The 72,089-nt window shown below is 34.7% G+C and overlaps 1 protein-coding gene across 2 annotated transcripts; it reads right to left on the bottom strand.

The window, feature by feature from the left end:
• Positions 1-12,978: 12,978 nt before the first annotated feature.
• Positions 12,979-46,099, bottom strand: MINPP1 (multiple inositol-polyphosphate phosphatase 1). Of its 2 annotated transcripts, XM_039871801.1 has the most exons (5): positions 45,187-46,079; positions 42,244-42,441; positions 41,358-41,455; positions 33,983-34,116; positions 12,979-16,004 (listed from the first exon to the last, which is right to left on the bottom strand). In XM_039871801.1, exons 1-5 carry the CDS (start codon positions 45,821-45,823, stop codon positions 15,608-15,610), a joined length of 1,464 nt encoding a protein of 487 aa, XP_039727735.1. In that variant the 5' UTR covers positions 45,824-46,079; the 3' UTR covers positions 12,979-15,607. The 2 variants fall into 2 exon arrangements, with proteins under 2 accessions (XP_039727735.1, XP_039727736.1); XM_039871802.1 differs by lacking the exons at positions 33,983-34,116; positions 41,358-41,455 and having other exon boundaries at positions 15,901-16,004; positions 45,187-46,099.
• Positions 46,100-72,089: the final 25,990 nt, after the last annotated feature.

Below are 72,089 nucleotides of genomic sequence, written 5' to 3' on the forward strand. Positions count from 1 at the left end.
AAATATCTTTGATCTTATATTTTATATCTGCAGCTCTCTTAGGCTAAAAATTTGATTCCTTATAACACAATAAATTATATAAATAAATAAATAAATAAATAAATAAATAAATAAATAAATAAATAATAGTATCAAAATTTAAAAACCAACATAACCACTAACAATGGCTACTGAATATAATTTAAGTTTCTTTAAAATTCTCTTTGCCCTTAGAATAGTTCCTAAAATAGTGTGTTTTAAATGAATGTGGAAAAATTCTCAGTGTAAGCATGTCACCACCTTGATACTCAATAGGGATTTTTTGGGGGTTTGTGTTTATTTTTGAATATTAGTGATTGTGTATTTTTCTTTTTGACTTAATTTTATTTTTTAATTGTAACATTTTCCTAGTCACAAATAAAAATTTTAAATAAGATACATTTAGAAAAGTCTAGTTTCCCTTCCTCATAAGTAATTATTATTAATTTTGGTTTATCCTGCCATTATTTTAAAAAACACAAAATGCTTACAGATATTCATATTTCCCTCCTCTTTTCACACAAAAAGTATTATAGTATAAAAACTGTACTGGATTGTAATTTTTTTAACTTAAAAAATGTCCTGGAGCCTTTTGCATACCAGTAGGTAGCCTGAAAATATTGAATAAATTCCCATTAAGTTGCCATAAGAGCTATGAAAGGACAAGGGGCCAAGCTAGAGAGTAACAGGAAGGAGTGCTTTTCCATAGATTGGTCGTCTCCCTGACCAGATAATATTCAAGCTGATTTACAGAAGAAAAACGGGCTTTGGGGCCAAGTAGACCCAAAGGCTTTTGGACACTTTTGAGGGCTGTTAGAAACATCTGAGTGGAATTTACATAAAGTGCTTTGCTCGGCGCCTGTTTCACAGTGAATGATGATGATTAAAATGATTTTCTGCTCAGCCAGACCTTCTTTTAAGGCCCATTTCAGACTAAACTACTCCATTATCTTCCTTAGTGAAATCAGCTCGCACCGTTAAATGTATTCACGAAATGTTTATGGGGCCTCTACTGTTTGTCGGGTACTGTTCTGGGGATACACTGGGCTCTGGGGATACACTGATAAAGCTGACTTGGCCTTCAAAGAACACATGTTACAGGAGATGACTCGATTTAGCAATTATCTATATTTTCTTTTCCAGACTCAATAGGGTGATAAACTCTTGGAGGGCAGGGGACTTATTCTCTTTTGAATCCCTCCCCGCAGTTCCGGGCATAAACTAAGTGTTCTGTAAAGTGCTAGACTTAGTGACCTTTTAGCTGATCCAAATGCCCCTATCCACCCACTAGACAAGGATCTGAAACTTGGCAGTGCTATTAGGAGAGAGAAGAGAATAATATAGAGTCTGACACATTAAGGGCCCAAAAGCTATTTTTATGCTTTGAAAAAAGGCCAACAACTATATCACTCCAGTTTGCTGAAATGTTTGAAGATGTAAATTTCCAAAAAAAACTCAGATCCTATTGGCATAGCCTTTAAACAAATGATTCTTGCAAACTCTTTGATTTTTTTTTTGTTTTCATTAACCAACTTGAAAAAGATTCTTCTTAAGAGAATATGTTCATCAATCCTGGAGAAGTTTTTGGATTACTAACATTAATTAATACCCTTCACCTTTCCCACTATTCCCCCCAATCCCACACCCATATGTACATCCACAACAAAATACTCTGCAGTGTCTATATTTTTGTTTCAAAACTCCTTTTTCCTCCAAGTCAGTGTTTTCCAGTATAAAAAACAGTTATTCTGCCATAAATTATTGAGTTAGAGTTCACTTATTATTAGAGTTCATCATTAGATAAAATAATATAGGATGCCCGGTTATGTTTGAATGTCCAATAAATGACAAATAATTATTTAGTGTGAGTATGTCCCATGCAATCTTTGGGACATACTTACACTAAAAAATTATTTGTTGTTTGATGAAATTCTAATTTAACTGGATGGCCTATACTTGTATTTGCCAAATTTGGCAATCCTACTTGTTATAGGTCTTTATATATGCGATCTCTCATAACCCCTAATAAACATGCGAACTAAGTATTATGCTAATTTTACAAATAAGGAAACAGGCTCAGAGAGAGATAGTAATATCCTCAAGATTACAGCTGGTACATGCTTCAAATAGGATTTGAAGCTAGATCTGTCCAAACACAAAGACCCTGTTTTCACACTCCTCGTGAAAACCAGTAAGTACTACGATTGTTTTGTTCAGAGTTAAATCAAGAATATTAAAGTTTTTAATCAAAAATAGACTCAGAAATATAGAGGACAATTTGGTGACGTCTAGAGGGGAGGGGGATTGGTGGACTAGGGGAACGAGGTGAAGGGTTAAAGAAGTACGAATTAGTAGTTGATAGATGGTCACAGGGATGCAGAGCACAGCATAGGGAATACAGTCAGCAGTGATATAATGGCTAGGTGTAGAGCCAGAGGGAAGAGAGAGTAATCAGGAGGATCATTTCATAAACTATATAAATGTCTAACTAATGTACTGTTTATTTGAAAGTAATAAGAAAAAGAATATTAAAGTTTTATAATTGTGAAATGAACGGACATGCTCTTGCAGTTCCCCAAACACAGCTCTACTCCATGCTGAGACCTGGGACCATCTGCCTCTTCTCACCATGTGAGTGCTACTCGGCCTTCATAGCTCAGCTCAGAGGCTACCTTTGTGAGGAAGCTTCTCTGACCATCCCAGGAAGAGCTGATCATTCTATACCTCTATTATAGCACTTGCACCGTGTATTGCAATGATCTTAAGGATGTCTCCCTCAGCAGACTACGAGTTTCCTGATATAGGATCATGTCATTTTTCCAGTGCCTAACATGGGAGTGGAGCCTCAGTCGACACTTAGTAAATGCTTGAAGGATGAAGCTCAAATTCTGGGAATCAGATTTAGATGAATTCTGCTAAAATATGTATGAGATTATCAACTAGGAGACAATGGATTTCCTGGCTCCCTTTGAAAAATGTCATCAGGTACTAGAAACCAATCTCTATCTAGAGATGGGCAGGAAAACCATAATTCTTTATTATTTAACTTGGGAATAATCCTACAAACTACCTTTGTTTATGATTCTGTTTTGCTGTGACCTTTGACATGATTGTAACTTAAATTATTGCACAATTCTCTTGAATGGAGCATCTGAGAATGAATCAGCTTTAGTTAACATTAATAAATATCTGGAGGGGAAGAAAGAAGAAGTGAAGAAAATTTGAGCTTCACTTTCCTAGCTCAGCAGAATTCAAACCAGTTATTTTAAAAAGCCAATTCTGTATGAAAAATGAAGTCATATTATATGCTAAAGATACATGTGCGTGGCATATAAGGTTGTTATGCCTTAAAGTATTTCCTTGGATATATTCCACAGACTTTTTTTTTTATCATCTAAAAGTAAATTATAATTCTGGTGAATACAGAGTTTCTCTATGTCTTTCCTCCTGCATCGGACAGACCTAGTGATTTCCAAGGGCACTCAATTCGATTATTAAAAAGAAATATGGTACTCTTGTCCCTTGGCTGACTTGCTTGTCGTCTGAACTGAAACTCATGTTTAGTGCCAACAAAGCACTGTTTCACTGAGAACAGAAATATACTTATTCCCTCTGGTTTTGAGTTGTCCTACCACATCCACGTTCTTTAGCTCTTTTGCTGCAATATTCCAGATAAGAATAATTATAGGTCAATGCCCTTTCCAAAATAACATGTAAATACTACAAACGTAGCTATTTATATCTGTCAATAAATGTTTTAAGAATGAAATGGCTGATGCAACCTGACACGTCACTTAGTGCACTGGACAAAGCTTTAAGTCAAAAGGAAGTCTATCTATGGTGGAATCCCAAACAGCAACCATGCAGTGTGGGTGGTGAACTTCCTTCCCCTTCAGAAGCAAATGTTTCTTGTGCATCAGCTAGGCTGGGCAGCGGTAGGCACATTGTTGGCTGTTCCCCATTATGCAGGGGTGGAGGAGGGAGACATTTAACAGGTAAGAACATGAGCTCCAGTCGGATTGCTAGGATTTGTCTCCTAGACCTAACACTTCCTGACCTTGGCCAGGTACTTTTTTTCTGAGCCTCCTCATTCTCCTCATCAGTAAAATGGAAATAATAATAGTATCACCTCATGGGTTACTGTGAGGATTAGTGAGACTGTAGGTGAATGATTTAGTCAAGGGCCTAGCACAGTAAGCCCACAATCTCTTAGTTCCTCCTGCTATTCTTTCTTGCCCATCAGCATGTCTGAATTCAATGAAACAGTAAGTTGGCACATATATGGGCAATGTTTCAGCTTCTGACCACAGCTTCCTCCAGATTTCCATGAATAATGTAAGTCATATTTAAAAGAAGCAGAGATTTACATAGAGAAGGAGGGATGGCTGGGGCTTAGGATTTCAAATGCCTCTCTTCCCCTTCTCTCTTCTTTCCCTTCCTTACTCTTGGCCCCCTTCCCTCCTTAGGTTCTCATGGGAAACAAAAACCAAAAGCATAAAAAGACAAGGCCAGGCAAATGCATGTTATAAGACTTTGCACCCCACCCCCCTTAAGAATGTAGTAAGCTGGGCGGACCCTTGTGAGAGATCCTTGTGGCTAAAGACAGGCCTAGGGCCTAAGAGCAAATGAACTTTTCAAGCCCTTTCCTCCTAACATCTGTACCCAGGTTTCTCTCGACCTGACCACTGTAACAGCACAGAAAGAGAGTGCAGGAAGAACTAGCAGGTTAGCAAAGAAGCAACACATTCAAGAGAACATGTTGTTCCTCGCCTAGTGCTGAACTCCAGGCTTTCTCAGGAGGTGAGTGTGAGCAACAGGACTCCTGGCCTAAAGAAGCCCATCAGAAGGAGAGAACGAGGAGACAGTCAAAAGCAACAACCACCATACCTTGTTCAGCACTTTAACTCATTCAACATTTATTTCACTGAGCCCCTATTGTGTGCTAGACACTTGTTCTGATACTGAAAACCCACCCACACCAGTTGAGAGGTCAATTAGTCACAACCATAAAGAGGATTCAAGCCCTTGACACCGTGCACCTCAAACCTGCCCTCTACTCTCTCAGAGCTTAACTCCTTCCTTCCCTTCCTGTCAAGGGCTTTGCCCTTTACCCTGACCCATCCTGAGGGCAGGGTGTGACCGAGGGGAGGGCAGGGAGCAGTAGGGAGGTTTAAGCTTCCAGAGCTAGCACACAGCAAGAGAGTTGATGTTTTTCGTTGTTTTCCCCGTTTCACTTTCTTCAGCACTGGGGTCAGAAAGAAAAGGTCCTGGTGGCCTAGGTTCCGACTGCTGTCAAAGCCTCTTTAGATTTTAAAAGGCACAAAGCCTCAGTCCCTCTCCCTCAGTTCCCAGTCATTATGAACCTCATATTTCTGTCACTGGGCTGTCATTTGGCCCAAAATAGAAAATTAGCATTTGATCTAGATTAGGGAAAAAGTGGCTTGCACAAGATGGAAGAGATGCAAGAGATAGCCTGTACTTGTTTGTTTGGGGAAATGATTTACCTGCCTTATATTATAAGCAGGAAGATTTTAGCATAGGATTAGCCTAAAACAATGATAATCCACTCAAGTGTCATGAGCTGAGGTAAGGCCAATGCTAGAGACAACAAAAAGATGCTCCACCAGATACTTCCTTTCCAGGCCAATCCAGATCATCCATTATGCCAACAAAGGTCTCAAAATGGAACTGGAGGCACAGTAAAGGGAGAGCTTAGCATAGGCTCCTCTAAATCATAGTAGGGCTTGATTTTTTGAGTTGTTACTTAAAATTCCCATTCACCTAACCCCATGATCTTTAAAATGAAACCAACTTAGATTAACCTGCTTACATTGTTTTATTTTGGGGTTCTTAAATTGAACTAATTCAATCGATCAGGATCCTTTGTGTTTAAAAACAAAGGATAGAATTCGAAGAGGAAAAAAGAACTCCAGACCATATGATATGAGTGTTTTTTTGTTTATTTTATCACTAATGTCTCTCTCTGGAACTCTCTTCATTTTCCAGATGAAAATAAAAAGGTGAGATACAAAGAAGGTAGGTCACCTTCCTCAAGTCACATAGCTAATTGGTTGCAGAGGTCACAGTATACCCCGGGTTTGTTTTGTTCTCGAACACAGTACAGCACTTCCTTTTGTCCATGGATTGATAGTTGTATGCTACTCGAAGATGTTAGATGTCAGAACAGGAGCCTGGATTTAATTGGCTGAAATAAGTGTTATCAGTTTTCTGAAAGTTCCTGGTTTCGTGTGACTTTTAAAACTATCTCTTTAGTTGGTTTAGTGAGTAAATAAAAAGCTAAAAGAATTATTAGTATTATTACTTTTGGCTAGGACCTACTTCCTTGATGATGTGGTAATTATAATTGTTTTTATGACCCAAGAACCATTCCCTAATGTTACTCTTCCTGTTCTGCATCAAGTGTATGCTTACACTGATTATTGCTCCCAGTTTTCAGAATTGTAATAATCATGCTAAAAAGTTTCTTTCTCAATTGCTGTCCTTTGGTCTTTGAATAAGAATCAACTTGTTCATCAGAGAGGTTCTACTTTTAAACCTTATTTAATCTTCTATTTGGAAACCCTGAAAGTGGTATAAGAGCCAGCTCTGCCTGGAGAAAAACTGGAGAAATCCCCCAACATTCTAGTAAGACGGAATTGGGTGGACATGGCATGCCATGGATTTGATTTCTTGATTCCCTGCTATGTTTACAGTGACAGCTGTGGGGTATGGCAGAAACAGCTCTTGAGTCAGAAAGCAAAAAACATGGGTTCCAAGTCTCCTGCACTCAAAACTAGCTGAGTGAACACGGATACAAAAATAGGTTGTAGGTTATATAAGTTTAGGATTGGAATGGACTTTAAGGACCTTAGCTCAACAGCCTCTGCAGATGAATAAACTGAGGTTTAGAGAAGTTCAATAATTTTCCCTAAATTTGAAAGTAGCTACCAATATTAAAAATATATAATTGGATTTCTGGTCAAGATGATTCAGTAAGTTTATACTTTGCCATACCGCTTCTGCTCAAAAAAATAAAAAATAAAAAGAAAAATAAAAAAGAAAACCAGGAAGGGCCTCAAAAAATAGGCTACATATTCCATGAAACAGACACCTTCACTGGTGACTTGTGCCAGACATTCAAAGAAGGTTAAATTTCTATCTTATTCAAACTCTTTCAAAAATACTGCAGAGGAAGGAATATTTCCAAACTCATTTTACAAAGCCAGCCTTACTCTGATACCAAAACTGGACAAGGATACCACAAAAAAAGAAACTAATGGATAAATATCCCTGATGAACATAGATGCAAAAATCCTCAACAAAATATTAGCAAACCAAATTCAACAATACATTAAAAGGATCATACACCATGATCAAGTGGCAGTAATTCCAGGGATATAAGGATGGTTCAATATTCACAATCGTTCAAATACGAACAAAATGAAGGATAAAAATTCTCATCTCAGTAGATGCAGAAAAGCATTTGACAAAATTCAACAACCATTTATGATCAAAACTCTCAACAAAGTGGGTGTAGAGGGAACATATCTCAATATACTAAAAGCAATATATGACAAACCCACAGCTAATATCATACTCAATGGTAAAAAGCTGAAAGTTTTTCCTCTAAAATCAGGAACAAGACAGGAACAAGACAGGAACCTCTCACCACTTCTATTAAACATAGTATAAGAAGTCCTAGTCATAGCAATCAAACAAGAAAAAGAAAAGGCATCCAAATCAAAAAGGAAGAAATAAAACTCTCACTATTTACAAATGACATGATACTATCTGTAGAAAACCCTAAAGACTCTACCAAAGAACTGTTAGAACTAATAAATTCAGTAAAATTACAGTATACAAAATCAATATACAAAAACCTATTGTGCTTCTATATACTAATAACAAACTATCAGAGAGAGATATCAAGAAAACAACAATTCCACTTACAAGTGCATCAATAAGGATATAATACCTAGGAATAAATTTAACCAAGGAGATAAAATACTGAAAACTGTAAGACTTTGATGAAAGAAACTGAGGAAGACAAAAATAAATAAAGACATTCTGTGCTCATGGACTGAAATAATCATTATTGTTAAAATGTCCATATTACACAAAGCAATCTACAGATTCAGTACAATCTCTATCGAAATACCAATGGGATTTTTCACAGAACTAGAATAAATAGATCTAAAATTTGTATAAAGCCACAAAATAGACAAGCTGTCTTGAGAAAGAAGAACAAAGTTTGAGGTATCACATTCTCTGATTTCAAAATATACTACAAAGCTATTTAGTAATCAAAACAATACTGTTTGGGCTACATATTACTTGTAATATATATTATATATATTATATATTAAATTATATTATATATTATTTATAATATATATTATATATAATATATATAATAGATATAGTAAATCTTCATGCATACCGTCAATTAATTTATAACAGAGGAGCCCAGAATATACAATGGAAAAATGACAGTCTCTTCAAAAAATGCTGCTGGGAAAACTGGACAGCCACATGCAAAAGTATGAAGCTAGACTCTATCTTCCACCATACACAAAAAATTAACTCAAAAGTGGATCGAAGATTCAAATGAAGACCTGAAACCATAAAACTCCTAGAAGAAAACATAGTTGGTTAGCTCTTTGACTTGGTCTTGGCATCAAATTTTTACATTTGACTCTAAAAGCAAAAAGCAACAAAAGCAAAAATAATCAAAGGGGACTACACCAAACTGAGAAGCTTTTGCATAGCAAAAGAAATCATAAACCCAATGAAAAGACAACCTACTGAATGGGAGAAAATATCTGCAAATCATATTCGCATATCTGATAAGGAGTTAATATGCCAAATACATAAAGAACTCAAATAACCTAGTAGCAGAAAAACAATCTAATTTAAAAATGAGCAGATCTAAATAGGCATTTTTCCAAAGACACACAGATGGCCAACAGGCACATGAAAAGATGTTCTACATCACTAATTATCAGGGAAATGCAAATAAAAACCACAATATCACCTCATACGTACTGGAATGACTATTATCAAAAGGATGAGAAGTCACAAACGCTAGTGAGGATGTGGACAAAAGATAATCCTCATACACTGCTGGTGCGAATGTAAATTGGTGTGGCCACTATGGAAAACAGTATGAAGGTTCCTCAAAAAATTAAAAATAGAACTACCAATGAACTAGTTATTCTATCTTTGGGTATTCATCTGAAGAAAATGAAAGCATTAATTCAAAAAGATACATTGTCGTATTATTTACAATAGCCAAAATATGGAAATACCCCAAGTGTCCATCAATAGATAAATGACTAGGATGTGGTATATACACAATGGAATGCCACTCAGCCATAAAAAAGAAGGAAATTTTGCCATTTGCAACAACATGGATGAACCTTGAGGGTATTATGCTGAGTGAAGTAAGTCAGATGGAGAAGGACAAATACCTTATAATTTCACTTTTATGTGGAATCTAAAAAAAACAAAACTCATAGATACAGAGAACAGATCAGTGGTTATCAGAGGGGAAGTGGGCTGGGGAGTGAGCAAAATGGGGTGAGAGGGGTCAATTGTATGGTGACGGACTGTAACCAGATATTGTGGTGATCATTTTGTAGTGTATACAAAGATTGAATTATTATATTGTATACCTTAAACTAATATAATGTTACATACCAATTTCCCCTCAAAAACACCCCAAAAAACAAAAAACAAAAAAGCCAAATTATTGGTGGTGTGGTCATGTAGTATTTGCTATAATATTGTTACTTCAATGAAGGTTAAAGTATCACACTCAATTTATATGATGGAGTGGGGCAGAGATCACTGACATGGTGTAACATATGCAACTTGCAGTAAATCTTGCCTTTTTCATTCTGAATTCTCTTAGAATTCTGCATCATGAATATATGGTAGAGCATCTGCCTGCTGCCATTGCTGTGTGCTCAATGAGCCTGGCTTTATGGACTTGACAGGTGAGTTATGGAAGTGAGGCTATGAGGACTGACATTAGTAGCTGTTTCACTGAATGAAGCAATGGAAGGGAAAATAAGTACGTAATATAACTATAGTTTCCATTATTCTGGAATTCAAACAATCTAGAATCTCCAACAAAGTCTCAATTGTGCTTTGCTTTGAAATACTACAAATACAATTCTAAGGGATGCTCTGTAATATCACAATCAATTAACCTGTCCTATCCTCCTGGTTAACTCAGAAAGCCCTCTAAAGCATGACACAGTCAGCTGAGCCTGAGGAGATAGAAGTAATTAATGTATCTTGGAAAACAACATATACGAGGCTCTGATTACTTTTGTCTCCCTTCCATTTCCTGCTGAGCATGTAACTTCTTGGCCTCAGCAATTATAGCCAACAGCAACAGAGAAGGACAAACATCTTCAAAAGCATTTTAATTGCAGTGGTGAGCAGAATCAAGATATTTAAGTAGTTTACAGTCAGTGTACATTACTCAGTCTACACACTGAAATGTCCCAAATGCATTAGGTCCAAATTCCACTTTTACCATTGATATAAAAATTTGAAGAGTGCTTAAAGTGTAAACAACAACAACAAAAATGCATTCTCAACCTCAATTTCCTTATCTGTAAAATGGGTTTAGTATCAACTTCATAGTGTATAATGAAGGATAAGTGGAATAACAGGTAAAGTACCTTCTACAGTGTTTGGCCGGGGTACATATTTCTCTTACTGAATGACAACTATTATTTCACAGGCATTATTTTTTTTTTTTATAGATAACTTAGTTAACATCAGGTACATTGCTAAGTATTGAGAATTATAAAACACCTGTTACATTATGAATGTAACACGAGATGATCTTTCTTTTAAAACTAGACTTCACACATCTGTTGGGGCAAATCCTAACAAATACATTTACCCATATCTACAAAAGTACTCATAAAATACTTAGTAACCAGAGTTTTTAGACCTGTTAAAGAAAGCAGTTCTTTGAAGCTCATCTAGGCCCATGGGTTGGAAGAAAGTCTTCCAGCCATGCTTGTATTTTTTAAGAGCTGGGCTGATAGAAGCTAGGCTTGAAAAACAAGTATAGTAGGCCCCCTTTTGCACGATTTAGCTTTCTGTGGTTTTAGTCACCCACTGTTAACTGAAATCTGAAGTATCATGTGGAAAATTCCAGAAAGAAACAATTAAGTTTTAAATTGCACTGTTCTGAGTAGCCTGATGAAATCTCATGCCGTCCTACTCTTCCCACCCAGATGTGAATCATTCATTGCCCAGTGTATCTATATTGTATACGTCTGGCCTGTCACATAGTACCCACCTTGGTTATCAGATCAACTGTTGCATTATCACAGTGCTTGTGGTTAAAGTAACCCTATTTTACTTAACAATGACCCCAAAGCATAAGAGTAGTTAGTATTCTGGCAACTCAGATATCTCAAAAAGAAGCCATAAAGCGCTTCCTTTAAGTGAAAAGGTATATATGGGAAAAAATTTAGTATATATAGAAAGACCTGGCACTGTACAACCAGACTAAAGTAGAGGTAGAATCCCAGATACTTCTGATTCCCTATCTACATCTGGGAGTTTTCTGTTTTGTTTATCTTCCAGCAAGAAAAAGGCAGGGGATTGTTTCTATCTTATTTCTTCAATCTTTTGCCTCAAGGATCTCCATATCTTTCCTCAGACTCTTCAGTCATCAAGCACTAAAGTAGCAAGAAAAGCTATGAAACTCAATTGTTTTTTCCCACCACTGATAACGCTTGCGCACCTTAAGGTGACTACAAAACTATATCTAAAACAGCCAAATTAGAAAACCAGGCTCTCATCCTAATCTCCATGTTGTAAAAAGTGCCAGAGAATTTTAGGGAGCAACACTGCAGACAGAAGGAAAAAAGCACTGTCTTGTCTCACCAAGATTAGTCTTCTCACTTTCTCAGCAAGGCAAGGGAAAGGAAAAAAAATTGTAAGGGAAAAAACCCCAAATAATCTCTCCAAAAGAAGAGCAACTACGGCAGGAGCAAAATTACTGTTCTTCCTATCTCCAATTAAGAATGCTTCTTATTAAATAGAACTTTCTCATCTGTATGTATCTAAAGATATATTTCACCAGTATATTTTCCTATAATTTACATCAAAACTTGACTTTCTATTCCAGAATGAGAATATTTGTTAAAAAGTTTTCCAAAAGCACTTAAATTGTTAATGTTCAGTCAAAAGACAATCAGAACCAAGCCTGGTAGAATGAACTCTAATGAAAAAAGCAGAGAAAAAAAAAAGCAGAGAAAATCTACAGATTGTCATCCCAACTGAATTTTCCATATTAGATACCTCAGAAATAATATAAAATCTTCTAATGAAACTTTCTCATGATATCAGGAGTACTATTCAATTTGGAAGGCTTTTTCTTTTTCTTTTTTTGAAAGGCTATCATTTTAATGAACAAATATTTGTTTTCCCAGTACGACAAACAAAAGTGAGAACATGAACTACTTGTTCTAAATAATGGTTTAAAATCTGGTAATAGAATATGGAGGATATTGAATTATGAATTAAGTTTTAGAAATAATAAAATTAAGAATCCTTCTATCTTTAAATGTGTTACTTCAGTAATGATAAAATAGTAAAACAGTTTCAAAAGTTAACCTCCTAAGTTGCCAGGTATAAAGCTCAAGCTATAAATCTTTTAATTGGAAAAACATGACACCTTTTTTTCTTGCTGTGAAATTTTCTCAAAAATACACACACTCTCTCTCCCTCTCTCTCTCACACACACACACACACACACACACACACAGACTCCAATTTTAAAAAATAGCTTAATAGATTAAAGTGAAGGTGCTTAAAAGTGGATTGAGCTACTAGGTGAGTGCGAGGAAATGCTTGAGAAAAAGAATGATTAGGAGAAAATTGAGTGATCTGTTAAGTAAGTTCAAAGAGCTAGATAAAGGCAAATTATATGATAATGCAAATATTTATTTTCAGCTTACATTTGGCAGAAGACAGTTCATATTCCAAGTATCATTAATGAATCAAATGAAATACCATCTTAAGGAAATATATTTCAAAACTTATATATTCTGGTTTGGTTGTATGCAACTCCCAAATATTTAAGGACCTGCATCAGTTCTGCAGTCTACAAAAAGAAAATCACTCAATATATCATAAAAGTTGATTATACCTGAAAAAAACGAAGCTTGTTTTTCTTTACAAGTTGAGTTTTGCTTTCAGTGTTAAAACTAAGATCCAGATTATATACAAAAACGGTGTCAAGTAAATGATTACTATTGGAGAGCAGAAACTTCAAAATGATGAAAATAAAAACAGTAAATACAAATGCACTGCACACATTAAGTTGTAGATTACACAGAAAAACAGCAAATCCACAAGCTAGTTATTAATCTACCAAAATGTCAGAACCAACAGTGATTAAATTTTGGCTTAACTGAGTAATTTGGTCATCTATTATTAATGAACTCTTGTTATCCAAAAATTATTTTTCAATGTTCGACTTTTTCTATATCCAATCCTAGATAAGACCTTTAATTTTTATCATGGCATTCTTTGGTTTCAGGCATTTCCTAAATGAGAATAATAGCACCAGAAGACTATCACAAACTCTGTAACTTTAGCAAAAGTGAACCACACTTAACCCCATCCTGAAATATTTTACATACCAATGACTACAAAGACAACACCACGGTTCTATTTAACCACCGAAATTAAACAATTCCTATAAAACTTCATAGTCTATAAAAAGTTTATGAATCAAAAATTAATGTGTCAGACACCAAGTAAATTTATTTAAGGTTTTTTAAGAGAATTCCCTTGACAGAACTAAGGTCATTCAACTTTATATGCTCACAGACTGAGTCTAGTGTTTATACATAAAAAGTACTCAACACGTGTTAATGAATTGATGGTATTAATTTGTGACAAATGATCAGGATCAAAAAACAAATACAACAGCTAAAACAAATAACTCATTCAAGAATGATATGCATAGGATGTCCTTTTATAGAATATTTTAAAATTCCCACAATACTACAAGTTTCCAGAATCAACATACAATGGAATGGTGAATATTGAATTTTATGTTGGTGGTTACCTCTAGTCAGGGAGTGAGGGCAACAGCATCAAAGAGACATACAAAAGTCCTCAATTATTCTTATTTGGATTTAAACCAAATGCTATAATGTTAATTTTGATAAAAAGGGCAGTAGGCATGAATGTTCATCTTATCTGGCTATTTACAAAATTTTTTAAAAAGGAAACACCAGACATTTTTGTAAGAACAATCAGCAATATATTGATGAATCAACAGTATTTATCAGATAATCATCTATGCTTCTTCTTTTATAATTTCAATATATAGTCATGATACTTATTTTTTAGATTTTTAATAAAATGAATTTCCACTTTTCTTTAAGTTAAAATTTGAGGAAATTTCTATTAGAAGAAAATTGCCTTATATTACCTGATTTAGTCAAAGCTGCTTGAAATTTCAACCTTTCGCCATCAATTAATTACTAATTATATATCAACACGAAGAGCAGAAAAAATGTAGTAAAGTCACAAGAATTCTGTTTACTATTATAGCAAACATTTTCATGGCATTTGACAGAGCTCAGAACTATTTTTTTGAAATGGTTTCATATATGTGAAACTAAGCCGGCCTGGATGGTCTTTATTTAAAAAAAAAAAAAGAATGAAAAAGAAATTAAACAACCAAAGATATTTTACATAATAACAAAATATTAAAATAGAAGCAAAGTGAAAGAATGTGAAAAATTGCTAAGCAATAGATTTAAGAAACTTTGATTCTATCCATCTGACTTGTTGCGAATGGTCCTCTTTGTTCTTCCATTGTCATATATGTAAAACAGATATGAAAATAATTAAAGACTGGCCTTGCAGGATTTACTAGGAGGTTAAAAGGAATTATTGAAAAAATGTTCAAATACGTTATAAATACTATTAACAAAAATATTTATTTTACTGTACTTTTTGTCTTCCTTCAGTGAAAGTGTCCTTTTAAATCAGACTTTGTTCTTAATATTGTTTCAAATTCTCAAATAGAGAGATGTTAGCTTTCTTCCAAAGTGATACTTCCAGTGTGTCACAATATTTCAGATTAAGAAATACAATACTAGAACTGTGCTACCTGAGGCAAAAAGAGAGAACTTCAACACAACTGGTAAAGATCTTAGAAATAGTTCAACCAAGTTATAGGTCATCCAACTGACATATTTTGTTACTCCAGCACTTTCAAGTATCACTTTGAAAACATTCTCAATGTGAGATTTCTTATACAAATAGGAAGAATTTAATTTCTGTAAACATTTGCAGTGCCAGCTATTTCTTTGAATAGGTTTTTTTTTCCCTTACAAGAGCTGCTCCAATGAAGAATTGTTTCTTACACATCCATGTCTAGACTCAGATGGAAACTTAATGCTTCTCTGTGAAACGACAGAAACACCCAAGCTGTGTGAAAGCTTTCTGTAACCAGGGATTGCCTACCTAATTCCACGCGTGTAATCACTCCCTATAGATTTCTGATGAATTAAAAATGTTCTCCAGTTACTCATAGCTCATCAGATGTGTTGTTCACCTTTGGTAATTTACATTCTTCACCGGTATTACAACTCTGAAGGATGTCCTTGTAGTGGTTCTTCAGATCTTCATACAAAGAAACGGTTTCTTGTGAGTGAGCCAATGGTAACACTTTTTCATTCAATAATATCTGCACTTGGAATTCTTCTTTAAGAGTCTTAGCATTTTTACAATGGTAAAGCACAAATATTAGGTTTGAGGCATAGGGTACAATGTGACCACTTCGGAACTTCCGATGCATTTGTTCCTTGTAATTGTAAGCTGTTAAGGGCTCCTTGTCTTTGAAGTAGCCCATGAGAGAAAGCAGTGGAAGAAGGGTCTCTGCATGACCAAATTGAAGAATGACTGGAGAGGAAACTGGCTGAGACCTTAAATGAGAAATCGAGAAAAAAAAATGTGTGTGTATATAAATATATATATATATTCACATCATAGACCATAATATCTACACTTAGAAGTATTATGCAACTTTCTCATCTTTTTATACATATATATTTTTTATATAAATAACTCAACAATATGGCTGAAATTCTGTGTGGTAGAGAACAGAACTTTCTACACTAAAAGTTCCAAAATTCAGGATCACTGTAGTATTGCAAATCCATCTAAAACACTATATATACATATTATTCTCTAAGTTTAAAGAGAGAGTAATGTCTTTACTTATAGATTAAGGAACTTGAAGCAGACATGTATTTCAAAACTGTATTGCAATTCTGTGAATGAAATTAAGCAAACAGGCCCTTGGTAAATATTGATTACTCCATGGAGCTCTTCTGAACTTCAAATGTTATTTTATCTATACCTAGGGAATAAAGACAATATTCAGTAAATTTCTCAGTTAAAACAAAGTCTTAACAGTGAATGGCAATTCATGTAATCCTTCAATGTTTTACAAAGATCTAACTTTGGCACCAAATTCAGAAGAGCCACAAAAGGGGAGAGATGCAACCTATTCTGTTATACTGCCTCTGTGGTTGGTAGTGGAGTTTATATACACTGTCAGAAACATAACAGTTTTCAACACCCTGAGCTAAATCACCTTTTTTTTCTCAAGGTTTCTATGATTTTTTTTTTTCCTGGAAAAGCTTTTTTTTTAATAAACAGCAGCAAATGACTGCTTAGCCTTTTCTCAACTTTTATAGAAAAAAAATGTCTATTGTTCTTAAATATAATTTGTAAACCTATTCAAACACAAGTAACCATCTGACTTCTTATCATGATCTCACACATTACAAATTTAGTGCATCTGGATTTTCTGGGAGGAGAGCATTTACAGCAGTTGCTGAACCTTCCTCATTCCCCACATAAAAACAGATGGACTTAGCAGCTGAACTTGGAAAAGATTTAGCCCACTCTAGTATTTGGTGAATGCAAGGGAGAACTACCTCTAGGACTCTTCTGGGGCTGGAGAAATCTAGTGAACCCTCTAAACAGCTCTCCAAGGCTCGATTCTAGGACAGAGGCCACAGTAAGGAGAAACCGCTAGGAGTGTAGTCAAGACTGAGCAGTAGGGAGACAGCAGATACCGGAAGAGTAGGTCCAGATAAAAATACGGGGAGGGGACCAAAAATCTCAGAAAGCAACCCACCATATTTCTGAACAACCACCACCAGCACCACCAGCACCACCACACACACACACACACACACACACACACGAGCTCTGTGAGGTTAGTAATCTGACCTGAGTCTTCTTCTAAATGTTCAGGACAATTAAATTCACAGTAAAATTAGCAAAAGAAAAGAAAGTAAGAGAAAAAGAAACAGAAAAACATCCCTACATAAAATAAAAGTATAGTGGACATATATACTCAAAAAATACATAGAAACTAACATAATATTTCACAGTTATCCACTATTTTGTAGGTTATATATTTCTACAATAACCCCAAAAAAATGAGGTAATGCCAAATACAAAGGATAAATGAGCACGATTTCATTTGTGATTATTTTTTATTTGTCTACTCTTTGTTTCTTAAAGAGTCTTGTACACACAGCAGACGCTGTTGCAACTTCAGAAAAAGTAGCTGGCTGATGCTGCTTCCATTCATACAAAAAGGGTCCTGGATAAAAAGGCTGCACCCAATTTTCTAAAACATAGTAAAGAGACTTTTCAAAGATCCATTTAGTTATTTTGTTTAGATGTGACAGATCTTAGAAGTCCCTGCCAAGTGTCGAGTACCATGCTAGTTTCTCTTCTTTTTGTTTTTTTCTTTCTTTTCTTTTTCTTTTTTCCCCCTCCCTCCCTCCCTTCCTTCCTTTTTTTAGGAAGGTAAAAAAGATGAGAAGGGGAAAGAAAAAAGGTGATAAGGTGAAAGACAAAATACAAATAAAACATATTTCTAGCTTTTGCAGATTAGCCATTTGTCTAAGTGTTAGGGGAACCCAAGAGAGGTGGAGTGAATCCTTCCGTCTGGGGAAGAATTGGATGGGATTTACTGAGGAAGTGTTTGAGCTATGTTCTAAATACATTTCTAGTAAATCTTACAATAGAAATGCTGCCCACTGTATCCTTAGTATAGTAGCTGGTTTACCCGATGATGTAGCTGTCATCCTTTTTTTTACAGATGAAAAAATGAGATTAACTTACTTGCTTTCAAAGTTATCTTTGAAGCACCAATTAAACTCACTAGAAAATACCATCCATTAAATTCATCGGAATAGTTTAATGTAAAAGATTAACCTAAACCCTTTCAAAAAATATTAGTCTCTGTCAGCCTAATTTATAAGTTCAGTTTTTCAAAACTGTTTCATAAAGCAAGGCAACACCTGAAATTATTTAAAAACTAACTTTTTAGCTTGAACTTGAATACAAGCATACCATAAATCAAGTTTCATGAATATAATTTACACACAAAAAATTCACTTGGAAAAATCTTAAGGCCCTCTTGCATGAAAAATATTTGTACATCTGGGCTAGAGAAAATGATTGAGGAATTTAGTCACCTTAGCTTACTTTAAACCATTGCTGATTTAAAATCATTTCAAGTCAAATTTGTTTTTATTTGGGCAGAGAAACATGGCATTTCACCATATTAACTGAAGAAAACTACATTGTTAGTGCTTGGAAACAAAGATCCTGGCATACTAATTTGAATTGCACAATTTCAAAAATACTTTTTTGCAACATGTTAAATCCTACAGAATAAGAAAATGGGTTATCTCTTAAACAAGATATCAATTCTTCTCCAAGAATGTATAAAAGGCAAAGACTACATTTCCCAGATTTTTAATCTGAAATAAATATGGAATAGAGGATGAACAAAGACAGAGAGAAAAGAAATCTTGCTTCAGGAACATAGTCTGTGACTAACTAATCCCGAAAATTAAGAAACCAAGTTTCTATGAGCTTATGGAGACTCTTTTCTCACTCAATAACTCTAAGGCACTCAGTTGCATTATACTCTCCACCTTGAATTCAGTTTGCTGAGTAATAAAAGGTGTATGCATCTACATTTTTATTCTAGCATAAAAGAAGGGAATATGTCCACAAATGACCATTTTTAATTTAATAAAACCAATGTCTAAGCCAAATAGGTTCCAACTCCAATCAGTTTGTAATAACTATCTGGAACACTGCATTAAGGAGGATTCTGAGGTTGTATCGAGACCTACTGTCATCTTCCTCATATTCCCTACATGCATTCTTTTCCATATATAAAGATCCTCTTTGCCAACCAACCTCCCCATCATTATTTCCCATTTCCCAGATGTAACTAAAATCCCTCTGCCCATTTCAAAAACACCTGATTACAAGATACAGCAATAGAAGATGCTTCAAGTTTGTATCGTGATGGTGCATGTTTTTTTGCTTTTTGTCAGTGATATCACTGCTGGTCAAGTGTGTTATAACAACATAAATATAACCACCTGAAGCAAATTATCACTTTAAGAAGTATATAAATCATTCCTAAATGTACATGCACAAATCTTTATTGGACACAGAATAAGAAAACACATGATTGGTTTTCTTTATATCTTTTTAAAACATCTCAAGAAAGCAGACCATTAAAAATCAGGTTTGAGGAAATTTATCTCACAGGAAAAGAGCTTATAAAATAGAAAAGAATGCCTTACAGTATTTTATAAAATATGCTATCAACATGAACATAAAACTGAAACCCTGATGTGGCCTAAAAATTATCTCTAAGTACTTACATGTTTTATACAATTTAAAAATTCTTCCTTCTTGGTTTCTGCATTTCAAAAAAAATCAGAGCTCACTAAATGTCTAGGTTGGGTTTTAAGGGTAAGAAGCAAAATTTAGCACACTCTTAAATATATTCTAAGATCTAAAAGAATGTTAACTATTTTTTGCATTAACTGAAAAGTATTCCCATTAAATAACAGCTCAGACTACAAATCACTGGTCTCAAACATAACTGTTTTTTCTTCAATATTTTATTTTTTCCTAGCCAAAATTCAACTTAGTAATCCTTAATGGTTCAAGTATTAAAACCAGAATAAATATAATAGAGCAATCTTCTTCAGTGTCCCTTAAGAAAGTCAAAGTAAAACATCTAACTCATAATTATGAGGTATAAAATTCAGAAGAACTTAGCCAATAATTTTTCAGCCATTTTAAACTATACTGTTCAAATCAGGGTTCCACTTACAGCTAAGAATGTCAGAATGCTTTTAAACTTAAAAACGATGGTTAATCAATATGTAAAGTGATTTCTACAATATCTATTGTTTGAAACTCAACTGCCAAAATATCAAACTCTGGGTATAAAAAAAAAATAAAATAACTAGAACTTCCAGTTTCTAGTCTGTAAAGAGCTTAGAAGTCACTACTCCACCCTGACAACAGAGCCCCTCTTTATCCCTGATAACTTTCCTTGCTCTGAAGTTGGCTCTGTCTGAAACTTATATAGCCACTCTCACTTTCTTTTGATCAGTGTTAATTAGCAATGTTATATTTTTCTCCTTTACTTTTAATCTTCATGTATTTTTCTTTTTAAAGTGGCTTTCTTGTAGACAATATATGAACAAAATCAAGGCACTAATAAGTGGAGAGACAGTCCATGTTCATGGATAGAACACTCAAAATTGTTGAAACGTGGAGTTCTTCCCAACATGATCTTTGGATTTGACATGATCTCAATCAAAATCCCAGCAAGTTATTTTGTGGATCTTGACAAACTAATGCTGAAGTTTATATGGAAAGGCAAAGACCAGAATAGCTAACATGATATTGAAGAAGAGCAACGATGGAAAATTGATACTACTCAACTACAAGATTTACTATAAAGCTATAGTAATCAAATCAGTGTAGTATTGGTGAAAGAACAGCTATTCTGTTCCAATAGCTCAATGGAACAGAATAGAGAGCCAGAAATAGACACCTATAAATATAATCCACTGATTTTTGACAAAGGAGTAATGGCAATACAATGGAGCAAAGACAGTCTTCTCAACAAGTGGTGCTGGAAAACTAGACATACACATGCAAAAAAATGAACTAGACACAGACTTTACACTTTTCACAAAATTAACTCAAAAAGGATCATAGACCTAAATGTCAAACTCAATACAATAAAACTCCTAGAAGCTAAGAAAGGAGAAAATCTAGATGACTTGGAAATGGTAATGACTTTTTAGATATAACACCAAAGGCATGATCCATGAAAGAAATAATTAATAAGCTGGACTTCATGAAAATTAAAAACTCTGCTCTACTAAAGTAAATGCGAAGGGATTGAGAAGACACAGACTGTGAGAAAATATATGCAAGAGACACATTTGATAAAGAACTATTATCTAAAACATACAAATAACTCCTAAGACTCAGCAATAAGAAAAAAACCACCCAATTAAAAAATGGGCAAAAGACCTGAACTGTCAGCTCACCAAAGATATACAGATGGCAAGTATACATATGAAAAGGTGTTCAACATCATACGTCATTAGGGAACTGCAAATTAAAATGACGAGATACCACTACATACTTATTAGAATGGCCAAAATGCAGAACACTGACAACACCAAATGCTGATGACGGGATTTCATCCAGTCACTCTTGGTGGGAATGCAAAATGATAGAGCCACTGTGGAAGTCAGTTTGGCAGTTTCTTATAAAACTAAACATACTCTTATTATACGATCCAGCAGTTGTGCTCCTTGGTATTTACACAAATTAAAAACTTATGTCCACACAAAAACCTGAACATAGATGTTTATAGCAGCTTTTTTCATAATTGTCAAAACTTAGAAGCAACTAAGATGTCCTTTAGTAGGCAAATGGGTAAACAGATGGTGGTACATCCAGACTATATTATTCAGTGCTAAAAAGAAATGAACTTTCAAGCCATGAAAAGACACGGAGGAAACTTAAACAGCTGGCCATGCTTATACCTGTTTGCCTTTTTATATGACTTACTCACATTTCAATTTTCTTTGACAAAGTAGCATAAGTGTTAAATGGAAAAACATATTGTGTTTCTATTGTAAATTATACCCAAACACCACAAATGGGGACTTAGATAATTAGTGGAGGCTAAAGAGTTGTGAAATTTGTGTGTGTGTACAAATACAGCAGAGTTTTGTTTGTTTTTGTAACTCTAAAGATATAAAAGCAAATATACAAGAGTATTTATTTATGGTCCAATTTTCATCAAAGGCCATTCAAGTTATGTGCCAGGTGTCTGTAAAGTAAATCAGTAATTTCTACGAAGTGAGTTGTTCCCATTTCAGGAACACAGTTCTTTGCTCTCTCCCATAATGGAGATTACTCTAAGAACTGTTATATATCTGCTAGTAACTGACTTTCTCCAGTTAGCATAGGCCCAACTGACATCTGAAAGAACCAAATCCCCAGCTTGTCCTTGAATACTAGACCAAAGTCCCAAGGATGGTATGAGTACTTTTCTGGGTTTCATTCCCAACCTTCTTCAAAGCAAAGCTGTTCTTTGATTAAGTCCAAAATATTGGCAACAGCAAATGGCTAAGAGTGTGTATATGTCTGAATGAGGGAGTAAGGGAGTATGTGTGAGTAGGAAGCGGATAGGGGTGAGAACGAGAGAGAAATTAATGTATGGGAGGACAAAAGGGGAAAGAATGTGAAAAAAAGTCACTTTACTAGATTACTAAGGCACTGTATATACTTTTGTCAGAAGATTGCTGAGAGTATAAAGATTGCTACATTCCATGGTTCCATGTGGCTTTGTCATGACCATTCAATAAATAGAGTTGTGAGGTTCAGGATGCATAACAGAAGAGACCACGTTTTTATCCTTAATAAAAGAATACAGTCTTTGGCAGGAAGATGCACATATTTTTTTAAAGGAGGAACTAACAAGACAATCAGTAATGAGGCATATTCGATACCTACTGTAGTTTTTAACTTTTGGGACATAAAACCATTTGAGATCCTGACTAAAGGAATGGGACTTCATCCCAGAGAAACATACATAACAATAAAAACTTGGACAGTTTTGGGAATTCGGACTCTCTATACCCAAAGAATCCCCCTGTGCTATGTATTATATTACAATTTGACATTCTGAAGAATAGTATACCTACAATTCCGTCCCATTTTGGTTTATATCTCCTGCATCTTGTATATTCCAGAGAAGTCTAATAATTTTATCCTGAGTCCTATATTTATGATGCCTAAACAGATTAATTAAATTTATATTTTATATTTAAATACTTAATATCAAATTAAGAATAGTCAGACATTCTATAATTTGCTTTAAATTTTCCTATTTTTCTTGAATCTTTTTGTTTCTTCTATATTCTGACTCCATATTCTGATCCATCAATAAAAGGACTTCTATTGGTTACATTCCTCAAATTAACTTGCATCTCTCACTTGTAATGATTTTTTTTCTTTTGAACTCTTAGCAGAATAATCTCCCAAAGAACGAGGAATACAGAGGCAAGGAACAGGACATCTTTAACTCTGCTGTCTCCCTGATAAAAATGCATTAAACTTGGTATGTCACATTTTCTGAGAAGTGACAAAAGTACTTTAAAAGAGGTACATTTTAGCTTTTCTTTTTAAAATGTGAAACTGTAGTTTTAATGTAAATATAAGGAAGAAAATGAATAATTTATGTGAATGCATATATAGAAATACCCAGCTGGAATCTTTTACTTATATAAGTTGCTAAGGAGATTTTATTAAATCATCAATTAAAAACTAAATTTAATTTGAAATCTAAAATTATGTTGTTAAATAAGAGTTGACAATTGTGTGTTCAACGTAGGTAAAACACCCCAAAGTACAAGTCACTGAAAAAGCTCAACCAGAAACAACTAATAATTGCGTGTTTTTCCCCCTAAATGTACTCAGTTTAGATCTTTCTAAGTTCTTAATTCACGGTTCACACTCAACTAATGTTATGTAATTTGTGTCTTTAAACATGATCCATATAATCCCTATGCTTATGTAAATGCACAAATAAGCAACATGAGCTGCCAGAGATATGATACTTTGGGAAGAAAATTACCAGAAAAAAATAATTTTTTTTAAGTCTTCTTATATATCTGATTGAAACATCAGCTCCAATGAGGCATTTGGAGAAGCATCTGTTTGACAGCATAACATAAATGTGGAACTAAAATGACTCAAGCATAAAAGTTTTTTCTCAAGCGAAAATACATAGAAATTACTTCTGCTTCCATCCAAGATGGAATGACAGAAACTGGATTTACCTTTCTGTCTTAAACTACTATAAAGCCAGACAAAATATACTAAACAGCGGTTTTCAGACATTCAACAATAGTCAGAGCAAGATCAAGAGAAGGGGAATGAGGTAAACCCCAACTGTCCAAGCTTACTGCCTAGAGTTTCCAGGCTGCAGCACTAGAGCATGGCACTGTTCCTGAGAAAATGAGATAGGATTGAGGATTTAGGGAGGCTACACTGGCTGGAATTCACAGGATAAAGTACCAGAGAAGGGAGATCTATAGGGAGTCCCCACAAGTTTTCAACTAGTACTGATCAGCACGTGCATGTGAGAAAACTATCCGTATCCATGGAAAAAAAACATTAAAAAGGAACAGTGGAAAAATTCTCAAAGCTAAAACAGGACCAAGAATAGTGTGTGTTCCCATAAGCCAAACTAGGAAAAACTCAAAATATATAGGGTACCAAATAGATGCTCAGGAGAAACTGCCTCAATAGTGGGGTAAAATCAGCCCATAAAAGACATTACTACAAAAACAAAAAGAATGTATATGTAAAGCACAAACCTCAGAAAAGACTTGCACCTAGAATATGTATATAAAGAACTCTTACAACAATAAGATGATAGACAACCCAATAAAAAAAATGGTAAAAGATTTGGACGCCGCCAAAGTAAACATATGGATGGTAAATTAGCACATGAAAAGATATTACTAGTTTTTTAGGGAAATGCAAACTAAAATCAGAAAGAGGTACTTCTAAACACCCATTATAATGGCTAAATTTAAAAAGACCTACCATACCAAGTGTTGGCTACGATGAAGAATAACTGGAACTCTCATATAATAGTGGAAAGAATTTGGCAGTTTCTTGAAAAGTTAAACATACACCTACATATGACTCAGCTATTCTATCTCTAGGTATTATCCAAGAGAAATGAAAAATACAAATCCATAAAAAGACCATAAATGTTCACAGTGGCTTTATTTATAATAGCCTCAAACTAGAAACAACCCAAATGTCCATCATAAGGAGAATGGATAAAGAAACTGTGGTGTGTCCACATAAGGAATACTACTCAGCCTTAGAAAGGAATGGACTACTGATACCCACAACATAGATAAATCCCATAACTCTACACTGAGTGAAAGAAGCCAAACCAAAAGGTACAGATTATATGGCTCCAATATATAACATTCTAGAAAATACAAATTAATCTATAGTGATAGAAAGCAGATAAACGGTTGGCCTGGGTTAGAATGGGCAGTGGGAAGTAGATTAGAAAGACAAAGAAATTTTGCATGTGATGTATATTTTATAATCTTAAATTTGGTGATGATTTCATGGGTATACATATGTAAAAACTCATTAAATTGTACACTTTAAATATGTGCTGTTCACTTTACATCAACTATACCTCAGTAAAGCTATTTAAAAAATCAAAACATGTATTAAGAGCTAATATGCTGAAGTTTGTGAAAGAAGTCTTCGGTAACCAATCTCAAAGACTTCTCCCTCTCAGAAAGCTTTTACCAAATCCCACAGTTCAAATTAATTCTCTTTCAGCACGTTTTTTAGTGTTGTTAATCAAATATCCTCCAAACTAGATCATGAGTTCTTTGAGACAATAATTTAAATATATTCATCTCTGTACACCTTCTATTGCCTACACAATAAGCTGTAGTAGAGTTGAATGGGAATAACACTGAAATCAGGAAAGCACTTAGGAGGCAGCTGCTAAAATCTAGGAGAGAAAAGATACTAGTGTGAATTGAGATGGTAGCAGTGGAGGTGAAGAAAAGTGGAAAGAATTGATATAAAACTTGAAGCCAAACAAAAAAACAAATAGAACAGAAAACCGTACAACACAGTGAGCAGATGTAAAAGATGAGAGAGACAGAGTCAAGAATGATGCACAGATTTGTGGCTTAGATGCCTAGGAGGATGATGGTGACATTGACTAAAATAGGGACTAAAGAAGAAAAAGAATTGTGGATATTCCTTCAATACATATTGAGCACCAACTACATACCAGGCTTATTCTTAAGCACTGAGGGGACAGCAGTGAAATAAATAAAGTTCCAGATATGAGACTTACAGTCTAATGAGTCAAAAGTTTCTTTCCAGACAGCTGGACATTTGAATATGAATATGAATTCAGAGCAAAGCCAGGGTAGTTATATTAATTTTTACATTATTTAGCCAGTGTCTTTTAATAACTAGCCCTAAAACAGACTCCCGGCACACTGAGTTAAACTCCATAGAACTCTGACTTAAAAAATTAGCAAAAAAAAAAAACCCAAGCAAAAACAGGTTTTAAAGACCTAGACTCTGAATACATTTCTAAGAAATTTAAAAGACAAAGCTCTTCCATTACATTGGGCTAATTGACCAAAAGAGCTATTTTATGCATTTATTTCAATGCTGCCATCTTATGTTAAAATGTGGAACTACACAACATTTAAAAGACCATTATTCAGTGAAATCTGAAAATATCAGGGATTTGAGTCAATGAAAAGGTAGAAAATGAGATTTAATGACAATAACAAATGCTTATAGCAATTAATTTTCATGTCTGAGAGTGTCTCTGACAAAATGGAAGATCTCATGAGGCAAACAATTACAGTCCAGAATATAACCTTATTTTGAAAAAGCAGGAATGATTTATTGAATTCCCCAATCTAAAAAGATAAAAACATATAACAGAGATAATGGGGAAAGAAAGAGTAGAATAAAATACAGATATATCTCATTTCTTTAGTAAATTCAATCTGCTTTTCTAATCACAGCTGCTTAAATAGCAATAGCTAGTTAAACAGCAAATTTATTGGTTTTAATTTTAATCTCATCACAATTTGTTTAAGAAGGAAAATGAAAGTCAAGATCCTAATAAGAGTCAAGGACCCTGAATTTGGAAGGCTGGTTATATTTAACCAAAATGTTACTTGTCAATTAACATTATTTGCAATTTTCATTTTTCCTGTCAAGTAAATCTGCTATTAAAATTATGTTGAAAAATATCAGAAACATTGAAGAATATCTCCGATTTAAGGTTAATATAAAAAGATAGCCTGTGTATTTGTACAACCTCACTGTGGGGTGGAGGAGGAGAGAGAAGGCTAAAAGTAGCTAGGAAACTCTAGAATTAAATGAAAAACATTTCCTTAGGAAACATTAATGACAAAATATTGTTGACATATACACATATGTAAATGTACTTACTTATAAACTCTAAAGTCAAATACAAAAATATTTTAAGAGTGATGAAGAATATTTTTAAAGTTTTGATAGATCTAAAAAAACACAAAAATAGAAAAGATCTGATAAAATACTCTATTAAAATATTATTCTACCACGCTGGTGTGTGATAGTAATGGTAGGGAAGGCTGTGTATGTGAAGTGGTATACAGAACTCTGTAATTTCTGCCCAATTTTGCTATGAACCTAAAATCACTCTAAAAAGTAAAGTCTACTGATTTTTTAAAAAATCCTATTCTCTCTTTGCTGAGTGTATGCTGGTTTTCTTTAAAAGTATTCTTAATGTTGGCACTGCTCATAAAATTGGTATCAATCTGTTTTTTGGAAAGAAATCTGATAGATCCCTAAATATACTTTCTTCTCTTTACCTATTTAAGATTTAATCTTGATTCAGCTAAATAATATTTTTTAAAAACCCTCAGTCTTTTAGTATAGAGATAACCAGTCCGTGAAAAGCACCTGTTAGTTACTTCACAATCGCTGCTGACTCTCCTCCCTTCTCTGAGGCCAAAATGATTTCTTGTTTGACAAGGTCAAACTCTTTGTCCTTTAACTTTTTATGCTGTTTCACAATCTTACGTAAACATTTACACCATGACCCATGGCTTTTATATGCATTTCTATTTTCTCTACATTGTAAGAGTCACAAATACAATGACTTTGTCTTATCATTGTATCTGGCTCCTAAAATATCGCCTGACATGTATCATAAGTGTTTAAAATACTATTGAATGACTTCTTTTCAATATACAATAAAGGAGTAATCATCCAAAAGGAATAAAGATTTAAAGATTTTCTCCATCTTGATGATGAAAAGGAAATTAAGTTTAATAAATCAGCTCAAGACCATGAAAATTTGAAGAGAATAAGTCCTACGAAGTACTTGTTTCTATTATGTGAATAATAAAAGTGGTGGGGGAAGGTGTGTAAAAGTCTGACATTAAGACCTTACAGACATGTTTCAACCAAAGAACCCTCATATACAACAACAATACCGTATTTGTACATTGCATTATACTAAATGTTTTAATAGACGTATCTCACTTGATTATCAAAGCAATCCACAGGAGAGATATTCCCCTTTTTAGAAGTAAGGAATCTGCAGCATCAATAAAGCAGACCTAGGACTCAAACCAAATCCAAATATCTGCCAACTACATCAGACTGCCTCTGAGTCCACAAATCATGCATGAAAACTGGCCTATCATTAACTTCTAAGTATATAACACAGTTACCACTTAACATAATGGAGTAATCGATTAGTTGTATTTTCTCCTCTGTACTTCACTTGTGGGTAAGATAAGCAAATTCTGAGGAAATAAGTAAAAAATTGAAATTTAATTTTAAGATAAAAACAAAACAAATAAAACCTCCAGTAGGTGATCTAGATTACTATCAACAGGCCCACCTCAACTTAGAATGTTTTATCTTCAGATCACATCTAGGAATCAGTGCATATCTGCAGTTTTAATATTCTTTAGCAATCTCTGATAGTCAAAATTAATGACATCCTCGAAATTCCATTCCTATGCACATTCCGAACCAAAATGAAAATATACCCACACAAAAATCTGTATACAGATATTCACAGTAGCATTACTTACAAGTCAAAAAGTGGACACAACCCAAACATCCATCGACTTACCAATGGATAAACAAAATACAGCATATTCATACAATGGAACACTACCAGCCATAAAAAAGAATGAAATACTGATACATGCTACAATATGTATGAACCTTGAAAATATTATGCTAAGTCAAAGAAGCCAGTCACAAAGAACATCTATTATATGATTCCATTTACTTAAATGTCCAGAAAAGGCAAACTCATAGAGAAAGTAGATTAGTCATTGCCTAGTGCTGAGAGAATAAATGGGCATGGGATTTCTTTTTGAGGCAACGAAAATGTTCCAAAATTAAATAGTGGTGATGGTTGCACAACTGTGTGAATATACTAAAAACTGTTAAACTGTACTCTTGAAATGAGTGAACTATACGGTATATGAACTATTTCTCAATAAAATTGAAGAAAAATAATTCTAGTGCGGGATTTTGATAGTGGGGAAGGCTGTGCATATGTGGGTTGGGGGGACGGAAATACTGGAAATTTCTTTACCTTCCACTCAATTTTGCTGTGAACCTAAAAGTGCTCTAAAAAATAATATTTTTTTAAAAAGTATTTGCTCTATATGACTGTAAGAGCCTTAATTAAAAAAAACTGAATTATTTTCCAATATATTTAATTAAGGCAGGAAGTGAACTAATAATTTAAAAACACATTGTTAACAATTACATGTCATAAACATTTTGGGACCATCTTGTAAAAAAAACTCTCAGATTCCATTTTTTTTTTAATTAGTAAATTCTTTAAAAATTATTTCCACTTATACCAAAAAATTATTTCTTTCTTTTATTTTCCCCTTTTCCTTTCATTAAATACATATACTATTTTAAAATGTTTTACTGGTATATAATTTAAATACCATGAAATTCAACTGTTTTAATTGTTAAGTTAGATCAATTGTAGTAAATATAACAGTTGTGTATTCAATCGTCACAATCCAGTTTGGGAACACTTCTATCACCTTAAAAAATTCCCTTGGACGTGGTTCCATAGTGTAGCGGTTAGCATGTCTGCTTTACATGCAGAAGGTCCTGGGTTCGTGCCCCAGTGGAGCCACAGTCCATGGTCTACGGCCATGCCACCTTGAACAAGCCCGATGTCTGATCTCACAAGCTAAGCAGGGTTGGGCTGGTTAGTACTTGGATGGGAGACCACCTAGGAAGACCAGGTGCTGTAGGCATAAATAATAAAAATAAAATTAAAAAGAAAAAAATTCCTTAAAACCACTTGCAGTCAGTCTCTGCTCCCATGTCCAGATTCAGGCAATCACCGATGCACTTTCATCTGTAAAGTTTTGCCTTTTCTAGAAATTTCAAATATGCAGAATAATTCAATATATAATCTTATGCAATTGGCTTTTTATAATTAGCATGTTTTTGAAGTCATTCATTTTGTTGCATCTATCAGCAGTTCATTCTTTTTTATTGCTGAGTAGTATTCCATCATATGAAAAAAATACCACATTGTGTATAAATATTTATCAGTTGATAGACATTTGAACTGTTCACAGTTTTTGGCTATTATAATAATACTGCTGTAAACATTTAGCAAATCCAGTCCTAAGTACCCAAAAGAAGTGTACAGCAGTGTATACTTCTTTGAAGTGTACTTAGATTTGCTATATCATATAATAGATATATGTTTAACTTTTTAAGAAGTTGCCAAACTTTACCAAGTGGCTGTACAGTTTAAATTCTCACCAGAAATGTATGAGGTTCCCAGTTTCTCCAAATCTCATCAACACTTAGGACAATGCTTTTTAAAAAAATTTAGCCAATGAACAGGAAAAACACTCAGTCTTTTCCTCTGTGTTTTCTCCTTTACTCGCATACCACTACCACACTCACAACACTTCTGACACTTCTGGTCACCAAATGTCTGGGTTTTTCCCACACCAAGCAGTTCTCTGTGACACCAACTACAATGTATCTCAATCCTGACACTATTTACCTGGAAATAGAGTCAAAATCCACAGGTTAAGAGCTCAGTCCCACGAGACTGCCCCCTACTTCAGGTGTCGTTTTTCAAGTATCAGGTACCCAGGTTACCCACAACTTCTAACTTGGCGACAAATCGGCAGTTCCCAAAACCCCTTCCTCAGGTTTAGTCAGGCTCAATTAATTTGCTACAATGACTCATAGAACTGGGGAAAACACATTTTCCATGTATCAAAGAATATGATAAAGGATACAGATGAACATCCAGATGGGACAGATACACAGGGGAAGTATGTGAGAAGGAGCACAGAGCTTCTATACCCTCTCCAGGTACGCCACTCTCTCAGTAACCCCAAAGCTTCCCGAACCCCATAATTTTTGGATTTTTATGGCAACTTCATCATGTAGACATGATTATTAACTCCATTTCCAGTCTTTCTCCCTTTTCAAGAGAAGAGGGGTTAAGGCTGTGAAGATTCCAAGCTTCTAATCATGGCTTGGTCTTTTGAGCAACCAGCTCTCATCCCAGAGCCGTCCAGAAGCCCACCCAGAGTTGTCTCATTAGAACAAAAGACACAATTACAGAGCTTCAGGAGGCCTATGTCAGGAATCTGAAGCAAAGATCAATATATATTTTTTCTATTATTTCATTGCCAGTTTAGGGGATATATTAATGGTATTTCACTGTAGTTTTAATATATAATAATGTTGAGCATCTTTCATGTGTTTGTCATCCATACATCTCTAGTGAAGTGTCTGTTCAAATGTTTTGCGCTTTTTAAAAATTGGGTTGTCCCCTTATTAGTGAGATGTAACTTCCCTATATAGTCTGGATTCAAATCCTTAATCATATATATATGTCTTACAAATATTTTCTCCAAGTCTATTGCTTGTCTTCATTTTCCAAACAGTGCCTTTTGAAACACGAAGGTTTTTAATTTTGATGAAGTCCATTTAATCAATTTTTTATGACCATGCTTTTGGCGCTGTATCTAAGAAATCTTTCCCTAATCCAAGATCATGAAGATTTACTCCTATTCATAGTTTTAGTTGTTATATATAGGTTTTTGATCCTACAATTTCTTCTAGAAGTTTTCCAATTTTATATTTTACATTTAAATTTATGATCTATTTTTGTGTATAGTATGAAGTAAGGATCTATGTATCATTTTCTAACATATAGATATCCAAATTGTTCCAGCATCAGCTATTGAAAAGACCATCCTTTTCACTAATGCATTACTTTGGCATCTTTGTCATAAATTGACCATGTATATCTGAGTTTATTTACTGACTATTCCATTGACCAATTTGTCTATGGCTACAGTTTTATAATAAGTTTTGAAGTTGGATATTTATAAGTCCTTTTGTTCTTCTTTTTCAAAATTGCTTTAGTTCTTCTAGGTCCTTTGCATTTCTGTATAAATTTTAGAATAAGCTTCTCAATTTCTACAAAGAGACCTACTCGGATTGTCATTGCACTCAGTCAACAGATGATTAATCTGAGTCTTTAAATCCATAAAGATAGCAGAGTTCTGCATATATTTGGGTTACCTTTAATTTCTCTCTGTAAAGTTTTGTAGTTTTCAGTGTACATAAATACTTATTTTCAAACACCAATGATAAACTTCTTACTTATCTTTAAGTCTGGAATCAAATTGTAAAAGTAAACCTTCAAAAATTATTTAAGAATCTTTTTGACATGATTTTAAGTTTGACATACCTCACATTCGACAATAAGACGAACAATAAACAAATAATAAAGATCTGTTATCTCATAAAGTAAAAGGGTTTTAAACCATTCACAAAACTAAGCAGAAAAGAAGTTAATGCCTATCTCAAAGATGGAACTTGCCTTAACTGTTTTTCCCCCATGGAAGTGGTAGCAGAAACGAAATAATCTGGTTTTCCTACCTAACTCCCATCACACCCAAGAAAACTGCATAAACTAGAATCAGATCAACACACAAAAAAAACTCCTCTTTTTCTTTCTGAATGTATATAACAACTTAATATTGCAAATACAATCAGCTACAACATCTCGTCTTTCTGTATCAATCTTTACAGCATGACTTTTGTCTCCAATTGTGAATGTATAAGCTTTCATGGAAGCATATTTGTCAAATAAAATGGGGTTTAGATTATATAAAAGGTTCAAATTATAAAAAGTGTTTTAAAAATCTTAAAAAATATGTTAACAATGTTAACAAAGGCTTTACGAAGAGAAACTCTCATTTAAAATAAAAACATTTTGCAATTCATACTGGGAGCCATGTAAACTTACACTATTTTTGTAATAGCAAAATATAGAAATGCAAATGCCCACTGACAAGAGAAGATGTTATAAACTGTGGTATTTATTAAATATTGCACATTATTGAATAGAATACTGTAGTAAAAATAAATAAACTGTAGTATATGCAACAACATGGTGAATATTATAAATGTAATGTTGAGGGGAAAAAGATCCCAGAAGACAATAAACATTTCACTCTAGGCAAAACTAAACATATTGTTTGGGCAATAAAACTATTTTTAAAGAGGCAAAGGAATGATAGACACCAAACCGGAACAGTAGTTATAGGGGGTAGGGAGTTGAGGAGGCAAGGGGAGGTAGGAAATTGGAATCACTGAGGAACATAAAAAGAAAAAATGTAAATTATTAGTAATCTTCTAGTTCTTGGGTTGAATGGAGGGTTTATATACTTTATAACTTATATATATCATCCAATTCTTTTATAGGTATAATTATTATATTAAAATATTTTTTAAATACACAAGCAATTTAAAAATCTAAATTTTAAAATCACTCATTATAAAATATTTTCCAGAAGCTTAAATGGGCATTCTGAATAAACATCAAAAAAAATTTTTTTTAAGTTTTTACCTTTTTTTCTGTTCAACTGCTTTGTCCAAATGCTGAAAGATATCCTGAAATAAGGTGCAGCTGGATCGACTATTGATAGTATACCCATATCCTCTTTTCCAATATTGTTTTAGATCATTTAAATATTCTAATACCTAAAAATAAAATTTTTAAAAATTATTACTATTAATTTTTATTAATGTAACAGATTCCCTAATTTAATAATGATTCCAAAAAGGTTACCCTGTTTAAATACCATTCTGCAGAAAGTATAGTAGAATCTTAGCATTCAGTTTATACTTAATGTTTTAAGCATTTAGTCATTAGCCTCAAAGATCATGACACATAGATTTATGTTGATACACAAATTTAAATTGTGGGAATGTAGAAACTGGCATGCAAAAGTGAGTTAGTAATCACAGTCAAAAATCCAGCATCCATGACAGTTCAGAATAGTGGGTTAAAGACATGTGCTCACCTTTTCTTCTAAAATTATATTAAAATGATAGCAAAGTTACATTCAGAAAAAAAAAACAAAGATATACATAGAAGAATATTCATTATAGCACAGAAAGATGCCAACAGTGGCTAAGGAATTTTTAAGAATTTTAGGAAGGCAGAAACCAACTAGAATATGAGTTACTTTGGTTCACATATTAGTTTGGCAAAAAACTAATAAAAGTAAACCAAGAATATGGAAAATTGGTGCTGCCGAAAGGAATGTATATTAGTATAGATGTTCTAAAGGGCAAACTGGCAAAAATCTCTGAAAATATACATCTCTATGACCCATTTAATTCCATTCCTTATAAAGTAATATTCACAGAGGAATGAAAGAATGTACAAAAATGTCTTAATAGCCGCATTGCTTACTGGAGTCAAAAAATAAATAAATTTCCAGAAATATCTAAATATCATTTATAGATAGATGGTTAAGTAAACTAAATATACACATACTAAGGAATACTATGCAGTTACTAAAAAATTTTATATAGTAGATCTACAAATACTGACATGGAAATACCTGCAAGATACACTACTGAAAGAGAAGAGCAATTTTAGAATAAATACAGTAAAATACCATTTGTTACCAACACACTACATGGCTTACATTTCTAAGAACGATACAAATTATAAATAGTAGCATAGAAAAGGGTCAAAAGGCACACAGCAAACTGACAGCAGTGATTAATATCTGTGGAGTGGTAATTAAGGTAGCCTTTTTCTGAATGTTAAACTTTTTTTTTTTTACTCAAGTATCATTTGATCAGATAAACACTAAAACTATGGAACTAAAACCTGCAACCTAACAGGGGTACGAGAGAAGCCTATGCAGTAGTTATGGGCTATTCTTTCCAAAAGAGCCCCTACAAGAACCTAGGTGAAAGCCATAATAATTTTAAGAGAAAGAACAAGGGTGGGCAGTGCCATATATCAAAAACAAAACTAAACATATATTAGAGAGGCAATTAAATCAAGAAGTTAGCAAAAAGGACAAAGTAAACATTAAAACTAGTAAAAAAAATGAATTAAAAGAATTAATAAAGTTCTGCCAAATCTATTCGAGAAATAAAACAAAAATAGTATTGGAAGTGAAAAAGAAAAGAAGGCATAATTGGAGATTTTTTAAAAAACATATGTGCATATTATTAAAACTTTATATCAAAAAGTTTTACATCTCAGAAGACAATAAGTATGTAAATGAAATAGGTGGTTTTTCTAGAAAAATGTTACCCATACTGACTATATAAAAAATAACTACAGCGTCAAAGGTCTACCTAAAAGATATCAAGCACAGTTGGTTTTAACGATGAGTTCTACCAAATCTTCAAGGAAGTTCCTAATATTTAATAAGAGTTCCTAATATTTAAATTATTCCAGAGTACAGAAAAAGATGGAGAGCTTCTCAGCTTATTTTAGGAGGCAAGTAGAAATCTGTTGTCAAAACTGGATAAAGAAAGCACACACACGCACAAATAAAAAAAAAAAGTCAGGGGAGAAAATTCAGACCACTGCATTGCAAGACAGCATCCTGTGCTCTCACCCACTAAATGCCAACTGTGACTCCTAGTCATTGTTATAGAAATTCCCCTTACTTTTCTAATTCCCCCAAAGGGAGAGGAATAGGGCTAGCCCAGTAGTATCATTCACAAATGAGAGCCACTGCCATAACCAATGTCATTATAAACATTATTTAATAAATTTGAAATAAAATATTACCAAATAAAATTCAGCAGTATATTAAATGGCTGTATCTGCTACGATGGAATAACTGATACTAGTTATGCCCTCCTGACATTAATAACAACCAGAAAATGGGACGTAATAGCCACAAACTGAAAACAACCTAAATGTTCACCAACGAGATAACATTAAAAAACTGATCATTCATATCATGAAATACTACATAGCAATGAAAATAAGTGAACTATAGTCATGCACTGCATAATTTTTCAGTCGACAATAGACTGCATATACATCAGAGGTCCCATAAGATTACAATGGAACTGAAAAATTGCTCTTGCTGAGTTGACATCGTAGCCATTGTAATGTTATAGCACAATGCATTACTCACGTTTGTGGTGATGCTGGTGTAAACAAACCTACCGTGCTGCCAGTCGTATAAAAGCGTAACACATACAATTATGTACAGCACGTAATACTTGATAATGATAATAAATGCCTATCCTACTGGTTCATGTATTTATATACTTTTTGATCATTATTTTAGAGTACACTAAAAAAAGTTTTTTGTAACATAGTATACCGCGTTGTGCCAGCAGCATCCTCACATCTCATGTTCATACATCTCTTGATAGCATTGTTTTTAATCTTGTATTATTTTGTATTGTAGCATGCTGTACAGGCCTGTGGCCTAGGAGCAATAGGATATACCATATAGCCTAGGTGTGCAGTTGGTTATGCCATCAGGCTTGTGTAAGTACACTATGTTTGAACAACACCAAAAATGCCTAACTGCATTTCTTAGAACATATCTCCGTTGTTAAGCAACGCTTAACTGTATAGTTAGATACAGCAGCATCACAGATAAATCTTAAAAACATGATGCTGAAAAAAAACTCGATACAAAAAAAGTATATACTGGGTGTATTATATATTACATATTATATAAAGTTTGAAAATATATAATGTTACACTGTTTCTTAGAAAAACAAATTAGTAAACACTATATTAATGTAATGAAGAAAACTGAAAACACAAATACACAAATAAATAATATTAATGGGGAAATAATCTCAGAAACAGAGGAAAAACTTCAAAAAACCAGAAGATATAAAATTTTTTAAAAAGAAAAAAATTAAAAATCATGAGATAAATTTGCAAACTCTACAAATAATTCTGAAAACCTGGATTACAGGGATGACTTTTAGAAGAAAATATGAAATACCAAAACTGACTCAGAAAAGACAGATCTAGACATACTCATTTCAGAAGATATATACAAAGTTGCAAAAAGTTATCTCACAAAGAAGTATTTAGCTCATGTGTCATTTCTTTTGTAAAGATTTACTTGATAGCCATTAAATCAACTTCCTCCTTTGTGTATCACTTAATCTTATATATACTTTTCGTATAGCCATCCCATTGTCTTGCAATGGTTTATTTGTGTCTTTCACTCCTTATGGCATTCTTTGAGGACAATGCCTTTAGTTTCAACCAAGTGCCTGGCACACAGCAGGCACTCAAACAATATTTGCTGAATGAAGGCAAACATGGTCCAGCATTTCACAAGGTCTTGAATATCTAATAATCTCCATAATTCTCAGAATTTCTTAAGTATCTATTCATTGTTAGTTTTTTAAACATTTTTAAAAAAATTCTTTTATAAGAGTTTATTTGAGCCAAACTGACAATGTATGCCAGAAGGCAAGATCTCAAATGCTCCCTAAACATTTTTAATAAAGAATTTCAAACATATAAAAAATAGAAAGTAGTAGTATAATGAACCCCGTGTACCCATTATCCAACTTCAACATAATCAGCATTTGGCCAATCCTGTTTCAGTTCTGCCCCTACAACCACCACTGCATTATTTTGAAGCAAATTCTAGACATTTTATTTCATCTGTAAATGTTTTAGCATGTAAACCTATTTTACAGTGGAAAATCCTAAGCAGAGATAAATTATTTTCTACCAAATCATTGAAAAAGAAAGAAAATAATCCCAGGAAATATGTAAATTAAAAGAGGACTTCATATTTTTAAATGAAGAATGTAACTTATTTGCATTTATATATAAAAGGAAACTCATATTCAATTAATTTAATTGACATGTATTTCAAATTTTCAAATCATGGTCAATTAAATGAGAAGTTCTATATTTACAAAAGAAAAAAGGTACCTCCGCTGTGGAGAAATCTGGCAGGCATCAACTTCAATCAAATGATCAAACATATCATAATCATCAATGAATTGACAAACTGACATCCTTCTGATGTGATGCAGTGAGAAAGACACATCACTTAAATAGTATTCTTGTCAAAAAAAAAAAACCTAATCTAATCACAAGTAAAAAATCAGACACAAAGACATTCTGCCAAAACATTGCCTAGATGTCTGCAAAATGCCAATGTATAAAAGACGAAAGAAAGGTTGGAGCACTCACCTAGATTAAAGAAAACTAAAAGGGCATGACAAGCATATGCAATGAGTGGTCCTGAATTAAAAAAAAAATATAGCTACAAATATGACTTTAACACAAGCATGAAAACTTGAATATGGACTATATATTAGATAATACTGTACTATATATGTATATATAAAATTATATTTTATTATCGTTATGTAGGAGAATGTTCTTGCTTAGATGCATGCCCATGTATTTTCAGAGTGAAGTGTCTTGATGTCTGCTAAGGAAAAAGATTAAATAAATGTGAGTAGGCAGAATAAATGGCCCTCCAAAGATGTCTACATTCTAATCCCTGGAACCTATGAATGTTATTTTACATAATAAAAGGGAATTTGTGATTAAGTTAAGGATCTTAAAATGGCAAGATTATCCTGGACTATCCAGGTGTGCCCAATGTAATCACAAGAATCCTTATAAGAAGACAGGAAGTACAGTCAGAGGAGATATAACAATGGAAGCAGAGGTCTGAGTGATACAAGGAACACAGGTGGCCTCTGGAGACTGGAAAAGGCAAGGAATGGATTGTCCCCTAAAGCCTCCAGAAAGAACACAGCCTTGCTGATACCTTGAGTTTCGGCCTGTAAGGCTCATTCTGGAATTCTGACTTCCAGAGCTTTAAGATAATAAATTCATTTTCTTTTGAACCACTAAATTTGTGGTTATTCGATATAGCAGCAATAGAAACTAATATATTATTTATAGAAAAAGTAAATGTGGCAAAAAAGGTTAACAACTGGTGAATACAGGTTAAGGACATGAATGTTCATTGTATTATTCTTACAGTGTGTTAGTTTTAAATTTTTCAAAATGAGTTACAGGAAAAATGAAGCATTCATAAGCAATAAAGAGATAAAAGGGTAATCTTAAAAAGAAAAGAGAGGAAAATAAAAAGACAAGTAGTATAGAATCTCACAATTAGAGGGGTATTCCTGAGTCACCTAATAGTTTCGTCTTTTAATAGATAAGGAAATCAAGGCACAGAAAGTTTAAGTGCTTTTAACCCAGGGTTAAGTTACTTTAACCCAGATCTTGATTTCTAGGGTTTTTGCAGTGTATCAAATTACCTCCCAGAAGAGAAAGAGAAAATGCACAAAAAGTGAGAGTACAATGTTTGAAAAGAGGGATTCAAATAGGGAAAGGGGGAAGTACAAGTATGTGATGAGAAGATGAATAAAGAGGCTGGTTATGATCTGAGATGTGTGTCTTTATTTCAGGGAAAGTAGCCTGCATTTAAAGCAGAGTTGTCAGTCTTCAGAAGTAAGGGACCACATGAGTATAGCTACCCAGAATAGGAAACGAGCAGATAACAGGTGGCCAGGCACGTACATGCTAAGTATTCCATCAACTATAGTTACTTGGGCAAATAAATCATTCTCTTAAAAGAATACCACCCATCGGTCATTTACACAATACTGAAAATCACTACAATTCTGTTTATTGGCCTTCTTCCCTAGTACAATCTGGGTATGGAGAAAAGGGAGGTATTTTGACACATGTGAATGGTGACCATAAGCCTCAATTTATATCTACATTAGCATAATTATTAATGGTGCCCATTTCACTTTAAAAGTAAGTCAATTTAGAAGATAAATTTTAAGGTCATCCTAAGCGCAGGGCATTTCAAAGGAAGGTAAGGCCAGGAAGTATCTAAAGTTATAGAAGAGATGAGAAGGGTATTGGGTACTTGGGACAGAGAAAAAGTAGATTAGAAAAAAACAGAGAGGAACTACAATATACTTATTAGTACTGGTGCTCAGCATCCTAGAACAATCATCATTGAAAGCCCTTTCCCCTTCTTCCAACTCAGCCGCTAAGCCCTAGTCCCACATTAGCACAATATCACATAAAATCACTTTTAATCTGGTTGCTGGTCACGTAAGTCTTTGAGTAACAAAATAAAGTACTTGTTTACCTTTAAATGTACATTAACTCTCAGCTTAAAAGCCTGCTTCTATCTAGCAAATAGTACACTACTTTTCAAAGTTTGAAGTTAAATTCTAAAGTTCATAATTGATTTTCATATGGAAAACTGAAGGTTTCATATGTATGCTCGGGATGACTGAAGTTTCAGAAGTCCATATTTCTGAATGATCCATACATACAGACACATCCTACGTTACCCACCAAAATTCTATCCAATGCTGCAGTCCTCAATGCTTAACAATTAATACACTCCTACCACACCTCTCTGGCTCCCAACATTCCAGAATTGATCTCCCTTAAAGCCGCCAGACGCCTGTCTGCCCTTCTCTTTCTAGAGTCTAAGAAGATGAAAAAACATGAAGTAGGCAAACGAATGGCTGATGAATTACTGCCATCACCAGGTGGAACACAGAACTCATTTATCATGAAATCTGTTATAAAAGTAATAAGCATTTGGAAAACCGTTCATCCTCTCTGAGCTTTGCTTTCCTATAAAAAGAAGAATTTGGATTACATTCACTCTACAATCCTTTGCAGCAGTAAAATGTGATGTTGGGTTACATGGATTTTTAATAAGGTGGACCTAGAAATCCAACTACAATGGAAAAATGTTTTCCAGAGTTATGAACCCAAACTAGTTGCAGGTAGGTAGGCCCTACCCGAACAGTCAATTTCTCTATGTATAAGGAAAATTATGAATTAGTCAAAGACTCAGAGTAAGCAATGTTCCTTACTCTGCTTATTTTTTGAGAAGCCGCTTGAAGTAATAAATTTTTGCAAAATCATGCAAGAAAAGTAAAGAAACTGCCAGAGTAATACTTACCTTTGCATCATCTGTGTCAAAGACATCACACCAAGGAGATTTAACACCTTTAATTGCCAGGTCAAATGAACAGGTAAAAAAAGCTACCTGAATTAAATCTGGAGAGAAAAAAGGTAAACTTTGTGGGTTACTATTTTCTACAATTTTCCAAAGGCTGAATATCTACAGAATGTTATCTGCAGCACAGTTGAAGAAACTGGATATATTTAGTAAGGAGAGGAGACTATTCAGTTTCTCCCTGGCTATCAAAGAATTAAGACTTACTCTGTACAATCCAAAGAGGAGGAACTGGAACTGTCAGAAGAAACCATGAGGAGGTATAAATTTCAGTCCAACGAAACTAAAAAATTTTCTCTGTAAAACAGTAACTTGTTTTTAAAAGTAATATGTTTGTTAAGAGTATGTCTGCCTACCAGAACCAACAAACGTTTAACACAAAGACTTATTATATAAAACATAACTTTCTTGTTAATTTTAGAAATTTGGCAGAGGGGAGAAAAAACCTTACAGAAAGTTTTAGTCCCCGACTTGAGAATTAAGAATAACAAAGTATACTTATTGAAGTTATTTTAGCTACAGAACAATTCATATTATAACTATCAAGAAGCAAGTTCAGAGAGAAAGATATAAAAGGGGAGAAGACCGCAGAAGGTAGAGATGGAAGAAAAGGCAGAATAAGTGAGGAGTCAGGAAGAAGGTGAAACAAAGAGTCAAGAAGGAGAGAAACAAAAAAAAAAATCACACACTGAAGAAAGAGGTATACAATTTTTTTGATCTAGAACATATTATTTTCTTAATGTAAAATCAACTATGGGCCTTTAAAAAGAGTAACTTCATGTTTCCATATTTTTCATTTTCAGAGATGAAAGCTAGCAGGCAATATTACCTGCATTTAAACTGTTGAATGGCACTTGCAAAGCAGCTGCAACTTTTTCCAAAATGTTCTGCATTTCTGGTCCAGTTTTGAAGGCTTCTACATGATAAAGAGCTGTATCATTCCCTTCCACTTCAGTTAAAAACTTCTCACAATGATCGAAGAACCTCATTAGTTTATCATTAATTCTTGGAGGGTTGCACTCCATATCTGAAAGAAAAAAATATATATTTACATATATATTTATATATATGACATAAAATGACAATTTCAAGTTATTAAAAATTTTGTTTCAAGTGTGGAAAAAAACACCAAAAACATTTATCCGTTGGCATGTTTGAAATAAGCATATATTAATCAAGAAAGACATAAGGCAAAACTATTCCCCATTTGTAATTCGTGAAAACAGAGTATCGAAAATAAAATGTAACAATATTACACAATAAACTTAAGGTAACAATGTTTTCTTAAAGAAAACAAAAATAATTATACATAAAAATCATAAAAAGTACAAAAAAGTATATGTAAGTACGGTTTCTGTCAGGCACAGAAAACTTGAAAAACTAAAAATTAGCAGTTTCTAATTACAAGGTGAGAGATTATTCAACAGATTGAATCTGTTTTTCTACTTTAAGCCAAAATCTAAATAGAGTATTTTATTTTCTCAATTAACTTCCTAACCTTGTGTTATGTTACAAAAGACTGCTTAGGACAAAAACTACTGACAACAGCACAAAATACATTAATGCTTTTGTATTTCATTGTCCTAGGTGCTTCTGATTTGGTTTACTTTCTAACTGAAGCTCCCTGATAACTTTCCATTTAGAATTTGTTAAGTTACATTATTTTCCCAATTTAGCAACAGTTATGTATTGGAAAACCATTCATAATCATGCTTCAATTACTAGGGTGCCTTTTAAGTTTTTTTTAGTCATATTCAAAACACACAGATCTCAATTATTTCTCTAATAATTTACCATGAAAAGAACAGCAATTATAATATTTGTGTATACAGAAAATTAAATCTAGTTAAACCATTTTGCTTTGGATGGATGTGTGAAATAAATATATATATATTTATATATATATATTTATTTATTTATATATATATGTCTGTGTATGTGTATCCATCTCAGGAGATCTTGAAATGCATAATTCTGACCATTTTAACTGCCAACTGGATTACAGTTAAGGAAACATCTTAAATAGGTAAAAAGTGATCTTTGTCATCTGTTTCTGTGGCATCAAACTTTGTTTCCCAGGTGGATCTAGATATGACATCCTTGTTATTCTCTAATTACTACTGCTCTTTAAAAAAAAGAAAAGGCATTGTTCTGCTTCTGTAAGAAAATCTTACAGAAGATTTTCATTCAGTGTCCTCCCTCAAAAGCCCAGATGTACACAACAGGCAAAACAATTGTCTACAGATAATAATGAAGTAGCTAGGCAAAGGGTTTAATCTGAAACTGAAAATGGTGAGGGGTGGGCTTATCCTGAACAATTCTGATCCCTGCCTTTGTACTTTCAGGCAAATGCCAAACCCACAACACCATCTGTGGGCAAAAATTCATTCATCCCAGGAGGTCCAATAGCCCCTTTTTGGTACATACTATATATACTACTGAGCTATACTGAAGTATGTTCTACATTCAGTTAATTTAACAAATATGTGAGGAATTTTCCCTCATATTAATGTAAAAAGCCTCACTATAATTAAAAAACAGAATTCAACAAGTGACTAAATATGCCAGCCAACTGAATCGCCCACAGAGCAATAACATGACACACTATCAATGGAAGAACCCTTGGAAATGGTTGCACTGCTTAAGAAAGGATGTCATTGGAGAAATGACAAACCAGTCTATTTAATTTTTCACTTGGGCTTTGAAGCTAGCTAAATGATGTCTCACCTCAACTCTTACCTTAAAACTGATCAAGAAAAGTTTTAACACTTGATCGTCTCTCTGGCACAAAATTGTTTTATGTTTTTATTCTTATCTTAAGTTACAGATTTCCTGTATAATTTCCTATATATGAAATTATACAAATTATTTAGTGTTTCTGTGTCTCAATTTCCTCATCTGTTAGGTGAGAAATACTATCAATCTCAAAGAGCTGTTATTAGGATTTAGTGAAATAAATGAAGAATGCCTGGCACACAGCAGGCATTAAGTGTTTGCTATTATTACTGTCGATTAAACATTTTCTGAGGGAAAAAAGCACCATTCGAGGGGAAAACAGAAGATCTGGATTCTGGGCCTGATTCTAGTCTTCGAACTAATGAAGGGCAATCAGCGAGGTATATTCATGGGCTCGGCTGCTCCATCAGTAAAATAAAAGGGCCCCACCATATGCTCTCTCAAATTTTGCAAAAGTAATGGAATAAATCAGTAATGTGTGTAACCATGGACACAGCTACGATGAGGGTCACTCTATAGTAAATCTAAGAACAAAAGAGAGGAAAAAGCTTCCTATAAGAGGTAGGTCTAGAACCAACATATGAAAAACTGATAAGTTAAAAAGAACCAAATAGATATCAGAAGCAAAGCCTGAGGAAAAAGTCCAAGATTGTATTTAAATTGTGCCCAACTGTGTAACAGGCTGCCTGAAAGGAAAGAGAGGAAGTTTGTTGCTCAGAGGGGGCAATTCAATTTGGTAATGGATAATCAAAAACTGCTGTCTGTCTCCTTTCCTACTGGATCCACCACAACATCCTTCACGTAGAAGGTGTCAAATTCATACCTGATGAGTGAATAAATGAATGTGTGTATGAGAAGGAAGATTGCCAAGTCCTGAACATCCCATGGGATGAAGGTTCGAGGGATGGGGGACTGGGGATAGATAGAAGTGAGGGGAGGTTGGTATTGGGAAAGTCTGGGGTCTGGTGGGGGGGTGGTTAGGGAGGAAATGGGGGTGTCCAATGCAGGGCACTGGCCGGGCGGCCCGGGTGGTCACCTGCGACGTCGGGCGGCGGCAACCCAGGGTGGTAGTGCTGCCACAGCCCCTTCAGGAAGGCGACGCCGCTCTCCACGCAGCGGTGCTTGGAGCTGGTGACGAGCTGCAGGCGGCTGTAGTTCTCGTGACTGAAGAGGGCCGGGAAAAGGGAGGCCAGGCGCAGCGCCAGCTGTCGCATGTCCTCCCGCCCCTTCTCCACCAGCTGCCCGTCCATCCAGTCCGCGTACCACAGCGGCCAGTTGGCCAGCGCAGCGCCTAGGTCTCGGCCGCCGACGGCGTCGGCCCTGTCATCCCTGGGCCTGCGGGCCTGCAGCAGTCCGTGTAACTGCCGCAGCTTGCGGATCTGTTTGGCCGTAGGATAGCGGGTGCCGTGGCGGATGAGGGCGACAAGCTGCAATGGGGTGCAGGTGTCCTCCAGCAGCTCCGGGTCCCGCCGCGGCACCTCGGGGTCCCGCAGCAGCCCACAGTTGGCATCTTCGTAGCGCGTCTTGGTGCCGAAGTATGGGCTGAGCGACGAAATCACAGGGTCCGCCGGCTCCAGGAAGGAGCAGTGCGAGAGCGACGACAGCAGAGCCACAGCCAGGGCCGCTGCGGGTGGCACGGGAACCCAGAGAAAGGAGCTGGGTCCGCGCAACATGCTACGATGCGGCCCGCGGAGGGCGACTTACGGCCTAGAGTCGTCAACTTCCGGCTCCGATGAGCAGGGGGCGGGCCCGGGGGGCGCTTCCGGCCCGCGCCCCAGGGAGTCGCGGTGCGTGGCCTATGCTCGGTTGTGAGGGGATCCGTCAGAGTCGGCGGGAATTTTCGAATTGCTGCGCAGACTTGTGGCTCAGATGAAGCTGGTAGAAACCCCCGAGGACCTGCGGAGACGTGTGGCTTAGGTTGAGCTGGTATCGCCTGGCCTGGAGCGTTGGCGAGTTTCCTCGCAGCGGGTGCCTGCGGGTCTGAGTCAGCGACTCCCCCGCTTTTTAAATTTCCCAGGGTGTAATAAGCCCGGACTAAGCCTTAGTCTCCAGAGTGATCAAAACAGGACACCCTTTAACTGCTGTCTCGTGTATCACCATTCTTACCCCTTTCTACTCTGATTTTCAAAATGCAGGCTCTGAACTATCACAGCAAATTCACTTGTGGCAGTTGTTGAAAATGCAGATCCCTGGGTCCTGCCCCAGCTTGCCTCCTGCAGCCCAAGGATTTTTGCCCGTTAGGATTTGAAAATAAACGATATACAACAAGGCAGAGAAAAACCTGGAAAGAGGCTCAGTTCTCCAGGAAATTTAATTCCTGAGTCTTTGGTAGTCTCTTAACCTGGACTAGAGAAGCTGACATCAGCAAGACAGCACCGCAGGAGTATTGTGCTTATTGATGCTGAAGGCTTAGAGAGAAGAGACAGAAATCCTGATAACTTGGGCGTATTGAGTCATGGCCCAAACATATTCTCTACCACCACTTCAAATCCAAACTCTCCTCCCAAGTAATTACATACTCAAATCAGCAGCTAGATTTCTCATGGGTTATTGCTCAGAATCTTTGACATTACCGCCATCATAACTCTGAATAATACCTTAGTTTCTCCACTTGAACCCCATTTTTTTTAGGCCAGTTGGGAAAAGAATAAGTATTAAAGAAGTCGTAAGATGATTCAAATTTAAGGAAGTTTTGATCATGTTTTTGTACATGTAGCTTTTCTTTCAACGACTATTAAATTGCTCTTGGTAAGTCATCTTCATCTTTACTCTTTTTGTCCTTAAGTGCCTCTGCTCCAGAGCGATGTACCTCTAATAGTTAACCAGTGAACTATTAAGTCTTGGAGCTACCAAGTCTTCCTAAAGGCGTCACTCCATCATGATGAAGCAACTTTTAGAAACCCTAATTACTTACGAAACCTACGGCACACATTCTTACAACTAAATTTGCCTCTAGCTTTATTTTATCTCCCTTTTAATTACTCATCTTTTCATTGTAAACTGTTTATTTCCTTATATAAACCAACGTCAATCATTTTTTTGTCAAGCCAAGGTGGCAATGATAAAGTTGAGCAATGATGTCTTTTTAGCTAGGAAAGAGCAAGATACAGTACAAAGAGAACAAAGAGTGCATAAGCTTCGGATCTAGATGCCAAGCTCAGCCACACATTAACTGAGTCACCTTGGAAAGTTATCCAAGTTCTCAGAGCCTTGGTTTCCTTGTCTGAAAACTCTGCATTGCAGAATTATTGTAAAATTCAGGTGATGTATTTAAAACCCATATAATAGGCTGCTATGAGTGGTACTTTTATCATTAAAGATGTTCAACGTTAGAATTTCTTTTCTAATCAATCCACTGCATTAACAAATAGGATAGATTAGTTTTGCTAGATTATTCATAGGACTTCTAAAATAGAGGTTCCATTCTTAAGATTGCATGATGTCATATATAATATTTTAAGTTACAGATATATCTACTTATACTTTTAAAGATGTTATTAGAGAAGATAGTTTTCTGGTGAAGAAACAATAAAGGAAAAAGCTAAATGCTACTGGGAAAGGGTAATCTCTCTATGTAAGCACAGTAAATATTAAGAACTTGGTTTCTGAAGGTAAATTTTATGGTATTCGAATTCCAGCTTCATCATTTAATATCTGTGAGATCTTGAGTAAGTTAAACTCTTATGCTTCAATTTGTTTTATTCTGTAGAGTGAGGATAATATCTATGTCATGGGATTGTTGAGAGGACCAAATGAAACAGTTAATATAAAGACTTTATATAGTTCCTGGCCTTAAATAAATGTTACTCTTATTTAGCAGAATTAAAACACTTTTTATTATTGCTTCTCCTTTATCAAGTAAACTGACAAATGGTCAGTTTTTCATAGATAGCTACTATCTCACAACTACATTGAGCAACTTAATTTGTGCCTATGCCAAGGAAGTTTTAACTCTGGTATCTTACTGCCCTAATGTTTCATCTTTCTTTTGCCAGTTATGGATTTAGTACTTATTTGTTTTTATTGCAGTAGAAGAAGCCAACAGAAGAATGGTCCTCGTTTATGGACTGGGCTGGAGTGATCCATGCTTCAGTGGCAATCCCTTCAACCTAGTTTGAATCTGCAGGCTGCATAGATCACAAGATCTGCAGACTACAAGATACCATTGCTCAAAAGGAAACACACCATCACTGAGAGCTAACTACTACATTTTTCCCCAGTATATCAAAGTTAAGCTGAATTGTTTAAATTGTGTTTCAATTGATGAGTAGAACTTCACTGAACCACACAACAACAATGGGGGGTGACCTGCTGTTTTACCTTCTCTATTATACTCTGCTAAGGGACTTATTTTGCAGTGACAAAAATTCCCTTCTCGTGGCCTGACATATCTCAGGACTCTGATGTTGTGAATCCTTCCTTCCCATCAAATGTTGGTTCTAAATCCCCAGAACTGTTTGAGAAACCAGATACACAATTATGGTAAGTTTAAGTTGCTAATATTTTTATCTATGCTTTGCTACTACTATTTAATAGGGGAAAACTGTAGCTATTCACTTTCTAGTCCTGTTCTATAATGATTTTCCGGCACAAGCCAGCCCTGTTGCTCAGAAACACAATTTTCTCCAGAAGTCCCCTTCATCACAAACATAAATAGTGGGTTCCAAATCCTGGTAAAAATCTCTCTTCTCCCCTGTATTTTTCAAGAACAAGTATAGAAAATAGCAGTTGTGTTTTAACATCTCATTTTTTTCTGAAATGTGAGATTCCAAAATTTAAAAAATCTCCTTGAGTTATTGGATCTTTATAAAAATGTGTTAGCTGAGTTTGAAGCCATCAATGTTTTCTCATTCTGAAGAATGGAGAACTTTCAGAACAAAGGTTCTTTCTTTATTAGTTCTTCATCAGGAAAACTGTTTTTTACTTAGTTCATGAATGCTAATTTCATGTTGTCTCACTAGCCCATACATGAAGCAATTTTCTTTCAGTTTTTGTTTGCTATTTTGTTGTAGCATAAACCTATCTCATTGCTTTGCCTATATATATATTATAGGTCAGTAAATATTAAAACACAACAATACCTAAGCTAGAGAAGCAGTGTAGACACCTGTGAACTCACAAACTTGGCTACAGCCACTTTAGTAAACAGGACAATTCACATTCCACTTGAAGCAATCATTATATTTTCACAAAGAACACCCTTCATAACCCTACTTCACCATTATTGTCTTATATCCTACACTGCCTTTTCTGTTTCTGTACTCCAAGAGATAAAGCAGTTACTGCTAAGTCATTCATTGGTTAAATACCTTAGATACAGGAACCATGGTGAAAACTTTTTTGGTTCTCAAATATTCATCCAATATCTTACATTTAGTAGACTGTCAGCAACTATTTGTTTAAAAAGTGAATGTATGAATGAATAAATGAAAATAGAACAAATAGGCAGTATAGGTAGCTAAAATATGGAAATGGTATTGCTTTGTATTTATGCAGTATAATTATCTTTTCAGCAATCTGATGACATGTGAAGAACAATATTTATATCATGTTATAGATGTGGAAATCGATACAGAGGTTAAATGCCTTACCGAAAGTCATCCAACAAGGATTTAATAGAACCAGTTCTGGAATGTGATAGATAGAAAAGTAGCTATCATTTGGTGTATTTCTTTTCCCGATACCTATCCTATTCTTGACAAATGATTAGTGACTTCAAAAACTGTCACTTGTAGCTGGAGCTAAAAGATAAATTTTATACATAATACTATAGCAGTTACTATTAATCATTCAACATTTATTCTTCCTTTTTCCTTGGAATCTATGTGTAGGTATTCACCTCTTAGGAAGATCTTCTATCCTCACCTCAGGAAAAAAATCCTGCTTGGTTTAAACCAATACTGGTAATTATTTTTCTTACAAGTTTTGGTTAGGAAAGATCATGTGACTCATTTCTGGCCACTGAGATATGAAGGTCAGTCTACTTGGCTGTTTTGGGGAGATTTTTGGTTCTAAGAAAGAGACAAATGATAAGATGATGAACAATTAACATTTCATAGGGTCACTGAATTGGAGATCATGTTGAGTCAAAGGAATATTGAAGTTTGCACAGTAAAATATTTTAGAAGGAAAGGAGATGGTATTCAATGAATGAAATGCTTAAAATTAATATTGTGAAGGTGGTGCAGTAGTTGTTATTGATTAAATAAGACAGTTTAGAATATGAGACAAAGAAAGTTTAGCTGAGGCAAGTTATAGAATACAAATCTTTTAGAAATAAGGAGGTTAAAGAAAAGAAACTGATTGCTCAAGAAGTCCTGGCTCAAAACTTTTGCTCCCTCTGAACTTCTGTTTCTACTGGACTTATGCCCCACTAGCTTCTCACCTTCTACTAGTCTATGCACCATCTCTTCACCCCACCCCTAAAAATCCCCAGCTCACTCAGCAATGTTTCCATGTGTAATATCAGAATTATTTTACACATTTTGTTTTTAATAGATGCTATTGATGCTTTGGAAAGATGAAAGAGATTGACAGCACAGAGATGCCAATAATTTTAAATATAATCTTAAGAAACTTCATTCTTAAAATGTGAAAGAAAGATACACACAAAGAAGAGGCAACTGCCCTGGATATTAGCATGTCCAAATGTAATGAGTAGACCTGCTATAGCCATTTTGTTACCAAAGAGGAACCAGCTTGAAAACAAAGCCAGCATGATGAGACGACATAGCAGAAAGTGGAAAGAACCTGAGTCCTTGATGATGCTATTGAGCTGATGAATTAAACCTGGAGTATACCTACTGTGAGCTTTCTATCATTTAAGGTCTTTACTTTTTAAACTAGTGTTTCATATTTTCTGTAGAAAGCCTCCTAATTGGGGTAAGTATCATAATAATCCCACTTACCCCTCTAGGATGTTTTTTTCCCCCCTATGCTTTTCTGATTTTGCTGAAGTCATCTACTGAAAATAACAGAAAATTCTGTCTCCTTAGATAGGACCTGGGGCCTCTTACTCAGGTTTAGTGTAGTCACTCTCAAAATACAAACTGCACTTTTTGCGGAAATGGAAAACCCACCCTAAAATTCATATGGAATTTCAAGGAACCCAGAATAGCCAAAACTATCTAAAAAAAAAAAAAAAAAAAAAAAGTTGTAGGACTCATACTTCTTGATATCAAAACTTACTACAAAGCTACAGTAAACCAAACAGCATAGTACTGGCATAAGAGTAGACATGTAGACCAATGGAACAGACTTGAGAACCCAAAAATAACCCTCACACCTAGGATCAATTGATTTTTTACAAGAATGTTAAGACCATTCAGTGAGAAAAGGACTGTCTTTTTTACAAGTGGTGCTGGGATGGCCACATTCAAAACTGTGAAGTTGGAATCTTACCTTGCACCATATATAAATATTAACTCAAAATCTATCAAAGACCTAAATTTAAAAGCTATAAAACTCTTACAAGGAACCATAGGGAAAAATCTTCATGAACTTTGGTTTGGTAATGGTTTCTTAAATATGACACCAAAAGCACAAGTGACAAAAAAACAATAAATAAGTTGTGCTTCAACAAAACTAAATGTTGTTCATCAAAGGACACTATCAGGAGAGTAAAAAGACAACCCATGAAATGGAAGAAAATATTGGTAAATCATATATCTGATAAGAGACTAGTATTCAAAATATATAAAGAATTCTAAAACTCAACAACAAAAAGACCAACAACTTAAATTTTTAAATGGGCAAAGGACTTGAATAGACATTTCTCCAAAATAAGATATACTTGTTGTCAATAAACTCATGAAAAGATGCAAACAAAATCACAATGAGATATCATTTCACACCTAGTAAGACAGCTAAAATTTTATATTTAATGAAAATAACTTGTATTGGTGAAAATGTAGAGAAAGTAGAAGCCTAGCACATTGCTGGTAGGAATGTAAAATGACACAATTACTGTGGAAACTAGTTCGGCAATTCCTGAAAAAGTCAAACATAAAATTACCTTATCCAGCAATTTTACTTCTTACCCAAAAGAATTGAAAATATAGGCTCAAACTGATACTTGTGCATCAATGTTCATAGCAGCATTATTCACAGTAGCAAAAGGTAGAAACAACCCAAATGTCCATCAACAGATAAATGAGAGGGGAAAATGTGGTATTATACATACAATAGAATATTATTCAGCTACAAAAAAAGAATGAGGTACTTATACATTGAAACTTGAAAATATTATGGTAAGTGAAATAAGCCAGAAATAAAAGGACAAATATTTTAATGTACCACTTAAATGAAATATCTAAAATAAGCAAATTCATAGAGACATAAAGTAGCTTACAGGTTTGCAAGGGCTGGAGGAGAGAGGAATGGAAGCTATTGCTTAATGGGAACAGAGTTTCTTTTTCAGATGAGAGAGTTTTCTGTAAATGGATGGTCATAACAGTTGCATAACATCATGAATATAGTTAATGCCACTAAATTGTATACTTAAAATGGTCCAAATGGTAAATTTTTATGTTATATACATTTATTACAATAAAAAAATAAAAAACTTGCACTGGAAATTGGCGAGTACATTGTTTGGGACTACGAAATAATTTATCCAGAGGATCAATGCTATAAACAGTTGTTTGCTTCTCAATTTAGGCTGTTTAACACAATATACATTTAACCATGAAACTTTAGTAAATAATTCTGTCAAAACATTGATAATTAACCAGAACAGAAAAGCAACACATTGAATCAGAAATAGTGTTATTTTTATCAACTAGTGACATGTGAAGAAAAACAGATTTCATTAGTGGAATATGAGAAAATAGAAAGTTTTCTCTAGATTCTGGGGAAATTTCAGAACAGTTTCTAGAATGTTAAATGGACTCATTCTTTTTAATGACTGCGGTAGGCTAAATAAAGTCCCCTATTCTATCTATGTCCAAATCCCTGGAACCTGTACATGAGTAACCTTATATGTTACCTTACATGGCAAAAGGGACTTTGAAAAAATGATTAATAAGGATCTTAAGATGGGAATATCATCCTGGATTATCTGATGGAGCCAATGTTATCACAATGCCCTTATAAGGGAAAGCAAGAGGGTCAAAATTTAAAAAGGTGATGGCTAAAGCAAAGGGAAAGATAGTGATGTGAGGAAAGAAGCAGAGGTTAGAATGATGCAGGACCACAAGCCAAGGAATACGGGCAGCCTCTAGAAGTTGAAACTGGCAAAGAAATGGATTCTCTCTATAGAGCCTCCAGAAGGAAAGCAGCCCTAACCACCCATTTTAAACTTCTGATCTCTAGATCTGTAAGATAATAAATTTGTGTTATTTTAAGCCACTAAATTTGTCAGAATTTGTTATAACAACAGAACAAAACTAATACAATGATTAATTTTACTTCCCAGCTCATTATTTCTTTTCCTTAAAACAAATTTGTCACAAGCACTATTTTTATATTACTATGTTAAGTTTATGGGTTTGGGAAGGGTTGTTTACTTTGATGAAGATAACGTAGATAATACTATCTTTTTCAGTACATTTGCCAAATACAAAGGCTTGTGCTAAAAACTGTACATACTTTACTTTAAGAATTCTTACAATCTTTCAAATAGGTACCATATCTCCTTTTACAGATGAGAAGACAGGCTCTTTGATGTTAAATAATACAGTTAAGGTCATACAGTGGTGGTGTAAATGTGCACATGCTGGAAGAGAATAGGCAAGTCGAGAGTTACTTTTACATTTCCTGTAATAGATTAAAGATAGTTGTTATTAAGAGAATGAAAGTCAGAGAAAAGAAAGAAGGTAGAAAGAAATGTTGGATTGGGCAATTCCCTATATTTAGGATTTCAGGATTGTTTATTCAAGATAGCTTGGCTGTAGTTCAGACAGGAATATAGGAAAATAATAGGCAACTAGCCATTTCTGTGTTTTTGAAAGTCAAACAGTCCTAAACCTTAGATATTCTTAAAAGAAAAACCCATTTTTAAAAATTTCTGGAAAAAAGAATGTTCTCTATATTAAAACTTCATAAGAATATTGCTACTTTGTACATTAGGCATAAAAATTATTGAAGTTTTTTGCAATTGTTATTCATGCAATGTATATATGTCTTGCAAACAATAACAAATCTAGAGGATATTCTTTGAAGCAAGAAGCAGCGGTGCTTAATACTGGACTATTTTTATTTATCCTTTCTGTTTTACATAGAAATACAATAAAATATTTTTTAAAAAATTCAAAATTTTTAAGGAGAATGGATAAAAATATTTGATGATATGAGATATAGATGAGGAATGTCTGGTATTTTTTTTTTTTCCCTAAAGAAAAAGGTCTTTTTTGGTTCTTAATGTTTGGATTAATGACTGCAGTAGAGTTTCTGCCTTCAGATAAAATTCCAGTGACAAGATATCTGTTCTTGACATGAGTAATAACTGGAGTACTTAGGGTTAAACAAAATATTAAATGTCCCAGGATAGAGGAGGTGAGGAAATGTAACGTGATAAGGAGCTGGTCAGCTCGGAGTGGTTGTTTTATTGTGATACAGCAGAGTAGAAACTTGAAAGGTGCCAGGCAGGAGATAAATATGTGCCCACGTTATCTAATGTCAAGAGCTGGGAACACTATTTTGAATTTTTATCCTGAAAATGCAAATAACATCCTTATGAGATATTGAACATTAAATAAACATGTATTAAACCGATTTTGCCTATTGACACATATGTCCATTCATTTATTTGACAGACAGTTATTAGGCCTCAGAATTAACCCAAAATAAAATTATAAAGTAGGAAGTTTCATTTCAGTTGTTTTACCTCTTTCTACTATTGCTCTGTCTTGAGCTTTCAGGTTTCCCTCTCCTCCATCAGGCTTTGGAGCTTGGAAACTAATAACATTAAGGCTCCAATGTGGTCAGAGGAAGAGACAGAGTGTGAGCTTAGAAAAGAAGAAGAACCAAGGTATTACATTCTATTACTTGTGGATAGTTAGGATTATGGTATCTTTTATGTTATTTTTGCTTTTCTATTGTAATGATGTGCCTTTTCATAATAAGAAAAAAATGATGTACATATAGGAAAAGAAACAACAAAAAGAATGTGTTTTAAAATGTTTCTACCATTTTAGTTATTTTCTTTGTAATTCATTTTCAGTTTATCAGGCCTGCTTTGCTCGTTTGACAATGTTATTTAAATTGTTTAAAAACTTTTCCAAGTTGGTCAAAACTTAATGTTTCCAGTTACTACAGACTTGTATAACTCTTATAAATCATGCAAACATCATGAGGTGCAGTATAAGGCAATGAACATTTTAAGTTGTTTCAAACTTTAAGTATTAAACACATAGGGTGCTCTCAACTTTACACAATTACCAATAGAGTAGAACAAATATAACTAGTTAATATTTTTAATCAAATATTTTGACAAATTATTGTATTGCTTTGGGGTCTTGAAGGATATATATAATATGCCATGAAGGAAAAGCAGAGGGTGCTTATCATAAGAACCTTCTTAAAATAGGAACACCTATTTTATCTTGGAAACATTAGAGAAGTCCCTTTGAAGAAGTGTCATTTGTCCTTGCCCAATCAACCTACAGGCACAAGGGACCAACCTACAGTCTGACAAAGTCAGATTATTGACTCATTGTAATGAGGGAGATCACACACAAAACTGTGAGACCTCTGACTAAACAATGAAAAAATAAAGTTATTATAGGATTTCTGGTAAGATGAGTTTGGGTGAAATTTAAGTGAAGCAGTGTTTGGATAGACTCAAAGTAAATAAGAGATCAACATCAGGTCTGAAGGTTCCAAGGTCCTGTTTCCTTGGAAACTACAAAGTTAAGATGGATGTGAAGTATTTTGTCCAGAAGCAACTTAGCTGAAGCTCTGTATCCTGTTGGAAATGAGGCTGGTTCTCTGTATCAAAGTGTCTTAAAATCTCCAGACAAGAGTGGGATATTTTATTCTTAATGATTTAATTTCAAACAACAATTCTTCTAATAGTCTATTGTTTTAGAGAACAGAGTTCCTCAGCAAGTAAGAAGACAGTAAGCACTTAAAAAGGGGGATTGTTATGACACTTTATAGCATGTCCTTGGCAGAAATTGCTTCCTATGACTTTGCAGATAGCTTTATTTATTTTTATTTCAGCTTGATGAGTGATGGAGCAGATTTTTACTTCTTAAGTCTCAGCTAATGCTTAACCTAAAAGAGATAACTCAAGAGAGTGGAAAACAAATTCCCAGGCAGAAAAAAAGCAAATATGAAGGTTGTGAACTGGAAAATACCTTGACACATTCAAGAACCTGAAAGCCAGTAGAACATTAACACAACAAATGATTCAAAATGAGATAGGAAAGATAGGCAGGGGTCAGATCTTGCATAAAGCTGTTGCTTTATTAAGGATTTTGCATTTTATTAAAGAGCTAAGAGAAGTCACTACAGGGTTGTAATGCGAGGAATTCCCCAATCTTGATGTACTAAGATGGAGAAAGCATTGTTGGGGCAATAGTGGAAGCTGGACTGATGGAAAAGAAGAAGGTCATTTTTATTACGGTGAAACCAGTAAAGGACAGAAATGGAGAGATTCAAGATTTGGAGTAGAACCAAAAGGTCTTAGAGCTTGGATGTGTAAGGTGAGGAAGAGGGAAGAATTAGGAATGATTCCCAGGTTCTGTCCTGAACATCTGCGTAGAGGGTGGTGACATTAACTGAGATGTGGAAGACCAGAGGCGAGGCAGGATTGGTGGTACAGAACAAGAGTGCAGTTTTATACTTTTTAAATTTGTGTGATAGTCAAGTCAGAATGGCATGAACGCACTTAAATATATGGGTCTGGGGTTCAGAAGAGAGGTTTGAGTTATTGATAAATAGAGTCATAAGTATATATTTGATGCCATGGAAAAAGAAGATAATATAATTTAAAAAAAAAAAAAAAAGAGGATTCAAGACAAAGCCCAGAGGAACTAATAAATCCAGAATTAGACAGAAGAGTGAGCTAGGAAGATCAAAAATCATGAAAATGGCCAAATTCATTGATCAAAAGCTTGATTTGATGCTTGACGTTACCTCAGTTTTACCTGTCATCAATTTCTCAGATGAATAAAGAGTTGAAACATCTGATATAGGGGAGGAAAGACCTTTCCTATACCCTCTTAGGTTCTGTGGCTGGGCCTGACAGTTAACAAAGATAGATTAATGGGAGAAAAGCGTATACGTTTTGTCTGACATTAACATTTTTATGTGGCACCAGCACCTTTGTAAAAAAGAAATGTTGACCCAAGTAAGCAGATAAGCTTGAGAGCTTATATGCTATTTCAACAAAGAATAATAAATTGTGGCGATGTGATAAGACCAAAAAAAAAGGGAGATTTGGGCAATAAATTGTGGGAAAGTAAGTAAGAGATATCTAAGAAAAACTAATGAAAAATAGGATTATTTTACTAGGTTTGCTTATATAGATTCACCTTGACATTAACTCTCTGTCTCTGGTGGTGAGAATGTTCTCCTCTTCCTGGTACAGTGAAGGCACCTTTCTTATGGGAAATTTTGTGGCCTGCTTTTAGATAGAAAGGAGGACTTCAGAGAATGCTTTTGGCATCTGCTGTTTCTCAAGCGCCTTCAATTCAAAATAATCAATATGCCAAAGTGGCATATTTGGGGTGGCATATTCTGATTCCCTTTACTGGTTTTAGAGTAGGTTTTCCAATGGGAGCTGTGGGAGCCTGTTTGGGATTGGGCAAACTTCAGAACTGGGTAGACTTTTGGATAGTACATGGTGAGGCAAGGATTATAAAGCCAGTCTTGAAGGATAAACTGTCATTTGAAAAGGCGAGTTTGAGCTATTGTTCTGCAACAGGGGCTGTTTACACTGATGAGGGCTATATGAGTAATCTTTTTTTTCAGGTATATAGATTTTCAGGAAGTTCCTAAAACAAACAAAACTATTTGTATCTTTACCTTCTTGGGAAAAAATTTCCTGGTAAAGTCATGTTAATGCAAACAATTCCTAATCTTATTAAGCTCCTTGGCTTTAGGTTGTTTTAGTTCTGATCATATCTTCTATAAGATTCGTCTCATCTCTTTTGTTTACAAGTCATCTTTTTCTATTTCGATCTTTAATTTCTGGTTTTATATTTATTAATATTAATTTTCTTTAAAAGAGTATATGGAGGATATATTTATGAATGCTCAAATATTAAAAAATTTTCTTGTGCCCTTGCTTATAAATGATAATCTGAATTTCATTTTGCATTCTTGGATCATTATTCTTTTCTTTCAAAGGTCTATAAGGATTGTTTCACTATCTTTTAGCTTCCAAAGTTACAGACTGGAAGTTGATGCCAATGTGTTTCCTTTTTTCACAGTGTGACCACAAATTCCTTATACATGCTAATTATAAGTTAACTATGGGCTCCCTTCCATTCATTCTCTACACAAATTTAAAATTTCTCCTGTGTTCTTCTAGACAGTCCCTAATGGGATTTTTTGATCTTTAGCTGTTGCCACACAAAGTTGTTGGTAAAATTACTAAACAGAGGATGCAATCTATTCACAGGCACTTTGAAACACTTCTATAGGAATTGATTCTTTTAAGATACTCTTTATGTCTTTGGAATTCAGATATCTTACTGGCAGTAGCTGTCTGGCGTATAGGGATATCTTTAGTTTTAAAACTTCAAGACTTTCTTTAACTCAGGGAAGTTTTATTTTGTTATCCTTTTAATGAAAGTTCTACAGTTGTCCCTTTCTCATCTAATGAAATTCCGTGCACATAAGGTCCCTGAATCTATCTTTCATTTTTGTTAACTTTTCATTCATTATTTTTATTTCTTTATATTTTGACTCTGTGTTGTGAGATATTTCCTTTATTGATCTTTCAGATAATTCATTTTTTACTGTAGTGCTTTTTTAGGGTTTCTACCGAATTTTGAAATTAAAAATCATGTACTGAGTTTCAGAAATTGTTTTGTGTTAATTCTATTTACCTGAAACTCTCATTGCATTTCAATTAAAGTGCTCTTCTATTTCTTGTGTTATTTATGTATCAGTGTGAGTCACCTGTTTTGGTTCTTTAGTCAACATCCCTTCTTCAAACTGTATGTTCTCTTTAATAGGCATAGATTCCCTTTACACCAGAACACTCAATGAAAAATAATGTAGGGATATTTTTCTCTCTTAGACTAGCAGCAAATTGATTCATAAGCTGAGAGCTCTAGTGTAAGGTGTGATAAGGATGAATGCTCTCTGTTCTAAAGTTCTTCCAGGGTGAGCAAGGTGGAGCAGCATCAGTGGTGTCAGTCCACCTCTCTAAGGACTACAGGCAGCAAGTTGACTTGGGAGTTTCTCCTCCATGAGTCTCCTGGATCAACTCAGTTCCGCCAATACCTTCCCACCTCAGGTAGCCATATGATCTTATCCCAGGCTTCACCAGAAAGACAAAGCTATCCTCGGGCTAGATACCTCAACATAGATGCCCCACACCTGCTATAAAACATGTAGATGGCTAAGGACAGTGCCCAACATAAAGTACGCAATAAATGTTGTCTAATAACTATCTTTCACTACTATAAAATGTATCGGCAAATTGTCCCAGTTTTTTCCTCAAGAACAAGCAGCTTCCAAGATCCTGAAGGGAGAATATCTACAAGACATTCAGAATATTCTCACTGTCAAACTGACCCTCTTAACATACTTTCTATACATTGTGATGCTAAAAAAGTTTTTGTCTCTTTCTCCATTTCGAAGCATACATCAAATATTTCATCAGTTATACAGAACTTTTTATGTGCCATTTCCCATTAAGGAGGGTCAATGTGTTCAAGGTCTCAGAAAATAAGAAGAGGGATTCTGCCTGACTGCAGTACATGCTTTTGTTGCCTTATGCCATATTTCTCAGCCCATCGGATTTTAGCACACCATGGTGGACAATTCCATGTACATGGCCAGCGTCCCACCTCAAGTGCATGCCTTGACTTCTCTTGCTTTTCTGCCTTAAGGCTTTCTCTGAAACCTGGGGAAACTGCTCATAGCCTGCAGGCTCGGTTCTGGGGTTTGGGGAGTTACACCCCTGAAGGTAATTGGCAACCAATATGGAATAGGAGTCAGTGGATAAATGCCCCAGCCTTTCTGCCCTTTGGTTGGTTGTGCTAGGCAATTCTACACAGTGGAATTGAGTTGCTCACAGTGGTAACCAGCTAATACATTATTCCTTTTTGGACTGTTCTCCCTTCCCTGACTCACTCCCTCTACTCTCTCACTTCTTATTCCTAGGATCACCCTCAAATAAAATGTCTGCTTTCAAGTCCTTGTTGAATGCTCTACTTTAGGAGAAAACCAAACTAAGATACTTACTACATATTAAGTTTAGATCCTGAGTGAGAAGTAATAGTGGAGTATTTTTGGTTAAAAACTGTCTTTTCCTGCTTCCCTAAGACCACCCACAAAGCAGCTGCATATTTCATGCAGATATGAGTCTGTTCTTGAACTCTGATGAGAGTCTATAATGAAAAGATCTAGGCTATAGATGACCCTGATCCATGGTCCCTCTAATGTATGGATGCAATGCTACATTAGGAAGTCTTAAAAAGTTCTCTTATAGTTTCTATTATCACCTTTAAAATAGTGTATAAAAGCTAGACAATATATCATATTTATTAAATCAACCTTAAGCTGCACATCTGCTAAAATGACTGATTTCAGTAGCAGGTTTAGATGGATGGAAAGATCAGGACCAGACATCACTTGGATAAATAAAAGTTTATTTATCTGAAGGACACAGAAGAAACTCAACGCAATTAAAATACATAGGCAAAATTTTCCAAAACAAACAAAGATGTGCAGCTTCCTGGGCCCAAATACCCTCCAGAGGATGTATACTTGCAGATGATAATGTCTGTTTTGTAAGAGTCCTATCATATGCTCTGGAAGCTGAAATGTTTATGTCTAGGCATACATACATACATACATACATACATACATACATACATACATACTGGCGTATACAATTCTGGCGTATTCCTGCATGTAGCCCTTCTAGGTATGTGTAAGAGAGACACTCTTAACCATCAATGTGGTGGTTACACATTGCAAAAAATATAATTGCAAGGTACAGGGTCTTGAGATATAAACAAAGCCCTCCTCTATCACTCTCTGGCTCTCCACTCTAGTACATCCTGAACTTACCCCTGAGAAAACACAGTGGGATCAGCTTCCCAGGCCTTTCCAGGAAATATTTGAAAAAGTGGTTAGACCAATTATAGAGCTTATGTTGAATAGGTTCCCATAGAAACCCACACTTGCCTTTGTAGCACTTACCACATGCAGAAGTTAAGCTCCGTGAGGGCAGGAATTTTTTATCAGTCCTGAATATTGCTGTATTCCCAGTGCCTAAAACAATGACTGACACATGATAGAAACTCAATAAATATCTGTCAATAAATAAACGAATGAACTAGAGATTATATACCTAATGTCTCTCTCCTCCCCTAGACCATAAACTCTGCAGAAGGATTTCTTGAGCTGGTCACCACTCTGGGCAACTCAGTCCCACTGGGGCCCCTCTTTTAAACTTCTATACCTAATACAGTACTTGCCTCATAAAAGATGTTGCATAACTTTTTGATAAGCTAGTGAATGTTTGCATGAATGAAATTTGGTAGCATCCATTTAGCTAAGATTAAAGTAAAAAATAATAACATTCTTATTTCAAGACCTCTTTGAAAATAAAATTTTTGCACTACATCATTCAGTAAGATGTCCTCTCAGCTTCTGGGATCAAAAATTTTGCTTATCTCAACAATATGCATTTAAAATATCCAATTCAGTCTTGCCTTTGCTGAAAAAATTATTTTCTCTCTTGATTGATTCCAAAATTTGTAGGAATATACATGTTTTCCTCTTCCATTCTTTCTTTTGTAAATTGGTGTTGCCTTTTTAATTTTTACTGATCATTTGGAATTTATAATGAAAATGCTGACAAGGTTTTTGGCTCTAGTAATACGTAGTATTACAGATAACTCAGAGAATAAAGCTTCCCTGTATTATATTATAATTCATTCTTGGAAAATGATATAATGTGGTTGACTGGAGATGAAGATAATTTATAAATTCATTTGGTTGATGCATCTTCCATGATCATAACGTTCTAAAATTAAATCTGAATATATAACAATTTGGAACATCTTTATGCTAAGCCTTATATGTTGACTGAGCCCCTTCTATCAAACTGAAACTCTAATTACTTAGCATTGTTTATCCCAGTGATGTAATGAATCAATAACATACTTTGTATCATTTATTTTCATAACTTATCCTTTATGAAAAATATTACCAACAGTTTATACCATAAAAGTGAGTGAAACTTAAAGACAAAGAGAAATAATAAAATTAAAATTAAAGAGAAATTATTCAGAGAATGGGAGCCATCGGTTCAAAATAATGAATGAAAATGTTATAAAAGAATTGTATAATGCTCAATTATTTAATCTTGATAAAGCCAAAACTCATTTCGCATGTGGAAAAAAATTGTTTGCATCATTCTGGGAAATGAGCAAAGTTGGAAGTCACTTCCAAAGTTGGAAGAAGATGGGCATTCCAGGGCAAGATTATTAGAGTCTTCTAGAGTAGAAATATTGGGATGGTCTCATAGAGAAGAGATAGAGTGTAAGATATTTTAATTATTGTTAATGCCTTCCTCTAAAATAGGCTGCTTTTATTATCCTAGGTTTTTAATCACAGATGATAGAATTAGGGAGAAAACTTTAAGTGATTACATTTCATTTCCAGAGGAATACATTTCTAATTTTTTTTTTTTTAATTTCTGTTTTCTTTATCCTTCCATTGTCTCTGCCCTTGTCGTCTTTCAAGGAGATTGTTCAGGTAGCTTCCTAAATGGTATGTCTGTATCCATGTCTTCCCCTTTGCAATGTATCTTCCATTCTGCTGCTATTTACATTTCTAAGTAAATAGTTAGTTGTGTTGTCCCTCAACTCACAGGTATTTGATGGCATACCACAGCTTATATTTTTTTAAGTTTCAAACTATTATATACAGCATTTGATCTAACCCAATCAACTCTTCCAGTTTCAAACTATTATATACAGCATTTGATCTAACCCAATCAGCTCTTCCAGTTTCAATCAATAACAAACTCCCACTCTTTACCACATTGAAATATAATGAGAAACATTAAAAGCCCAACAAAAAACTATTAGAACTGATAAATGAATTTAGTAAAGTAGCAGGATACAAAATTAATATTCAGAAATCAGTTGCATTTTATAAACAAATATGAACTATCAGAAAGAGAAATTAAGAAAATAGTCCCGGTTATAATTGCATCAAAAAATATCTAAGAATAAATTTAATCAAGGAGATAGAAGACTAGTACTTGGAAAATTGTGACATTGAAGAGAGAAACTGAAGAAGATACAAATAAATGGAGGCATATACCATGCTCTTAGATACGAAGAATTAACATCATTAAAATGTCCATACTATCTAAAGCAGTCTATAGATTCAATGCAATCCCTATCAAAATATCAATGGCATTTTTTTCACAGAACTAGAACAAATAATCCTAAAATGTATATGGAACCACAAAAGATCCCAAATAGCCAAAGCAATCTTGAGAAAGAAAAACAAATTTAAAGGTATTATACTATCTGATATCAAACTATGCTGCAAGTCTATAGTAATCAAAACAGCATGGTACTGTCATGAAAGCAGACACATAGATCAATGAAACAGAATAGAGAGCCCAGCGATAAACCCATGCTTATATGGTCAAATAACCTTTGACAAAGGTGACAAGTATATACAATGGGGTAAAGACAGTCTCTTCAATAAATAGTGTTGAGAAAACTGGACAGATACAGGCAAAAAAATGAAACAACTAAAGTTCTTATTCTTACATCATATACAAGAATAAATTAAAAATGGAGTAAAGACTTAAACCATAAAACTCCTACAAGAAAACATAGGCAGTAAACTCTCCAACATTGCTCTTAATAATATTTTTTTAGGTATATCTCCTGGAACAAGGGAAAAAAAGAAAAAACAAACAAATGAGACTTCATTAAACTAAAACGTTTTCGTACAGCAAAGGAAACTATCAACAAAATGAAAAGACAACCTAGTGAATGGGAGAAGATATTCACTAATGATACATCCAATAAGGGATTGCTACCCAAAATATATAAGGAACTCATACAACTTAACACCAAAAAGACAAACAATCCAATTAGAAAATGGTCAGGGGACCTAAATAGATGTTTCTCCAAAGAGGACACACAGATGGCCAATAGATATATAAAAAGATACTCAACGTCACTAATTATCAGAGAAATGCAAGTTAAGACCACAATGAGATATCACCTCACACCTGTCATAATGAGTATTATCAAAAATGTCAACCAACAAGTACCAGTAAGGATATAGAGAGAAGGGCATGTTCGTGCACTTACGGTGGGATTGAAAATTGGTGTAGCCATTATAGAAAACAATATGGAAGTTCCTCAAAAAAATTTAAAATAGAACTACCATATGACCTAGCAACCTCAAGTCTCAGTATTTATTGGAAGAAATTCAAAACACTAATTTGAAAAGACATATGCATCTCTATCTTCTTTGTGGCATTAGTTACAATAGCCAAGATATGGAAGCAAACTAAGTGTTCATCGATAGATGATTGGATAAAGAAGACTTGGTACATATACACAATAAAATGTTACTCAGCCATAAAAAAGAATGAAATCACCATTTGCAACAATGATTAACCTAGAGGGTAATATGCTAAGTGAAATAAGTCAGACAGAGAAGGACAAGCACCATGTAATTTCACTTACATGTGGAATCTAAAAAACAAATTAAATGAACAGACAAAACAGAAACAGACTCATAGATACAGAGAACAAACTGATGGTCGCCATCAGTTTGATAGGCGGAGGGTCAGGAGGGCTTGGTGAAAACGGTGAAGAGATTAAGAAGTACAAATTGGAAGTTATAAAATAGTCGCAGAGATGTAAAGTATAGCATAGGGGATATAGTCAATAATACTGTAATAACTATATATGGTGTCACGTGGGTGCTGGATTTATCGGGGGGATCATTTTGTAAGTCATATAAATGTCTAACCACTATGCTGTAAAGCTGAAACTAATATAATATTGAATGTCAACTGTAATTAAAAAATAATTTTTTTAAAAAAAGAAACAAGCAATATTCTTTAGACATATGGTACCTCATGTTTTCAAAGCACTATAACCCCTTCCACCAGAAATGTTTTCTCCCAACTCTTTTCCCTCTTCTTTACTTACAGAAATTTTACTGTTCTATCACAGCATATTGAATGTCACCTCCTGTGTAAAGCTTTCTCGGGTCCCCATTCTCAAACAGAACTGTTATTTTCTCTTGACAGTTATGATTCTTAGTTTCACCTCTATCACAGAACTCATCAGTGTAAATTTAAATGAGATGAAGACTCTCAAACTCTTGGTTTGAATAAGGAATGCAAAAGAATAATAGGTTTATTATCCTTTTATATATAAAGGGAAAAGGACATTATGAAGTTCTTCATGTTTAGTGAAGAAATCCTGCAGCATTTATACTTTTCAGAGAAAAGAGATCAATTTAAATGTTATTACTTGAACAAAAAAATTATTGCTTAAGTTCACCAATCAGAATTACAGACTTTTATCAATTATAAGGTTCTTTTCAAAGGACATAGCAATATACTCAGAAGTCCAGCTGTCTTAAAAGACTTTTCTGTTAAACAGAAGAAAGTTAATATAAGACTATGTAGTTTTTACTTATCTTCGCATTGAATGAGAAAGTAAGAGTGATACTTTTGTGAATGTCCTAAATTCTCTACTTTATCAGAACTGGCTATATATACAATATGGGACAATGTCTGCTCTTCTGCAGCTCTAAGGAAATATTTTCTTCTCTTTCTGAGGTTCTTATTATGAGTAGCATTCTCAAATCCATTTAATTAGTTAGAGAATAGAGCAGACTTGAGAATCTTAAAACTTACAGTCTGGCAAAGTAAAGAGCAGAATAGATGTTTAACAAATGGAATATTAGGCATATAATATTTTTCTTCCACATTGAAGTCTATTCCCCATGTAGTTAGAGCTCCTTAAAAATTGGTCCTTAATATTGTCTAACCTTGTACCTTCCATTCCTGGCATATAGAGATTGTTTGAATGTTTGAATGTTTTGAGAGGTATAATCAGATACATCCTCATCTGTCAAATGTATAATAATTTTATATCCATTAGTGAAGTCTCCAATACAAAAATGATTTGTAAAGAGCAGTTCAAAGACTAATCCAAAGTGAATATATAGCACATTTCTTGGAATAAACTCAGATTTGCTATGAACCTCAGGGAATAAAACTCAAGAGACTTTATCCTAACCCTATGCTTTCCTCTTAGTTGATCTAGCTTCATCATGTTTACACAGTCTCTAGATTCAGGAGACAAGATAACAGGCCTAAAATATAGTTGTTCATGCTAAGCCCCACATCATCAAACTGAGACTTAATTACTGTTTCTGCTCTCCCATAAGTGGAATATTAAACCAGCCAACTGATCAGCATTATTTAGGGAATTACCTGATCAGCATTATTTAGGTAATTTGCTCGTTAAGCACTTGCTATCCCTTATATAGAAAGTAACCTTGCAATAACCAATTTGCTTTTCTGCCTAGCATAACCTGTTCCTGATCCTTTCTGCCTATAAAAGTGTTTCGTTTTGTATAGCTCCTCAGAGCTCCTTTGTATTTGCTAGATTAGGTGCTACCCTATTAATGAATTGCTAAATAAAGCCTATAAGATCTTTAAAATTTACTCAGTTGAATTTTTTAAAACAAATGTGAAGAAGCCAATACACATATTCAGATTTTTTTATTCCTTTCTTCAGCACCCACATATACCTACTGAGTTCAGAGGACTTGCTTGAGGCTAGAGCCTCCCAATTTAGTCTTACCAGTAAAAGGTAGCATCTCAAACTTCATATCCTTCTTTTCATTAGTATTACTGACTTTTCCAGTTCTCTCAGGGTTCTGCCAGCTGACTGGCTAATGCAGTAAGTTGAGCTAATGTTTCTATTTATCTGAGATAACATTTGCACTTGTACTGAGGTCCATTAAATTATTAATGTGGGACATATCAGAACCAGTAGAGACATTTTATGTTGGTGGCAGGCAGCTGTCCTGGGATCCTTAAAATCTCAGTTTCCTAGTCTATTTTTAGTCTGAACTTGACTGAAATTTGTACCAAGTAAAAGCCTGAAGAGGAATCTTCTTTCTGTTTCCTCAGAATTTCTTTTTGTGGGCACTAGTATCAACGATGGAGTCTCTTGTAGTTTGTTCTTGTCAACCATACATAGTAGCTTATACGTAAACTTTCCAGTGTAAACACTCCAGTGTAAACCTGTGAAGGGCCTGGTTACCACAGACACTTAACTTAGTCCTTGTTCAAATGCTCAAACTGAAATAATTTACAGATGACAACCAATTCATGTTGGATGGCAGAGAAAGTGAATCTGTATGGAACTTTTCTGTTTCTGTTTTAATAACAACCTTGTAGAATAATAAAACAGTATTATGCCCTTGACAGTGAAAGGGAGGGGTAGTTCAGTCTTAAACATTGTTATCTCAGTCTACCACACATAAATAGTCCAGAAGAAGGCATAGTTCTTTAACTGATGTTTGAATCATATCTTCCAAACCACACAAAGTCCACAGGGAATTAAGGAGTTGGGGAGAGCCTCCATCATTCTGTTCAACTGTATCTCGCAGCCCTTCAAGGACTGGGGCTCCTTCGGTCTCTCTAGGCACTCATTCCTTCTTATCCTTTCTCTCCTCCCACCTAACAGCCTCTAAATTTCTTTAACCCAGTGATTCTGAATCCATACTACACATTAGAATTTTCTGAGGCATTTTTCAAACATACTAATCCCGAAGCACCACACCCAGAGAGTCTGATTAGTTTGGTCTGGGGTGAGGCCTTGGACACCTTATTTATTTATTTATTTATTTATTTATTTATTTATTTATTTATCCTTTATATTCCCCCAGGACAATGCAAGGTCTAGGTTGAGAACCCCTGCTCTGTTTCTTTCACTCAGGGTCCCACTTCTTTGTGCCGTTACCCTTGCCAGTCACTTAGTTACATCAGGTTCTAGTCTGGGTAGAGTGAGAGTCATTGGAATTTTAAAATGGAATAGTTTAAAAATCATTAGTTTTCTCATTTTGAAGAGATAGAATAGACAGAACTGTTAGCATTTCTTCTCTTACATTATTATGTCGAAACGACTTCCACCTTTTTAATACCCTTTTATTACCCTTGCGTCATTACATATAGATAATAGCCTTTGAATTTGATCTTATACTAACTTGACAAGCACATTCCTGGGCCAAGGAATGTGCTTTCATTTAGTCCTTCATAATGCCCCAGGGATTTTTGAGAAGATAACATTGACTTTCTATTCTATATAAGAAATTGAACCAGCCACAATATGAAATTTGCTTGTTTATGTGTTTATATACATCTGAATTTTAGTGACTGCGTTTGTAACCTTCAGATTGGCCCTTAAAATAAAAGTTTAACTTCTAAATTATTTTCTAGTGCTCTCCAGAACTCCCTAATAAGTTGCTGGCAGCATCCCTTTGGAATATTAAAAAACCGAGGCACTCCTTCAGATATAATCATTACAAATTTAAATATTTAATTTGCTGTTTGTTACTTATTTTTGTTGTTGTTATTATTTCTGCGCAATTTTTGCTCCTCCAATTTACTGAATTTAACTTTTAAACCAAGTCGGGTGTTTTTTTGTTGTTGTTGTTTGTTTGTTTTCACCCCTCACATCCATGTTAAACCTGGGCTAATTTGTTCAAATAGTGTCCTATTAGCTTAAGAAGAGAATTGCTAGATGCAGACTAGAAAAAAGAACTTGGTGTTTATTATATCCATCAAGGAAAGGCTCTTTTCTGTTCGTTTTCAATCATAAAGTAATATGTTACATTTAAAAGAAAATTAAATTAAGCCTTTGGAGTTTTGCATTTGGAAATATACAACTAGGTCCGCTGGGGTAGGTTTTTGGAGGAAGGTGGTGGAAAATTCCTCTCGCTGGTACTAAATGACCTTGGGGGAAATTATTTAACCTCACTAAGCCTTGGCTTTCTCATCTGCAAAATTGGATAATATTAGCTCTCCTGCAGGATCATTGAGAGAATTAAATGAGATAAGGAATATTTGTACAGTACATGACATTTAGCAGCATAAACAAATGGGAAATAATGTTATTGTTTATATCCAAAAATAGTGCATGAATTCATAGTAATAACTTTGAAATATTGTATCTATACTGTACATCAAAAGCAGTTTTGCCTATAAGCACAAATCTTCTAATATCGAGTTATAAAACCTAAGCAGCAAAACAAGAGCAACAACAAATGTCAGTTTTGCTCGATCTTTTATCAGTTTCTGGAAGATATCCAATCTCCTTCTCACCTCAAAGTCTTTGTATTTCTATCTTCTTTGGTGTGGAAAGCTCTTACTCAAGCTGTTCACATGACTGACTTCTTATCTTTTAGCTGTCAGCTTAATGTCACCTCCTGAGAGAGGGCTTTCCTGATAATCTTAGCTAAATTAGGCCCTGCCTTCCACTAGTCATTATTACAGCACCTTGTTTATTTTCTTCCGAGAGATTGTTGCAACCCAAATTACTTTATTGTTATTATTTTTTTGTTTATCTGTTTACTAGCAGTCTTTCCCACTAAGTTCCACAAAGCCAAGGGCCATGTTTACCTTGGGAAATGTTGAAGAATAACTGCCTAGTACATGTCGAATGGCCAATAAATACTTGTTGAAACAATTGGTTAATAAACATGTTCAAGCACTTCATTTTATAGAAGAGAAAGCTGAGTTTAATATGTGACCAATGTTACAGAAATAGTAGAAAAATCCAAGTTTCCAAGAGTCATCCCACTATGTTAAGCCCTGTGTCACTGGACAGTGCCATCATCATATCAATAAACTCTTCTTTTCCCAACTTTGTATTCTACTCTCTTGATCCAGCATCCTTGGGATCCATTTTCAGACTTAATCGTTGGGTATAGCTGGTATGTATCAGTCAGATTCTGTAGTTCTTTTGCCATATATTCCTTTCTTCCCTTAGCAGACCCTGCACTTCCCCAGTTGGGTCATACTAAAATTTGATTTTAGGACAGGCTAGTGGCCAGGAGAGAAGTGGGGCAAATTCTGAGCAGGGCCAGCACTATTTTGTAAGACCCTTAGCTCATTTAAAGCTTCTAAATAGTTTCCAAGCAAAGAGAAGGTCTTCTATCTTCTAATAAGGGAATGGGCCACCCTGTAGGTCCAAAATATTCAGAGAAAACTGGGCGATCAAAGTTCTCAAGTGTGTCTAATGGGTATCTTCATCCTAACTCACAGTCCCACTCCTTTTCTATGATGGCCCTGATTATGTCAAAGGAGCTTGCCTTGGCTGAGAAATCACATTCTCTGAAGTTCTGCTACTCTTAATTAAGGCTTATATGCCTGGTCTTCAGCTCAGTCTGCCCTCTGTTTGCTGGTGATGAGAGTCCCTGCTAGTGAAGCTCTTTGATTCACATTTGGGTTTCAACTGGTACTTAATAGCTCTATTCCTGTCATCTACACTGCTCAGTATAGAAGTCCTCCTCATTCGAGGTTTTGCTTTCTGTCCTTTTAGAAACCTGCAGTCAACAGCAGTCCAAAATATTAAGTGGAAAATTCCAGAAATAAACAATTCATAAGTTTTAAATTGTGTACTGTTCTGAGTAGTGTGATGAAATCTCACACCATCCTTCTCTGTTCTGCCCAGGGTATGAATCATCCCTTTGTCCAGCGTATCCATGCTATATACACTACCTCCGTTAGTCACTTAGTAGCTGTCTTCATTATCAGATCAACTGTTGCAGTATCACTATGCTGTGTTCAAGTAACTCTTATTTTACTTGATGACCTCAAAGTACAAGTGTAGTGAGGCTGGCAATTCCATGCCAAAGAGAATCTGTAAAGTGCTTCATTTAAGTGAAAAGATGAGTAGAGTACAATAAGGTATTATGAGAGAGAGAGGCCAGGTTCATATAACTTTTCTTCTAGTATATTGTTATAATTGTTCTATTTCATTTATAGTTATTATCGTTAATCTCTTACTGTGTCTAATTTATGAATTAAACTTTATCATAGTTTTATATGTATAGGAAAAAGATTGTATAGGGTTTAGTACTATCCGCAGTTTCAGGCATCCATTAGGGCTATTGGAATGTATTCAAGGGGGTACTACTGTACATCAATGGCGCTTAGCAACAGCCTCCCAATTCCACAGTCTTTCAAGTTACTTCTCCTGTTTCTCAAATTCTAGATACATCACACAAGTTAATGCATTCCCTTCTACTTATATCCTGTCTTAGTTAACCACCTGTAGAAGGGTTAGCAATTGCACTGCAGCAATATGCCAGAGAATATCTCCAGTGAAGAGATACTCATGGGAATGAACAAACTCCAGAATCTCATTCTTACCGTCAGATTTATAGGACTACTGATATTAACTATCTTAGATTAGGTACTTGAAGCAGACTGGAGACCTAGATTCCTGTCCAAGAGATTGACTGAAGGAGTGCCTTTGGAAGAAACCTAAAGGAGAGAGAGAGAAGCAGAGTAGGACAGGAAAGGAAGCTGGTGAAGATATGAGTTCAGCTGAAGTCTGTCCTCATTCTGATCTCACAGGGAGTTTTGCAGGATGAGTGACACCACAATTCTGTAGGATTTGTGCCCACAGATCAGTCAGTCATTGGCTGTGAGCTAACTCTGGTGGAAGGGTGTATCTTTCTAGGCATTTCCTGGAATTGTTGGCTTGAAGGCAATCCTCAGGAGAGGGA

The sequence above is a fragment of the Pteropus medius genome, unplaced genomic scaffold (assembly GCF_902729225.1).
Source record: "Pteropus medius unplaced genomic scaffold, Ma_sr-lr_union100, whole genome shotgun sequence".
Taxonomy (NCBI): domain Eukaryota; kingdom Metazoa; phylum Chordata; class Mammalia; order Chiroptera; family Pteropodidae; genus Pteropus; species Pteropus medius.

Excerpts from the sequence above, each read along its gene's own strand:
- MINPP1 (XM_039871801.1), bottom strand. The coding sequence starts at position 45,823 with ATGTTGCGCGGACCCAGCTCCTTTCTCTGGGTTCCCGTGCCACCCGCA. Across the intron at positions 42,442-45,186 it reads GCCGCCGCCCGACGTCGCAG|ATATGGAGTGCAACCCTCCA; the intron begins GTGACCACCCGG and ends TTTTTCTTTCAG. Across the intron at positions 34,117-41,357 it reads TTGACACAGATGATGCAAAG|GTATTAGAATATTTAAATGA; the intron begins GTAAGTATTACT and ends TTTTATTTTTAG.